Source organism: Hibiscus syriacus, unplaced genomic scaffold (assembly GCF_006381635.1).
Source record: "Hibiscus syriacus cultivar Baekdansim isolate YM2019G1 unplaced genomic scaffold, ASM638163v2 tig00112217_pilon, whole genome shotgun sequence".
Taxonomy (NCBI): Eukaryota; Viridiplantae; Streptophyta; class Magnoliopsida; order Malvales; family Malvaceae; genus Hibiscus; species Hibiscus syriacus.
In genome coordinates, this window is record NW_024063270.1 from 178,751 (window position 1) to 250,839 (window position 72,089).

Consider the following 72,089-nt stretch of genomic DNA (forward strand, 5'->3'; position numbering starts at 1 on the left):
CACCACTGTAAAGGGCATACGAAGTTTCCTAGGGCATACAGGATTCTACAGACGGTTCATCAAAGATTTTTCAAAAATTTCACAGCCCTTATTTTGCTACTTCAACAAAATTAATCGTTCGTGTTCAACAAGGAATGCCTCAACGCATTCACTAATATGAAGAAAAAACTTGCTTTGGCACCAATGGTTGTACCACCTGACTGGAATGCACATTTTGAGCTGATGTGTGATGCAAGTGACTATGCAGTAGGGGCAGTGCTAGGGCAAAAAAAAGATTTATCTAGCCAGGGCAGAAAAAAATTCAAACATGATGTACGCCACTATTACTGGGATGAATCATTCCTATTCAATCAATATGGCGACCAAATAATCCGCAGGTGTGTTTCTTAAGAAGAACATAAGAAGATCTTGTTTCATTGCCATTCATTCTCGTGCGGAGGGCACTTTGGTGGGATGGGGACTGTAGCAAAGGTCCTTCAATCTGACTTCTACTGGCCCACTTTGTTCAAGGATGCGTATGAATTCTATAAGTCATATGATCGATGTCAATGCACTGGGAGCATATCGAAGAGAAACGAGATGCCATGGAAATACATTTTGGAAGTAGAGCTCTTTGATGTATAGGGGATCAATTTTATGGGACATTTCCCCTTATCTTTTGGTAATCTATACATACTTTTGGCAGTAGACTACGTTTACAAATGGGTTGAAGTCGTGGCCACACCTCGCATTGATTCTAAAATTGTGTTGAAATTCTTACACAAGAATATATTCACGCATTTTGGAGTACCACGAGCAATTATCAGCGATGAAGGTATTCACTTTGATAACAAATTCATTGCCAACACGCTGAAGAGATAAGGAGTGCGTCACAAGATTGCTACGATGTATCATCTGCAGACTAATGGGCAGGCTAAGGTTTCTAATCGCGAGATCAAACAGATTCTTGAGAAAGTGATAAACCCTAAACGTAAGATTAATCATCAAAACTTGACGAGGCACTATGGGCCTACCGAAAAACATTCAAAACGCCACTTGGAATGTCACTATTCAGACTAGTATATGGCAAGGCATGTCATTTTCCTGTGGAATTAGAACACAAAGCACTTTGGGGCATTAAGAAACTCAATATGGATGTGTAGCTCACTGGAGAAAGAAGATTATTGGAGCTGAATGAAATGGATGAATTTATAGCTCAAGCATATGAGAGTGCTTGCCTTACAAAGAAAAAAATGAAAAGATGACACTACAGAAAAATTTTGCCAAGGAAAATATTTTTCTAGACAACAAGTGTTGCTATACAATTTAAGACTCAAACTATTCCCAAGCAAGCTGAAATCTAGATGGTCAAGACCGTTCATCATACACCAAGTCCATAGAAATGGAGCAATAGAAATCAAGAACATGGACGATGGGTCAACCTTTAAGGTGAATGGTCAATGAATGAAGGCATACAATGGAGCACCCTTCATGCGTGCTAAACTGATATCGTTACTCCATGTTGCCCAAGAGTTTGCCCTTCTTTCTTAAACAAATTTGGTTGCCTAGGTAACCAAAATTTGTATTATGTATATAAATAAACTATGTTATTTTATTCTACACGAGTTGATTATTTTTATTTTACTCTTTATTTTTTTAATTAGGGTACTCGTGGTAGCACAAGGATGAATCTTATGCATAAAATGGAGAGAAACCCTAATCTAATTGGTTTTGGTGGCACTTTTAAAGAGAGAAATATATATTCCCTTTATTTTATTCATTCTTTAAGTCAAGTCAAATATCTCATAATTAATACCATATCTTTTTCCCTTTTTATTTTACCGTTTTACCCCCAATAAACCACTCATAACCTACTACTTTTCCTCAAAACACTCGTCTCTCATTTCTCCTCACCGTTTCCTTATTTTCCTTTCAACCATTTTCTTTAACCTTTATTCCCTTAACTTTTGCATCTTTTGCTTCCACGATAATACCTGTCACAACAAACACCATGGCGAGATCTAAGAAAAATCCAGCCACGTTTACCTCCTCTGTTGCGGCTTTAAGATTTGAACATTTCTAAACTGCCGAGACTGAGGCGAAGTTCAAAACCCTACAAAAATGAAAAGTCTATTTGGAGGACGACTTTGTCTTCCTGGAGGCTGGTGAAGAACCCTTCAGATTGGAGGTAATGGACATAATATGGAAGCACAAATGAGAGAAATTTGCTCGGAATCCAAAGGCAGTGGCGCTGGCAATGTTTCGAGAATTTTACACTCATTTAGGTGACCCATCCCAACACACTATTTATGTGAGAGGGAAATCTATCTGGTTCTCTTCCTCAACCCTAAACTGCTACCTCAAGCTTAGGAAGGTGGAAGATCAACATAAAAAATTCCTTGCCGAGGCAGATCAAGAAACATATGATGGTGTGCTGGATGACACGTGTTTCGGCTGGGCCAAGTTTGAAAAGAATGTACTAACCTGTAAGTGTGTGGATCGTCGAGCCCTTAAGCCAGTTAAAAAGTTGTGGAATCATTTATTGAAAGACAAGCTGATGCCTACTTCCCACAACACAACAAAATTGGTGAGGTGATTGATGCTGCTGCACTCGATCATTTACGCGACTGATGTTGGAGAGATAATTTTCGAGCATTTCCATGGCTGTGTGAAGAGGAACCTATGTAACCTTCTTTTTTCTAACTTGATAACTGCTCTGTGCAGGAAGAAAAAAGTCCCCGAAGAGTCATTCGAGGACTTTATCAAGTCAAAGGAAGGCATCACCAAAAAGAAGTTACCCAAAATTATTAGTTTCTATGACGATGCTCCACATGAGGGCCTGGAGCGAGGATCAAAACCGGTTATCGAGGTAAGAATGACAGCCGTGGTCATATCTACTAGACAGACGCGAGAGTGGTTGGAGTTTCTAGAATGTCAAATGCAGACTTTCTTCAGCTATGTCAAGGCAAGAGATGCACAACTAAATGCTTTCTTCAAGGAGTTTCTCCTGATTACCAATGAGGACTTGCCGCCTTTTCCGAATAAAATCCTGAAAAATATAGCACCTTCAGACGGCAGTACATTTCATGCCTCAATGAAAAATGTTCCACCTGAGTTCCCCGTGGATGTCCCTCCTCTTGCCACACATATCTACCCTATACATAAAGAAGGACACGGCGAGACAGATGAATATCTCACCTCCTCCTCTTCGTTCGAGAACACCCAGGAAATCCCGTCAGAATTCTTTGATGGCGATGATTTCATTCTAATCACTGACAGCCCACAACCGAACAAGTATCTGAATAGTCCTTAGATCTCCATACTACACCAGTTCATAACCCTAAAGAAGGCCAATCTCAAGACACGCCTGCAGAGCCCACCCATACCGAGGAAAGACTATCATCAGCCAGTGCCCCGAGCACGAGAAGTCGCATCAAGTGAACAGTTGGTCGTGTCACTAAGCCATCTCCCTCTTTGATTCCTTCAGGATACTTGATCCAAAAGCCCCATCCTCTCAAGAGACACAGAACCCGTACGTCCAGTCAAGCCTCCCCACCAAATTGAGGTACTCTTTCTTTCTATTGCATTTGCATGAGCATTAGGGTAGATACAAGGAACTGCATATAACCATTCACTATAAGAGAGTTATTGTGTCTGGAGTCCTAATAGAAAATTGATCAACCTTGAATGTCATGCCCTGGGCAACCTTAAATCGACTTCATGTAGATACCTTACACATAAAAGTTTGTGGCAATATTATCCAAGCATTTGATGGTACATAGAGGAACATTATGGGAAAGATCACAATTCCTCTTCGAGTAGGTCCTACAACATTTGAGATAGAATTCGTAGTCATGGACATTCACCCAAGTTACAACTGCCTACTTAAAAGACCATAGATACATATGGTCGGGGCAATTCCCTCTTCACTACACCAGAAACTCAAATTTATAACTAAAAGGACTTTGACAACCATCAACGCTGAAGAGGAAATTATAGCCTCTATCACCACTGATACACCATGTGTAGAGGTGAATGAAGGTGCACTCGAATCGTCCTTTTAGTCCTTGAAGTTTGTCGACGCCACCTCATCTCTGAAAGAAAGAAATTACCATCTTCCCAACTCTCAAAGAACACCAAGATGCATCTAAATGAGACTTTAGCCTAAGGAGCCACAACTGAAAAAGGTTTGGGGAAGAAACTACAAGGAACACTGAAATATTATGCCTAATACCCAAGAGGAACTGCTTTGGGATTAGGTACAAACCTACATATCAAGATATGATTAAATATACCCAGAAGTTTAGGGAGATAATGAAGGCCAGGACACATGGTCAAGATGTTATCTGGTAACTTATTGTCATACCACCCATCACTTTGACATTCACATTTGGGGGCTTTGTGATGAAAACATTGGAGCTTCAATTGATTGATGAAGAACCTACCAAAATTGACACCTTGATGAAAGATTTAGGCATCAACGGTGTGATAGATGACTTAAGTGGGGAATGCTCTTTGACATCAATCCGTCCATGCCCTCCTAGATACGTCCTAAACAATTATACTGTTAAAGAGCTCCCTGTATTTTTCAAACAAATCTCAGAGTAATGAATGATAACAATTGACCCGAAAGTAATAGGGATCCTTTGTGAGGGCGTACTATTATTAATCTTATTTTAATGAAATGATGCATTTTTCTTCATTCTTCCCATGGAAAACATCTATTCCCTTCTTTATCGTAGCCATTATCCTTCGATAAATATAGAAATTCTCGTCTCTAGCCCAAACATATTGATCTCCCTTTACAGGTCTCCAGATATCAATTGTTCGAATAACTATGTTTCTAAACCAAAGGTTGATTTCGAAAATGACATGTGTCTAGAAGAATATGAGGGTTATAAGGATGATGTGGAATACGAGTTAAATCCTAAAATTTTTCGATTGATTGAGCAAGAAAATAAGTAAATTTTCCCCCATCAAGAGAAGACTGAGATAGTAAATTTGGGGATAGATGATAATAAGAAAGATGTCAAGATTGGCACCTCATTCTCATCAGAAGCAAGATGGGATCTCATACATCTCCTATACGAATTCAAAGATGTGTTATCTTGGTCATATCAAGACATGTCAGGTTTGGATAATGACATTGTAGTACACAGGCTGCCGATAAAGCCATAATGCAAGCCAAAATCAAATTATTTCAAACCTAAATTTCATCGTCTTTCCGCGAATTATTTTTTAAGTCTAACGAATCCCCGAGGGATATGTTATGACAACGTAGATGGTGTGATGGAAAAAGATTGGATCAGAGGTGGTATTGGTGGGGTTCTTCACAATTCGGATGGGTTACTACTAAGGTCCTTCTCGAAGCCCTCTGGTCTTGGCCCCTTGTCCTAGCTGAATTGTTGGCTGTGAAAGCTGATCTGCTTCATTTCGTGGATTCGGAGTGGAGCTCCAATGGGAAGTTAATTCTAGAAATTGATTGTGCAAACGCTTTGGATTGGATAAAAAATCATGATTATTGTTTTAGTCTCTTTAAATCCTTGGTGAAAGAAATAGTCGAGCTTGTTGTCAACCAAAATGTTATTATTAAGCACATTCAGAGGTGTTTGCTAAGTTAGGAATTGCTTGATAGCTCCTTTTTTCTTTGTTATTATTGGTTGTTAGATAGTTGGTTAGGTTCTTGGGTTGGTTATGTTTTCTGTGTGTTTTTTGTACCTATCATAGTACTAAATTGCGGACGCAACGTAACGCCCACAGCGTAACATTTTTTAAGGATACCACGACGTAATATCGGCGCAATGCAATAAGGGAACCGCATCACGATTGTTGCGGTCAAAAATCGTTATGTAACACCGCAACATGCTATAAATTACGTCGTAACGCCGCAACAAACTTTAAATTATCTAAAATATAAAATTACATAGATGAATTGTTCTAATCTAATTCTTAAAACTGGATTATAAATATATATCATTAATAATATCATAATAGTTATGTTTAAAATTAATTATTTAAATTTGAATTAATTAAATTATTTATTATCGTTATTTTAAAATTAAATTCATTTAAATTTAAATTGAATTTTTCTCATATCTAAAATTGATGTGATTAATTTTAAATTAAATTTTTATATAAACATTAAGTATCATAATCATATGTTTATTTATTATTTTATAAATTTTGTATAAGAGATGAATTCACTTTATAATACTATAATAGTACATATATTTTATCTATTTGCTATGAAACTATAAAATTTTATCTAATCTATAATATAAAGAATAAATAAATAATATTATAAAAAAAGGAATATATTCCTTGACAAAATAAAAAAGTGATGGTGTGTGCGTGCAGAGGCGTTGAAAAGTGAATAATTGATAGGCATGATTACATAATTTGGGATCAGACCAAATAAAATAAAAAATGAATATATTCCTTGATAGTATGTGTGTAAGTGATAGAAAAAAGTAATAGTGTGTGTGATGATAATGATGATGACGACGACGACGATGATAGTGGTTGTGATGATCATGGTGGTGATAATGAAGGTAAGTACCAAACAGAATATGGAAACATTTATTCTACTACTTTTCATGGAGATCAAGGTACGTCCATATATACTTACGATGATAATTCATGTTTGTATAGAACAAATGCACCACAAAATATAAGAGATGATGATGATAGAACTCATAGGAGGATGGGAGAACACTTTTATGATTCATTTACATGTTAATCATCATATAGTTCATCTACAAATGATAATGAAATTAGTGAATCATCTCATGATTCTCATTCTTATCAATCAAATTCATGTTATCCACCTTACCTTGAACAAAATCCAAGTTATGGATTTTTTTGTCATTATTTATCATACAACATGTTTCCTACCAATGATGCATCTTATGATGCACATAATGCGATGTCTTCTTCACATGGAATAGGAAGGAATCAAAACCAAGACAACGACGAAGATGAAAATGCTTTAGATCTGTCACGCCATTCATTTTGGTGAACTGTAAGATATAGAATTTTTATATTTATAGTTATGTATTTTTTCTTTCTTTCTAAGTTATGTAAAATAAACAATTTTATGTTACAATATAAAAAATTTGATATGATTTTAGTGATATTGTTTATATGTTATTCATTAACATTATAATTGTTATTACCCATTATCTAGTATGATAACACTTCTATGGTTTATATTTTTTTAATAAATTTTTATCTATGAAATTAAATTTTTATTTTTCAAAATAAAATATTAAAACAGTATATTAATATTAGTACATTAAAAGATAAATGTAAAATGTATAAATATACTATTTTTTACGTATTGTGATTTTTGAGGAAGAGATCACGGCTGTGACAGCCGCAACACGTTACGTAACGTCCGTAGTATCTACAACCGCGACACCGCAACCACATCCGCAACCGCAATTTGATTCTATGGTACCTATGGATGATATTGATTTCTAAACTGAGGTACTCTTTTCCTCCTTCCTGTGTTCGTGGAGATACTTTATAGTGTTTCTTCGGATACGAAGGGGCTTTTAATGAAACCTCCCATTTTTATAAATAAATAAAAAACTCAAATTTTTATTTGTGCCCTCATTGAACATTTCTGTCTTAGAACAGTAGATTTGCATATAGCTTGCATGTATGCTTAGTAATATGTTCATAACATTATTAGTCACAGTAATTGTCAAGTTTACAATAGTGTTCAGCATGTGAAGAGAAACAAGTATGTATTGTTTCTTAGATGGTTAGGCAGGACTAAGTTTTGTTGTTGAAATGCAGTCACATGCAGCTTTCAAAGACGATCAGGTGAATGCATTTGTATGCGATGTTACAGTCGACAGTCTTCTTGAAAGGATTAAACCTTCTTCAGTTGATGTAGTTACCTTGGTAAGGTTACTGGAAATCTCCAATTCTGATGCTTCTGATCCTGATTCTAGTTGCCATCAGCGATTTGTACGGTTTGAGGTAATGACCTGCTAATTTTTTCTGATAACTAAAATGTTAAGCAGATTTTCATGCTGTCTGCAGTTTCTCCATATAGGATGCTGCAGATACTACAGAATATTAAAAGAGTTCTAAAGGTATACATATATAAGATATACTTGAGGAGATTGGATGGATATATTGTTCAATCTAAATGAGATGGGTGCTTTTATCTACGTGCTGCCGGATGGTTACGTTCTCTTGCGAGATTATGCTATTGGAGATTTTGTGCAAGTAAGTTGCGTTTGTTGTGTCACATAATTCATTCTGGTTTGTATGAATAGGAGCCTTTTTGAGAGAATAATATATTTTTCTTCTTCGAGTTACCAATGGTACTTGATATAGAGGAATTGATCACATCTCAATCTGTTGTTTCCTGTTTTACTTGGTTGGAACCTTGATTTGGTTCTGGGCTATACATAGTTTTCTGACACCTTTTTCTACATCCAAGATGATATTTTGATTCAGATGGCATGCATCTTTCTTCTTTTGTTGCATGTTCTCACTTTATAAGGTGAAGCTGGAAAACAAGAATCAGATGATAAGTGATGGCTTCTATGTACGAGGTGATGGAACTGTAAGCATGTGCAGTTTAGATTATAGTTTTTCGCTTTTCATAGGAAAACCTTGTCTTTTTGTCTGATATGTTCATTTAACTTCTATGAAGACTTCTTGTCAACATTATTTTTCCAAGCCGGCTTCCAAACTGTAGATATCAGCACATACTGCAAGCAAATCAAGAATTGCCATAAGAATATAACTATGGATCGGTACGACTTGTAGTTGATTATTGTTTAAAACTTAAAAGTTATCTGTTCTTGTTCTGGTTACCTATAGTAATTTCCAAAGCCATAAGCAATTGATGTCATCTACGTTTTCTATCGATGGCAACAGTTGCATTCGTATTATTGCATCCCCCTAGACATGCCTGAGTCTTCAGTACTATAATGCTCTATTACCAACATTCTCTAGGAAGTGTATGTTTGCATGTGTTCAGTAGCACCTGAGAACTTACAGATGTGTCGCTAATGCCTTGAATTAGATCTTCAACTCTCACATCATAGACGTTATAATGCACGGTAACCATCTGTCAGCTGTTGGCTGTTGACTTTGTGCTCTGATTCTGTGTACACGCACGTACTGTTTGCTAGACAGCAAAGAACAACAAAGATTGCACGATGTCGTTTTGATCTTTAGTTAATTAATTTGATTATATATTGATTTGGTCTTTGATTTCCTTGTTTCTACGATTCATTCTTCGTTTTAAGTACACTTTCGACCGATTTAAATCACAGATCAGCTGTAGAATAACTGTTTAATTTTAATTCATCTTTTTAACAATAAATTTCTTCCATTTACAACTTAATCCCACAATTGTGTTTTATTCTTCTTTGTAAATTCTTGTCCCATCGATTCATTTACTTCTATATGCTACAATCAATATTTTGTTCATAAAATCCTTTTTTTTAAATAACATTTTAAATATATCATGTAATTTCATATAGCATTTGGTTTATTACGTAACATTACAAATCAATATATATATATATACACACACGGTTAGAGAAAGTTATTTAAATTAAAATCAATCAGCATCATACCACTATAAATAATTATATTTAAATTTGAATAGAAACTCGAATAAATATATTCGATTCGACTCGAAAAAATTCAAATAAAGTTTTAAATGATAAAATGGGATCGATAAGCTCGACTAATTTGAATTTTTTTTCAACTATACTTGATCAAATATTTACTCCTAGTCATTAGGTACATTTAAACTCATCAATTTGTTCAAACAATGTGCATGAACTAATTAGATAGGTGTATAATCAAAAGACATCGGGAGAATGAACCTAGAAGTTTGAACTAGTGCTATTCCATAGGAAAATTTTCAGCTCTATATCCAGAATGACTCCAGGGCTCCATGTCTCCCCAGTCACTGCAACAATTTTATCTTCTACTATGAAAATAACTCGGCTCTTTCCAACTGCTGAGGAGGTCCGGTTCAATTTACGAACGACTTACAGCTCGGTTGACCAAGCTTTCTGTTTGAATTTCCGGAAGATACTCCGTTGGATGGAAGGATGCTGGACTTCCACACTCTGCTCATCGATGTTAACAGTTTCCGTTAGCTTCTTTCAGCGGTCTACGTTCGAATTCCATTTCTACATTAGGATTGTTTGTCATTTGTTCTTGATAATGCATGAAGTAAAACAGACTAGTGACTGCAATATTCATGTATAGACTAACCTGAATTCCTTGTGATATATTCTCTGGAACTGAATTATGAATGGGTGCTTCAGAAGCCACGTTTTTGCCGTCGTTGGCTTGATGTTGAATCTCAATGTTGTTGGCTTCATGTTCAAGCCCAAGATTCCTGAGGCGATTCAGCTCTGGTAAAACAACTGAATTAAGGTCTGGCCTATCCCTTTTCCTTAGCTCACAGCACTGTAAACCCAGTTTTGCTAATGATAAAGCCTCTTCAACAGGCCAATCTGGTACCACTGGATCAAGCATTTCTGCAAAGGTTCCTTTGTCGATTGCCTCCTGAACACTGGCACACAGTCCTACTGGTGGCTTTGACGTTATCAGCTGTAGTAGAACCACACCGAATGAATATAAATCTGATTTTACACCTAGCATTCCTGTTTGCTGATACTCTGGATCAATGTAACAAAATGTTCCCCGAGCTTGTGTTAAGCGATATTGAGAGACACCATCTTCTGCAGGGACTGGGACCAGTTCGGACAAGCCAACATCACTAATCTTGCTCACATAATTCCGGTCTAAGAGAATGTTTGCAGGCTTGAGGTCACGATGCACCAGTGGTTCTGGCTTTGTTTGGTGAAGGAACAGAAGGCCTGTGGCAATTTCAGCAGCTATTCTAAACCGGCTTTGCCATGGTATTGGTGGAGTGTTGTCTTTACGAAAGAGCCGATCTTCTAAGCTTCCGTTTTCCATGTATTCATATACTAGACATCCGTACTCAGGGCAGGCACCTATGAGCAGAACCAGGTGTGGATGTCTCGCGCAGCTGAGAACCTCAACCTACATTGAACATTTATTTAAAACATTTGGCTAGAGAAATTGCCTGCATTTCTATGCGTAAAAGGGGAATTAACAAGCTTTGTTACCTCTTGTTGGAATTGCCTCTGTCCTTGTGACATATCTGGCTTTAAGACCTTGATGGCAACAGCAGTGTGATCAAGTGTGGCTTTGAAAACAGATCCATATCCTCCTTCACCAATCTTATGCTCGCCAGAAAAGTAATCCGTTGCAGCTTCAACGTCATCAGTGGTGTATTTTCTATAAGCAGCTTTATTGTTAGCCAACATATCTAGTGCTCTCTTTTTTTCTTCTTCCTCACGATTGGCTTTTGATTCAGAGAGTTTTCTCTTACACACCTCCATATCTGCTAAACGCCGTGCCGTCTTTGCTGCTTCCATAGCAGCCTTGGCTTTTTGCCTCTCTGCCTCGGCCAAAGCCACTGCAGCCTCCTCGGCAAGCCTGGCTTCCTTTAGTTTTTGCTCTTCTGCTTCTTTCCATTCCTGAAGCGTCCTCAACTAGGAAAACGAAAGGTGGAGTCAAGAAAAACTGGCAACATTTGTTTGATAAGATCACATATGATTCATAAGCATCTGATCTTACCTTCTCTTTCGCCGCAACAGCTTCTTTGCTAACTGATTTAAACATTTCCATGGATATCTCTAATTCTTTTCGAAGTCTCCTCATCTCCAACATCAAGTCTCGCTATGCAACTCATGCAAAGGATGAACTATGTCTCAGTAATATGGTAATGGACTAATAAAATAAAGCATTTGAAGATCTATTTAGTTTATAGGAACCAACTAGTTATGTCAGGCAGTCATTGTATGTTTTTACGTTTGACCAAACATAGTTGCCTAATGAATTTATTGCAACATACTCACAGGACTCAAGCAGGAACTGTAAGCTGTACTGTCTGAACCGTGAGCAGTTGGGTCGGTTGGTCGACAATTTTGTGGCTCTAAAATAATAGTTCTCTCTGGTATGGAAATTCTATGAAGAAATTCTTGTCTTTTACATCTCTTTGAAGCTTTAGGTGATACAACTTGTGTATTTGACATCAATTGGTCGCATGGTTTTACTTGAAAGGAACCACTGGTTCTATCAGGAGTTATTCCGTATTTTCTGGCTTTACATCTCGAAATACTTTTGTAGGGGCCTGCACCGAAATGGTCGGATGGGGATCTGCATCAATGCTAGTGTTGTGAGTGTGAGTAAATATCTCTAGAACTTTAGAACAACATGCTTAGATCCAAATCCTGGGAAATTAAGCAGACTATTAGCAAAGATTCATCTTCGCTGTTCTCATCGTAGTTTCTTATTTCCATCTCATTAACATTGGTTAATAATTCGAATTTACTTTCAGTAATGTCATGAACAAGGAGAAGCTCTAAGTAACATTTTTCGAAATCGAACTCGTTGTGATTATATTGCCACTAAACATGGAAGAAAATCATATAGATCACCTTTGAAGTTTGAGAGATGTTAGTTTTGACTTGGCACCTATAAATTGAGAATCTCCAAGAAGTAATGGTATGGTTTATTTCATGTTACCTGCTGCTGCTTAAGTCTTTAATCTCTGAGTTATCAAGTGCACCTTTAGGCAGAAGCATTTTCCGATGCCGTGAACTGTGCGAATTCGTGCTTGTGCTGTCGTGAGATGTCCAAGACCTACACGCTGACCGGGAAGCCTGAACTTTTCCTTTTGATATGACATATACTCCGCACGATTCCGGTGCAAATTTGAGCAATCTCGTTGGGACATCTGGATGTCTGAGTTTCCTGAAAAGGCGATTTCAAAATCATGTTAGAGAAATTACAAGCAGGAGGCATATCCAGTACTAGTAATTGCAGAAAATTATAAGCAGAGAAGACCTTGTAAGAACATTCCGAGTTGAAGCGCCAACAATGATGTTTCTGACGTTGTTGTTGTGGATATAATCTAGCAGGGCAGTTGAGACATCAATGCCATGGAGGATCACCTCATGTGTTTCAACCTGAAAATGCACCAGCATCAACCGAATCAATGGAAATGACAAGAAAACTTCAGGCCGAACCTGCCAATGATCAACTCACCCCTTTAAGAGCGCAGTATCCTCGGGGAGAAAGGAAGTATAATTCTACCTCATCTTCAGATGGCGATCGACCTTCGATAGGTGTAGCTTCAAAGTCTTTAGTGAAAAAAAAAAAAACGAAAACACATCAAGAAATGGAAGTGATGAAATGATGATCATTCATGATGAAAGAGAGGGATACCTACACGGATGCAAGGTCTTGTTTAGAACATGAATGAGGATGCATTTAGAGTCTCCTTCCAACAGGTTATCCACTGTCCATTTCACAGCAGCCTGGCTACTCTTGTCCTTGTCGATGGCAACGGCTGTTACCGCGGAGGTTTCTTCCATTGCCGATGCTTCCACCACGAGCAGAGCCGGAGGCAAGGTCTGTGTTCAAAGTAATGCATGAAAGAACAATATATATTTGATTGATCTGTGTTTTGTTTACTCTCTGCCAAATTTAGCTATGGGTTGCTTCCAACAAAAAACCAACATCTTGCCATTAGTTTATTTTACAACAATTTTAACCATTCACTGTTTCCTTCACCAATGCTAGCCTTTTTAGATGGCTTTCATTCTGGACACCATCCTATGGTATCCATTTTCCCGGTATTATTTGGAACGAACGGTTTATTCCATTCTAAGGTCCCTAGAAGTTGAAATCCTAAATCAGTGTCGAATTTTAAATCTTTATAATTTAGTCCTAAAATTATTTCCTTAAATAAAATTTTTAAATTTTCTTAAAAAGTCTTAATTCATATGTCTAGGTTAAAATCTAAAATTCCAATTTTCATTGTTTGGGTTTATTTTTTTATTTTTTTTATTTTACTTAAACAGAGAGTTTTATTACGAAAATATAACTATTTTCTAAGATTCTGATCTTAACATTATAGAGAAAAGTGAACTAAAAAGTCCAATATAAGATGTGAACGGAGCAATTTCATGCCTATTTGGGCCAATAACTTCCTCATGCATAACCCTAAACCCATGCAAACATGTAATATAGTATGCAATAATATTTACAGAATCAATATTAGTAGCATGAAAAAGCATAGCAGTAAATTTAGGCACGTGTAAACAATACATGTTTCATAATTCATCAATATCACATCGGACAATATCAAATAGCCATAAAACACATCAAGCATGCACGTCAATCATATTATACCAACCAAGCAGTCATATGCGTCATAACCATTTTTCATTATAGGTAATTTAATTTAAAAATAATTATGATTTTATTTTAGTAAATTTAGATTTGTGTTTAATTTAGAATTTGGACTCGCCATCGACTTTTGGTTAGGTATGTCACATACCTAAAAACGTCATTTAAAATAATTTTTAAAAAAAATGTTTTTAGGACAAAAATTGATATGTGTTTACCAAATATTCATTTTTTAAGGGTTCGAGAAATGATTACGCGTGGGGAATGTAAACACTGTCACAACGTCCAAAATTGATACTTTTAATTATACGTTATCTAAATAAAGAGATTTTACAAATTTGAATTCAATATTTAAATTATGATCCTTTTATTTCGATGAATTAAAAAATGAATGAATTTATTTATAAAATACTTGACTCAGTAAAAGGTGGTTTAATTCACTCGTTTTTATTTAAAAATGATGTTCTCCTATTACATGAATTAACGAGAATTGAAATACAATCATGTTGGACATAATTTCGTTAACCCACGATGTAAGACAACATTGCCTTTAAATTTTCAAAAAGAACGAGAAAATAAATGTATGATGTATGAATGCGATGATAATAAACAACATATGGAAAATGGAGAAGATATTAATCACGACAAATAAAATTAAACTAAGGTTAGGAGATAACATAAAATGATTAAACGATAAATAAATAGATACATAAAATGGAAATTGAACATCTATATTTAATAAAATGATTATACGAAAGCAATATATAATTTTAAAAAATAAAATATTCTTTAGCAAAGAATTATTTAACGAATATAATAATTTTAATTAACTTAATATAATAAATGATAATGTTAAAATATTTTATTCGAATAATCATTAGAAGGGTATTCCAAGTGTTTGGAAGTTTTTCCTAGATTAGTCGAATAATTAACGAGCGTTTCATATTTAAAATATTAACAAAGTTTTTACTAAAATAATTCCTTAAAAAAAGTTTTTACTAAAATAATTCCTTAAAAAACCTTTTTTAAGAAAACATTAATCTCATTTCGAAAATATACACTCCTATATATACACAAAATATATTTTATATCTAATAATATATGTAAATTTTAATATATAAAAAATATTCTATTTTATTAAAAAAAACATACATTAAACGAAGTTAAATAAACACAAAAGAAAAACAAATAAAATAATTTAAGGGATTAAAATGTGATAATGGAAGCCTACAAGGTGCTATTGGTTTATTTTACTTTAATATTTTATCATGGGTAGTGACTAAAATGAATAAGGAATGAAATTTGGGGGAATAGCATGAATATAGTAGCTTCAAATATGATATAAGCAAAGGGACTAAAATGAATAAATTTCAAACTATTAATCCTAAGTCAGGCATTTGACCATGTCGCTTCCTTATAATGTTAACATAGAGGATGGTTAAAATGAATATTGATCTAGTTTTAAGGACCAAAATATAAATATTGAATATTCAAGCATATAAGTGCGAAAGGATTACAATGTAATAACCACAAAATTAACAAGGAAATTTGGCAATTAAACCAACATCATAGTGATAGATGAATAAGGATCAAAATAAACACGCAACAAATTTGAGAGTTCAAAACACAATATAGAAATTTAAGCATTTAGTGACCAAAACATGAAATTACAAAAAAAAACATAACAACCTCTAACATAAATGTAACACCCCCAACCCGTACCCTACTCAGATACGAGTCCGAGGTGTCACATTGACCGGTCAAAGTATATACTTTTATAAAAACCATAAAAATTTAAAACTTTTCTTTTCTATAAAGTAATTCTTTTACATAAACATATTTAAAGCCTCAACAGACTCCATCTGAGCGTACATATATAATGACTTAGTTACATGCCAACATACTAAATTATATGACAAGACATACTTTACAAAATATTTCTGATCTGAACGTTGCGCAGAGGTATGCTACTTTACGAATCCGAAACTTGATCTTCTGATTTTTCACACCTACGTGTAAAACACTTACACGCTAAGTCATAGACTTAGTGAGACATGTAAATGCACAATGTGACATAACAAATACATACAGTTGTCATATAACACATATCATAATTACATACTTATAGAACCAATCATATAATATGACTACAAAACACCATAATAAATGAATAATTACTATGATCATATCATACATAACCACATAGCATTTCATATAACCATTACCCATATGCACTTGTTACCATTATTATCATATGATCCTAACTTATCACTTATACATGTCACATATCACATATACCATTTCCAGAGAAACACATATATCATTATATCAAATTATGTTTTTTTTTTCAAAACCCATGCACACTATTGAGAACTTAAGGTACGTGAGTACATAGAGGTTGTGCACTATGCTGTCATCACAACTCGTATAAATCCCACTAGGGGCGTGTAGAATTTGTCCCGAAGGACCACATATAACACATATGTCCCGAAGGACCAATATGTCCCGAAGGACCGCGTAGACCCTCGACTCTTGGCATTCCAACTATACCTATAGCTCTCATAACACATGACATGGGCATTATCTTTTACCTCATTACACATTCACATATTCATATCACGTAGCTCTTTATCACATTTCATATGATCACATAGTCACATAGTTTACTTTCACGTAGCATTTTCCATGAAATTCACATTATTCATCCTTTTCACGCATGGTCACATCACATATACCTTTTTCTCATATGCATATAACATATTATTTCTTATCTTTTAACATATATTACATATGCATATAATCTTATGTCTTATTATCAATATCTAATCTATTTTATTATACTAACATATCATATAACATTCTAATAGAAGCATATATGAGTCATATTATTTTCATATATATTTTATCATATATTTCATGACCACATGATCTATTATCATAATATCGACATTTACATAGTTCACACATAAAATTCATTCAACAATTAAACATATGCATTTACTCATATACCATACATCTAACACCATATCACTACATGTTTATGCTTTAATACTTATATCATATAATATCGGAATTGGACTCATCGCAAGTCTTAATTCCTTAACATAACGTACACTTACTATCATGTACTCACCTGGTCTCAATGAACCCTATTAAACTCTTGTTTCCTTGCGTATCTTACTCTGTCGACCTATCCGAACTTTGTTTTCGATCGATGTCTACACAATCATATATATATATATATATGCTATCAGTATCCAATTAATATACTTTAATCTATCATTTCATAGACTGAATAACGATTTATTTCATTTCCCATTGAAGTGCATCGGTGCATTCTACAGTGCATCGATGCATTCTTTAACAGGTGCATCGATGCAATATCATGCATCGATACACAATTTACATTCGATGTTTCCATTTTAAGGAGATGCATCGATGCACTCCTCATGCTTCGATGCACCAACTGTACTTGATGTTTATTTATTTAAGAGTGCATCGATGCACATTGAAGATGCATCGATGCACACAACCCAAAAATTACATTTTGAGCCCGAATATTCTTACTTTGACCTCAAATTCTACTTATTAACCCCCTCCTTATGCCTTAAAACTTATTTATACATGTATAAACCTTCTTATAACACTTCATCATCTCACATAATTCACCATAGTTCTTGAATCAAAGAATTGCATCTAATTTTTACATGTGTTCTTAATTCAATTCTATCCCCTCTAACTTCTTAATTAACCCTTTGACAAGTCAAATCCATCTTTAGAACTTCAAAAACCTTTCCATAACAAAAGTTCATTTCTTAACCCTTAATCAAATATCCTTTCTAATTCTCTCCTTTTGGTGTTTTAAGCTTATATAAGCTTTCTTTAAGCTTATATAACGCTCAAAGAATAAAACACAACTCAAATATTCAAGAATTAACCATCAAAATTAAAACTCACCTTTGAGGCTTAAGCATGAACACACGGGAAGAAGAAAGAAAGAAGAAAAAGAAGAGTTCCAGATAACTCTCCAAACCCACGTGTTTCATTCTTATAAAAGGGAGAAAATATCTTTTAAGCTAACATTACCATAATCCCCTTATAATCCTTTCATATTTACCCTTTCATCCAATAATGAAATATTCCTATTAAAATTCTTGAACTTTCAATTTTTCCTAAATTGATCTCCAAATTTTAAAAATTCACATTTTTGTCACTAACCCTGATTTCAGGATGTTACAAATCTCCCTTCCTTTAAAGAAAATCCGTCCTCGAATTTTCACTTTACCTTGAGATGAAACAATCCTTTTATAATACTCAACAATTCTTAACAATAATTACTTATTGATTCAAATCAAATCTTTCAATTATCTTTCTAATTACCATTTACTAAATACTATGTTGATTCCCAAATCTATCAACGCCAAACTATTTTACCACGATATCGAAATTTACCTGCCAACATCTCTGGATCATCGAAATCTTCATCAGTCCTTAAATTATAAACTTGTGCAGTTGGTTGCATATCATGTTGAGTGAATGACTCTGATCGATTTCTTCTACGACCTCTACCTCTATTTCTTTGAGATACCGCTATAGATCTTTCTATATATACTGTCTCTTCAGTCATAAGTGGACAATCTCGAATAAAATGTCCAACATCCCCACATCTAAAATAAGCTTCGGAGATTACTCTACATACCCATGTATGATTCTTTCCACAATATGAACATTGCCTGACTTGACTGAGATTTGATATTCTATCAATAAAAACATCTGATTCCAACATATCTTGAGTTGGAGAATCACATTCCCTATTTTTCTTGGATGGAGAGGAGCTCGACGAAGCACCCATCCTTTTATACTTTTGAACTATCTGTTCTTTAAATCTTTCATTCTGAGCTCTCTCTAGAGCTTTAGCTCGATTAACCACTTCTTGAAACGATGACAAATTCAAGGCTATCAGAACCTCTCTTAGCCTAGGGTGCAAACCCTCCATAAACTAGTCACATACATCCTTCTCAGTCGAAATAAGCTCAGCAGCAAAACGACTTAACTTATTAAACTCACATTCGTATTCATACACTATATAATTCCCTTGCTTCAAATTCAGAAATTCTTGCTTCATCTGTCTAATATATTGATCACCAATATACTTACGATTAAATTCTTCCAAGAAGAATAACCAGGTCACTTGATAACTTCTTAATCTCATGGTGATATTGGTCCACCATATTCTAGCTTGTCCCCTTAACAAAGAAACTATTCCATATAAATTCTCCACATCAGAACAGTGTAGCCCATCCAACATAATCTTAACATCGTTCAACCAAAGATTCGCAGTAATCGGATCTTCCTCAGCATCACCCTTAAAATCAGGTGCTCCTAAACCTTTCAATTCTTTAGCTATATTCATTCGAGGAGCTGAGGGCGCAGAGGGTTGAAAACATGACAAAACAGCAGTTAACGTCCCGAAAAATATCCCTTGATCTCTCACTGGTACTTCTGGAGGTGTTCGCTCTTCACCATGCCTGGCCAAGGTAGGTGAATTGTTACTACCCTCAGGTCTATTACTTCTTCTTTCACTTCGATAACTTTCACGATCAGACATCTAATACATAACCATATAATTTTATTAGAAGACAGTATACTCATTACTCTATCAGATCAGAAACTTTCACTTTTTGTTGGCATGTATACCTTTTCAAAATACTCTTGACTTCGGTTTAAGCCTAGAATCGGCTAAACCTTAGCTCTGATACCATTAAATATAACACCCCCAACCCGTACCCGACTCGGATACGAGTCTGAGGTGTCACATTGACCAATCAAAGTATATACTTTTATAAAAACCATAGAAAATTTAAAACTTTTTCTTTTCTATAAAGTAATTCTTTTACATAAACATATTTAAAACCTCAACAGACTCCATTTGAGCGTACATATATAATGACTTAGTTACATGCCAACATACTAAATTATATGACAAGACATACTTTACAAAATATTTCTGATCTGAACGTTGCGCAGAGGTATGCTGCTTTACGAATCCGAAGCTTGATCTTCTGACTTTTCACACCTACGTGTAAAACACTTACACGCTAAGTCATAGACTTAGTGAGACATGTAAAGGCACAATGTGACCTAACAAATACATGCAGTTGTCATATAATACATATCAACCAATCATATAATATTACTACAAAACACCACAATAAATGAATAATTACTATGATCATATCATACATAACCACATAGTATTTCATATAACCATTACCCATATGCACTTGTTACCATTATTATCATATGATCCTAACTTATCACTTATACATGTCACATATCACATATACCATTTTCAGAGAAACACATATATCATTATATCAAATTATGTTTTCTTTTCAAAGCCCATGCACACTATTGAGAACATAAGGTACGTGAGTACATAGAGGTTGTGCACTATGTTGTCACCACAGCTCGTATAAATCCCACTAGGGGCGCGTAGAATTTGTCCTAAAGGACCACGTAGATGTTCCGAAGGACCACATATAACACATATGTCCCGAAGGACCGCGTAGACCCTCGACTCTTGGTATGCCAACTGTACCTATAGCTCTCATAACACATGACATGGGCATTATCTTTTACCTCATTACACATTCACATATTCATATCACATAGCTCTTTATCACATTTCATATGATCACATAGTCATGTAGTTTACTTTCACATAGCATTTTCCATGAAATTCACATTATTTATCCTTTTCACACATGGTCACATCACATATACCTTTTTCTCATATGCATATAACATATTATTTCTTATCTTTTAACATATATTACATATGCATATAATCTTATGTCTTATTATCAATATTTAATCTATCTTATTATACTAACATATCATATAACATTCTAATAGAAGTACATATGAGTTATATTATTTTCATATATATTTTATCATATATTTCATGACCACATGACCTATTATCATAATATCAACATTTACATAGTTCACACATAAAATTCATTCAACAATTAAACATATGCATTTACTCATATACCATACATCTAACACCATATCACTACATGTTTATGCTTTAATACTTATATCATATAATATCGGAATTGGACTCATCGCAAGTCTTAATTCCTTAACATAGCGTACACTTACTATCATGTACTCACCTAGTCTCAATGAACCCTATTAAACTCTTGTTTCCGTTGCGTATCTTACTCTGTCGACCTATCCGAACTTTGCTTTCGATCGATGTCTACACAATCATATATATATATATATGCTATCAGTATCCAATTAATATACTTTAATCTATCATTTCATAGACTGAATAACGATTTATTTCATTTCCCATTGAAGTGCATCGGTGCATTCTACAGTGCATCAATGCATTCTTTAACAGGTGCATCGATACACTATCATGCATCGATACACAATTTACATTCGATGTTTCCATTTTAAGGAGATGCATCGATGCACTCCTCATGCATCGATGCACCAACTGTACTTGATGTTTATTTATTTAAGAGTGCATCGATGCACATTGAAGATGCATCGATGCACATTGAAGATGCATCGATGCACACAACCCAAAAATTACATTTTGAGCCCGAAAATTCTTACTTTTACCTCAAATTCAACTTATTAACCCCTCCTTATGCCTTAAAACTTATCTATACATGTATAAACCTTCTTATAACACTTCATCATCTCACATAATTCACTATAGTTCTTGAATCAAAGAATTGTATCTAATTTTTGCACGTGTTCTTAATTCAATTCTATCCCCTCTAACTTCTTAATTAACCCTTTTACAAGTCAAATCCATCTTTAGAACTTCAAAAACCTTTCCATAAAAAAAGTTCATTTCTCAACCCTTAATCAAATATCCTTTCTAATTCTCTTCTTTTGGTGTTTTAAGCTTATATAAGCTTTCTTTAAGCTTATATAACACTCAAAGAATAAAACACAACTCAAATATTCAAGAATTAACCATCAAAATTAAAACTCACCTTTGAGGCTTAAGCATGAACACACGGGAAGAAGAAAGAAAGAAGAAAAAGAAGAGTTCCTGATAACTCTCCAAACCCACGTGTTTCATTCTTATAAAAGGGAGAAAATATCTTTTAAGCTAACATTACCATAATGCCCTTATAATCCTTTCATATTTACCCTTTCATCTAATAATGAAATATTCCTATTGTAATTCTTGAATTTTCAATTTTTCCTAAATTGATCCCCAAATTTTAAAAAATCACATTTTTATCACTAACCCTGATTTCAGGATATTACAATAAATATCCCTTGCGCGTTTTAAGAAAACTCTAACCTACCCCAAAACGATATCATTTCAACATATATATATATATACACCCCTTTTTATACCAAAATGTACCCTAAATTCCATTTCATTAACTCCCTATCGTTGTCCTCTCTCCTAACCCTCTCTCCTTTTTGTTTCCCTTCTCTCGATGAGAGCCATAAATCCCTTCGACCGCCATGCTTAAGTGACCCAGATGAGGGTTTAATCGTTATCTAAGCACCCTATTCTCCCTTCTTTTCAAGCCAAACTAACTATTGTTTTAATATTCATATTGTTGAAAACATTTTGATGTTTTGATATAACAAATTAAGTTACATGAATTTTAAGATTTTAAAAAAAAATTCTAATTATATTTGATATAATTATTCGAATATCAAAATATTACTCCAAGTCTTTCAAAGTTCAATTTTAATTCTTACTAAAAGTATAAAAGTATATTTTATACTTACTATTTTTGAAACAATTTTCACAAAGTATTTCGAACAAAAAACGAGCCAAAAATCAATTTTATGAAGGGATGCACCGATGCACTCATTGATGCATCGATACACACCCCATTTCGAATGCATTTTATTCACCGATGCACATCCATGCATCGATGCACTCAGGATTTTATTGAAACATCGAATGCATTTTATGCATCGATGCACAAACCATGCATCGATGCACTCTAGGCTTGTTTAAAACATCGAATGCATTTTATGCATCGATGCACCCTTAGTGTATCGATGCACTAAATCTTCCAATGGTCGAAACATTTGAATTTCACTTGATACACTGATGCACCTTGACTATGCATCGATGCACACACGCTCCCAACTGATTTTATTAATTATTTTCACACAATAACGACTCTATTAACTCCACTAATGATTCCCAACGTTTATAAATGATCCAAGGAGTATTTAAACAAGCTTAGAAGCCATTGATCAATAACAAGAAACAATCATCTAGAATCAATAGAGAATCAAAGAGAAAGCATCAAACCTCAAGTTTGAGCAATTTCAAGCCTATTTCATTCAATATTTATTTTTGCTTTCAAGAACACTTATTGTGCTCAATTTTATTATTCTTAAGTGTTCTTTCTTTGTTCTATAATTTTACAAACATCCTTCCTTGTGAGGATTTTCTTGTAAGTTTGCAAAATTTGTATTGTTCTCTTTGGGAGAGAGTGTTCTCAAGAATTTGGAGTATAATTCTTGAGGGATTTGTAAGGTTACTCTTTGTCCTCAAAAGAAAGACAAATTAGTGAATTTGTGGAAAATCCTTAGTGTGAATAGCTAAGGTAGTGGACGTAGACTTTGGTTGAGAAAGTCGAACCACTCTAAATCGCTGTGCAAATATTTTCAATTTTCTGCCAAAGCTTCCACCGAAATTTTTATTGCCAATTCACCCCCTCTTGGCCTATTCCGTCGATCGATTAACTCAACAATTGGTATCAGAGTTTGACTCATTTGAAGGTTTAATCACCTCTTGAGTAGATCCGGGAAGAGTTACATCGATAATCAAGTCATAAATGGCCTCCACTTCAAACTCCGACTTTGATCTTGATTCATTGCCCGTCAACAACCCTCATTTCTTCAATGGAGCTAATTATGCTTATTGGAAGAATATGATGATGTATTTCATTCAAGCAAGTGACATGGGAGCATTGATTATTATATAAGAAGGATACATCAAGCCTTCCACATATCCAAGATTATGGAGTGAAGGAGAAACAAGAATGTTCCAGCTCAACTCCAAAGCCATCCATATTATCTTTTGTGCTCTTGGACCGAATGAATACGGGAGAGTTTCATCTTGTACAAACACCAAGGAAATATGGGACAAACTACAAGTCACTCATGAAGGCACAAACGAGGTAAAAGAATTTAAAATTAGTGTTCTAACTCATAGCTATGAAAATTTCAGGATGAAATCGGATGAAGATGTCAAAGCTATGACGGATAGATTCTCCACGATTGTCAATAGTCTCAAATCATATGGATAAATTATTCCAAATGACAAGCTTGTAAGGAAGTTAGTTTACTCTCTTCCAAAAGCTTGGCAATCAAAGAAGACGGTGATCATCAAGGCTGAGAACTTAAAATCCTTGACTCTCGATGAGCTTATTGGCTCTCTCCTCACACATGAAATGATGCTTAAAGAAGAGGAAGACTTCGAGAAAAGATACGAGCCAAATAGGGAGACGGAGAAGAAGAAAAACGTTGGAGTTGCTCTCAAATCAACAAAAGATGAGAGTGATTCGGATGAAGATGACGATGACGAGGAAATGGCATTGTTTGCCAAAAGGTTCAGAAAATTAATGAGGCCCAACCGAGGAAGAAAATTCAAATGAAATGAAGGCTTCAAGAATGGACCAAAAGAGAAGAACCCGATCATTTGCTATGAATGCAAAAAATCGGGGCATGTGAAATATGATTGCCCACAATTGAAGAGAAAGGGTCAATCAAAGAATAAGAACAAGACTCACGTGGCTACATGGAGCGATGAAGAAGGTTTCGATGAAGAGGAACAAGAAGTAGCAAACTTGTGCTTGATAGCATTAGGGGAAGATTCTCAGGTAACCTCTAGCTCATTTAATTTTGAAGATTATTCGTTTGATGAGCTATTAGGGGAATATTATGGGTTGGCTTCGGATTATGAGAAATTATTTTTAAAATATAAAAATGATATTTTGAAATTGAAAAATGAAAATAATCTCATAACCAAGACCAACAATGATCTTGAAAGTAAAATAAAATATTTGCAAATCAAACTAGAAGAGTTTGAAAAGAAAATTTCTTATTTGTATAATTTACTTTCAAAGGTCAATGATGATCATCAAAATAAAATTGATGATCTTAAAGCTTCTTTTGATAAAGTTTGAACAAAACGTTTTGAAAATGGAGAAAATTCAAAATCCAACTTTGTTAGAAAAAGTTTTAAAAACTACAATCATAGAGGTCCCCGAAGAACCTTTAATGAAAAAATTGTTAGAAGTTTATAGGTTCTTAAAGAACTCATTACTACTAAAGATAAGGATATCCTACACAAATGGATACCTAAGGGGACTAGAATTTTGGAGACCAATGAATATGGACCCAAAAGAATTTGGGTACCAAAAATAAAAAATTAATCTATGTTTGTAGGGAAAGGAGAATTGCTACAAGGCACGAGAAATGAAATCAAATTCATGGTACCTTGATAGTGGATGCTCAAGACATATGACCGGAGACAAAAGCCAGTTCATAGAGCTCAACTCCAAAAATGGAGGAGAGGTGACTTTTGGTGATAACTCAAAAGGTCACATTGAAGGTATAGGCACTATAGGTAATACATCTTCCATACAAATTAAGAATGTTTTATATGTGAATAGATTAAAGCATAATCTATTGAGTATTAGTCAATTGTGCGATAAGGGATTCAATGTCATGTTTGAAACTAATGGTTGTAAAGTCATTGACATTGCATGTAATCGGATTATGCTTGTTGGTCATAGAATAGGAACATTTACATGGTGCATTTAGATTCTATAGATATGACTAATTTATGCCTAGTTGCTAAGGATGAGCATGATAGTTGGTTATGGCATACGAGACTAGGACATGCTAGTATGAGTGTTTTACAACGGTTAATTCAATGAGACTTAGTAAGAGGATTGCCAAAGCTAAAATTTGATAATGATAAAATCTATGATTCTTGTGCTAAAGGAAAACAAAAGCGAATTTCTTTTAAATCCATTAATGATGTATCTACTAGTAGAGTATTACAATTGATACATTTAGATCTTTTTGGGCCATCTATGACCACTAGCTTGGGTGGAAAACAATACGCATTTATTTTGGTAGATGATTATTCTAGATATACTTGGGTTCTATTCTTAAGTACTAAAAATGAAGCGTTAGAAAAAATCATTATGTTTTCAAAAGTAATCCAAAATGAAAAAGGTTACTCTATAACTAGTGTTAGGAGTGATCATGGAACTGAATTTGAAAATCTTGGATTTACTGAATTTTGTAATTCTAATGGTATTAGCCATAATTTTTCAGCACCTAGAACCCCTTAACAAAATGGAGTTGTTGAGAGGAAAAATCGAACTTTAGAAGAGATGGCTACTCTTGTCCTTGTCGATGGCAACGGCTGTTAACGCAGAGGTTTCTTCCATTGCCGATGCTTCCACCACGAGCCGAGCCTGAGGCAAGGTCTGTGTTCAAAGTAATGCATGAAAGAACAATATATATTTGATTGATCTGTGTTTTGTTTACTCTCTGCCAAATTTAGCTATGGGTTGCTTCCAACAAAAAACCAACATCTTGCCATTAGTTTATTTTACAACAATTTTAACCATTCACTGTTTCCTTCACCAATACTAGCCTTTTTAGATGGCTTTCATTCTGGACACCATCCTATGGTATCCATTTTCCCGGTATTAATTGGAACGAACGTTTTATAACTTCCTCGTGCATAACCCCAAACCCATGCAAACATTATAGTATGCAATAATATTTACAGAATCAAAATTAGTGGCATGAAAAAGCATAGCAGTAAATTTAGGCACGTGTAAACAATACATGTTTCATAATTCATGAATAACACATCGGACAATATCAAATAGCCATAAAACATCAAGCATGCATGTCAATCATATTATACCAACCAAGCAGTCATATGTGTCATAACTATTTTTCATTATAGGTAATTTAATTTAAAAATAATTATGATTTTATTTTGGTAGATTTGGATTTGTGTTGAATTTGAAATTTGGAGGGTTAGGTAGGCCGCATACCTAAAAACGTTCTTTAAAATAATTTTAAGAAAAAACGTTTTTAAGACAAAAATTAGTCTGCATTTACCAAAGATTCATTTTAAGGGTTCGATGGTTGATTACACGCGAATAAGGGTAAACACTCCCACAATGTTACAATCATTTTATTTCGATGAATTAAAAAAATGAGTGAATTTATTTATAAAATACTCGACTCGGTAAACGGTGGTTTAATTCACTCGTTTTTATTTAAAAATGATGTTCTCCTACTAAGTGGATTAACGGGAATTGAAATCCAATCATGTTGAACGTAATTTAGTTAACTCATGATGTAAGATAACATTGCCTTTAAATTTTCAAAAAAAACGAGAAAATAAATGTATGATGGATGAATGCGGTGATAATAAATAACATATGGAAAATGGAGAAGATATTGAAAATACTATAAAATCTAATTGAAATCTAATAAAATAAAACATTTATTAAAAACATAAAAACAAGACCCATAAATAATAGTGGAGTGACCGGAAAAAGCCACCATCACTGTCTTTGACGCAAAAGAAAAGTAAAAACTCCAAAGCAATGTAAACGTGGAACCGCTTTTAACTGGAGCAGAGTAGAAATTTGATCTTTTAATATGAAACTATGTTAGTTCCTGAGTGGGCGTGCAGATGAAGTGGGAGCCTAGGCATTGCCACAGTCTCGAGCGGGTACTTTTTGGGGGTGGAGAGACCAAAAATTTCCTCCATATTAAGATCTTCTTTCGTCCTGTTACTCGGCAAATCCCAAGTAAATCCATGCAAAAGATTAGCCAAACTAGCTTGAATGACCTTAATCCCCAGGGGATATCCGGGGCACATCCTTCTTCCTGCCCCAAATGGCAACAACTCAAAATCATGACCCTTCACGTCAATAGCCTTCCCAAGGAATCTCTCGGGGCAAAACTCATTGGGATTGTCCCAAACTGTAGGGTCTCTCCCAATGGTCCACACATTTACAAGAGCTCTAGTGCCCTTGCGGATGTCGTAACCTGCTATTTGACAGTCTTCACGGGTCATGCGAGGCACCAGCATGGGTGCCACAGGGTGCAAACGCATAGTCTCTTTGGCAATTGATTCGATGTAGGGTAGGTTGACAATGTCCTTTTCTTCTACCCATCTTTCCCTGCCGATCACTCTATCGAGTTCTTCTGTAGCCTTGGAAAAGATTTCTGGTTTTTTCAATAGCTCCGAAATTGCCCATTCCACTGTCACTGCTGAACTCTCGGTTCCTCCGGCTATTAGGTCCTGAAACATCATCAAACATTTTAGCCGACGTCCTACCTACTGAAAACTTATAGGCCATTTGTCTAAAGGCATAATACCTGAAAAATATATCCTAACATTTGATTAAATATTTACTTTTATTTTTTATTTTTTAACTTATAATTAAAATAAGAAATTTAAAATAATTACTTAATTAAACATTAAATATCTTTTACTTTAAAATAAAATATAAAAGACGAAAATATTCCAAAAATAAAAATGGATTAGAAGTGACTATTTAGTAAAAGATTAAAGACATTACCTTTACACGATACCTTGTCTTAATGCATAAAGTAATAGGGTAAACCACCTATTTAACAATCCACCTATTATTTAGTTTATGTTTTGATCATACGATTATTATTTTTTTAAAAATTATATCTAACGTTGCGTTTAGTTTTATTTTGATCATCTATCATTAAAAAAATTAATGATGATGCTGACTTGACATTACCTAAAGTAACACATCAGCTTCATTTTTAATTATTTTAATGGTGGGTAACAAAAAACATAATCAAAATATACATTAAGTATGATTTTAGAAGAAATAATAGTTAGATGACCAAAACATAAACTAAGTACTAGATAGGTGACTAAATAGTTAGTTTACCCAAGATAATAAGGCAACAAAAATGTCTTTCATAGCTGAAATTAGTCAGAAAGAAGCAAACGGAACACAACAATCAAAATCACATCACTGTTTGCTCTCCTACGGTCGACCTACCACATTTAATAACACAATAAACAAACAGTAGCACTTTCTTATAAACTAGAAATTTAACAATAAATGCTTACTATTTTCTTTCAAAAAAAAAAGGACAAAATAAAGGAGTGATTATGGTAAACTATTCATTTAATACTTACGTTTTTTTAATCTAAATTTAGTTATTTTTTAAATTAGTTTAAGTTTTATTTTAATATTTACTGTTAAAAATTAATAAAATTATAGATATGATATTTTTATTATTTTTTAATGATAATATAGTAGTACTTATGATGACACTAAAATTATCGTCAAGTTTTGAACGACAATATAAAATGGAAATTTAGGCGTGATTATAAAAAATAAAATAAAATTTAAATATCAGAATGAAATAAAAGTAATAATTCAAATATTAAACGTGTAGTTTATCGTTATCTTTATAAGAATCAATTCGAGGGAAACAGTTAACGAATAATTTACCTGACTAAATGCCTTGACTCCATGTCTTTCAAGCTTGACATCAAGATTGGGATCGTCAGCAAGCTGCAAAAGCACATCCACCATATCCTTGGCAACATAATCTTCACTCTCTCTTCTCCTAGCATTATGTTCATCCAAAACGTGTTCCAAGAACCTGTCGAACTTCTTGCTTAGCGCCTTCATTCTCTTGATATTGCCCTGCAAATCAAGGGATCTTAACCAGGGAATCGCGTCCCCGATGTCCAGCACCCCGTTCAGCAGGAACAACTCGTCCAGCATCTCCTTGAACTCCTTCGGGGTCACGATCTCGTTTTCGCCTGTCCCGTCCGTGTACTTTTTCCCCAACACCATCCTGCTTATCACATTGAGGCTCAGATCCGAAAGATTGTCCTTCAAAACAATCGTCTTACCCGTTGATTCGTACAACCCTTTCAGCAACAATTTCATCTCCTCCCTTCGGATGTACTCGTACGACTCCAGGCGTTTCGCACTGAAAAGTTCCATCATGCACATTTTCCGCGCTTGACGCCAATATGGTCCGTATGGTGACCAAGTGATGTCGGAGTAGTTGTAAGTAGTGTATTCACCCGCCGCGATCTTCGGCCGATCGGCAAACGTAACATCATTGGTTTTAAGAAAGGCTTTGGCCATTTCGACGGACGAGGCCACGACAACGGGGAATGACCCGAATTTAAGGTGCATAAGGGGACCATATTTTTGGGAGAGGGCATGGATGGACTGATGGGGAAGTGAACCGATGAGATTAAGGTTGCCGATTATGGGCCAGGGCTTTGGGCCGGGCGGCAAGTTGAGCTTTTGGCGGCGGCGGAGACGGAGGGAGAGGAGGATGAGCGCTAGAGTGACCAGCCATGGTGTTATGTAAGAAGCCCATGATGGAGTTTCCATTTGATGTGGAGATGTTGGTTAATGATATAATAAGATGGTACTAGATTGTAGGAGAGTGGAAGTAAGGGAGTTGTATTTATAGACAATGAACGATGTGGGATAAGATGGGTTGTTATGTGATTCACACTATATTGAACACAAATCCACCCCAAAAAAAACGTTAATCCGTAATGATTTTGACACCATGTGAAGAAGGATTGAGAGTCCGTTCAAATTTCAAGGAAATTGCCTTCACTTTTCTCACAACAATACAATTGCCTTCAACAACCATGTTGAAATTTCTCTACTCTAATTTAATTTTTATTAATTATTTAATTTTCTTTCTTATAATTTTATATCTCTATATATTGTATTTATAATATAAGATTATTAAATATAAAATTTATCCCTAACATAAAACAATATAAAATTTTACGTTCCACCTTAAAAAAAATAACAGAAGGGAGTGGGTGTCGTTTTCCACGACAAAGTTGAGTGGGAACACTTGAGTAATAATATAAAAAGGAGGTTTGAATTGACCTGGGTCGTCGCAGCCGATGGCTTGATTCAGACTAGTTACATCATCAGCCCTTGTCCAAAACCCTACACAAATTCTATGTACCCACCTAAAATTTTAAAACATAAAAATAAATTATCAATAAAAAATATTTAAAATATAATTAAACTTTTTAAGAAAACTACCACCCGTTTATCTCTTATTTTTTTCCTGCATTGTTTAAGTGTCAACTATCAGGAAGGTCCAAGAAAGTGATGAGAAAACGAGACAGCATGAACTGTTTAGTTGGAATTGGCATGGCCGTTAGCCGTTAATATTCCTAATGTAGACGGAGCTCAATGTGCACAACGCATCATATTTGTTTTTCAATTGTATTATAATGAAACTTTTTTATTGTTTTCTTCTTCTACTTTTAATATTATTATCTTATCCACTCCTATACTGCTATGTGTAATATATATTACAGATATGAAGTTGTTGCTTCTTCAATGAGACTAGAATTTTTTATTCTAAACTATAAAATAAAAATATTATATATCTTGATCCCTTGATTTAAAAATAATATCCTACTGATTTCCTTCGTTGATATCAAGAAAAGCATAACCTATTTTTGAATAAAAAAATAAAGGAACAGAAAGTAAAGAAAAGTTGAGGATAACATGGGGGAAATAAAGAAGTGAATGATTAGAATTAATAAATAAAACGACTTTTAATATTTTTTGTTTGGTTAAGAAGTGAAAAGAAGAAACTATTTTGTCATCCATTTTCTCAAATATAACATTTATATAAGTATTATATAATAATAAATATGGAAATCACAATTAACCTTTAGCACATAAATTTTATAATATATGAAGTCATTGAACTTTAATGATTAAAGGAAGTGTTCTTATGTAGTTTTTCTTTATTTTATAGAATTAGCATTTATTTATTTATTTATTATTTGACTTGGCCCTAACATTTTATATTCATATTTGCATGGTGTCACGCCCTTGGAGATTCCAACTCCGGAACGCGCGGCCTTAGTCGCCTTGGAACACTTCTTGGACGGTTTGGAAGATAAGCCTAAAAACACTAAGTAAGAATACTTAGTAAAAACGATGAAGCACAAAGAACGAGAAAGGAGATGACTCTTAAAGAACAAGAAGAGAGAAATTGAGTGAATACTTTTTATTACTCAAATGAATTAAAAAGTTAAGTGTGTACAAATGAGGTGGTGAGACCTCTATTTATAATTGAATCCCTTTACAATGGAAGACTAAGATCAAATTAGATCAATGGCTAAGATAAGCCCTATTAATTACAAATATCCATTTCTAAGGAAACTCCATCACTCACTATATAATCAAATTCCCTATTTAAGGGAAGACAACCAAACCACCATCTCATCTCATCACATCAAATTAGATGGCCGATAATACTTTGGCCCCTTTTCCTTTGTCTCGAGCTATTGGCATAGAGTATGGCCAATGTGGATCAGTAATGTGCATGGTTTCTTGGTGAAGAGTTCAAGAAAACTTAACCAGGTAACAAAATCAAAGTTATCCAACGAAATTACCTTAAAATCTTCCTTGTCCTTTTACTCACAAACTCAAAGCTCTACCATCATCTTCACTCCAATAATGGGCACTTTCTTAGAGTTGATAATCTTTATGTAACCCTTTGCCTTCTCCACTTTGAGACCAAGATTGTTCGTAGCTCTCTTGGACATAAAAATATCGGTTACCCCAGTGTCCACTAGAACACTCTTCGATTGTCTCATAATGTTGATGTCCATGTACATCAACTCTTTGTCTTTTGACTCTATTCACCTTGATAGAACCCTAAATCATCGTGCCAAGTTCTATGGCCTCCTCGCCTTTGGACTCTTCCTCTCTCTTGGACTTTTTGGCTCGATCATCACAATCTTGCAACTTTTGTGACCCCTCCCCTTGGTGGTACTTCGGTTGCTCTACTTTTACCCTTGGCTTGCTAGCCTTGATGTTTGCAATTATGCCAAGTCTGGCTACCTCTGCTTGTGGCTCATCTTCTTGACTTAAAGATGGCGGACACCCTTCCCCTCTTCGAGAAATTCATTTTCATATGGTTATCTCCACAAGTGTAACATTTAAGATGACCTTTTTGTCTCGGTTCACACAATAGGTTGACTCTTTCCTTTTGTAACTTCCCTTCGCCATTTTGAAACTCCTCAGACTCATCCTTGGATGACTTCTCTCTATCTCCCCCATCGTTACCCTTGTTTTTTGGATTTAAGATTTCAAATTCTGATATAGACTCGGCCAAAGTTGTGGTCTTTGACGTTTATTCGCAACACTTCTACACTGGCCCATCATTGTAGTCTGCCCAAGAAGACATAGTATCCATCCTCTTCACTCATGGTTAGGACTTGCAACTGAGCTCTATAAATCGACTCGTATACTCCCATATTGGACCATCATGCTTAAGTTATTTCATATTATTTCGTGCCCCCAATTCGACATTCACGAGGAATAATTGTATCTTTAATTCGACCTTGAACTCACTCCACTTCCCTATAGGAATTCCTTCTAATCATTTATGTTGCCACCACAAAAGAACATCATCAATCAAATAATTTGAAGTAACATTTACCTTAGTGAAGTCATCATCGACTCCAACCCTCAGAAATATTACTCCATGCACCAACTAAAGTTCTCAACTTCACATGTCGATCGTATCCCTTGAACTTGTTCAACATTGGAACATCGACCCTGGGCCTACTCATGGGTGTTACTCCTAGCGCCCCATTCACCATGGCCTCCCAAAAACCAACCGGTTTACTCTTAAACTCTTTCATTTCCTTCGACATCTCTACCATCATGGCCAGGCGAGATTCAACTGCCTTTAGTATTTCCTGGACTTCACTCAGCTCCTTCCTCGTACTCAATACCTCAGCTCTCACGGCATTATATTCTCATATCTTTTTCCCGCCATAATCATCGAGGACCTATTGCACATCCTCCATGACTTTGGGCTCGAAGCCTTTCAACTTGTTGAGTATTCTCTTAATGAATGTCACGGTATTTCTCGATTTCCCTCGCTTCTTCTCCGTAACTGCACAGATCTTGACTCCCTCTCTAGTAACTGGGACCTCTTTTTGATTTTATTGTGTTATCTCTCCTAAAACTAGCTTGAAATGCTCGTTGTTGTCGTAACAAAGTAGCTCTAATTCCACTTTTAACACCCTTGGAGATTCCAAATCCAGAGTACACGACCTTAGTCGCCTCGGAATAATTTTTGGACTATTTGACGGCTAAGTCAACCTAAAAACACTAAGTAAGAATACTTAGTAAAAACACAAAAGCACAAAAAACTATAAAAAAAGATGGCTCTCAAAGAAAAAGAAAAGAGAATTAACTGAATGCTCTTTATTACTCAAATGAAGTAAAGAGTGAAGTGTGTACAAATGTGATGGGGAGGCCTCTATTTATAGTTGAATCTCCTTACAATGGACGACTAAGATCAAACTAGATCAATGGCTAAGATAAACCATATTAATTACAATCTCCATATCTAAGGAAACTCCATTAATCACCATTTAATCAAATCCCCTATTTAAGGGAAGACAACCAAACCACTATCTCATCACATCAATTACTTTGATTCTTTCCTTGAATGGTTGTTCACACTTGATATGGTAAGTTTCCTCCACAATCTCCTCTGATTTGTTGTCTCTTGCCGTATCTGCACTGCCTATGTGGACACAATCTGATAAGGTGCCACTTTCCATATTTGTACGGTCACTGTGAACGAGTTCGGGCCCTTTGTCACTCTCTACATTTTGGGCCAAATTGTAGAAACTCAAAGTATATGTAAATCTCACAAGAAAATGTTTGTATACCAATCTGTTTTATTCAATGCAAAGAATGGCTTATATAAGCCTTACAAACTCTCAGAAACAAACTAACTGACACTACACACTAAGTGGCACTAAAATAGAAGTAAATAAAGCAACAAATAAAAGACTCATTCAGCCTTATAATATAGGAGCATTATTGACACATAAATAACTAAGATTTCCTCCCTTAAGCTTTAGCTTATTTCAATAACTTTAACTACACCAAGTTTGTGTCTGAACTTCTCAAATTGATCGAGCTTCAAAACTTTAGTCATCACGTCAGCCACTTATTCATTAGTATTTCAGTATTTGAGTTGAACTACTTGATCATTCACCAGATCTATGAGAAAGTGAAATCTCACTGCTATGTGCTTACTTCTTCCATGGAGAACAGGATTCTTGGATAGTTGAATTGTAGAATTGTTGTCACATAAAATTTCGGTGGCTTCTTTTTCTTCTAACTCAAGATGCTCCAGAATTCTTCTAAGCCAAATGCATTGACATGTGCAAGATGATGCATCAATGTATTCAGCCTCAATAGTAGATAAACTAACTACATACTACTTTTTCGAAGCCCATGATATACCTGCAGTTCCCATCATAAATATTGATCCGGAGGTGCTTCTTCTATTATCTAAGTCCCATGCATAGTTGCTATCACTGTAGATTGTGAGACCCATTTTCTTTCCTTTTTGATAGAAAATACTGTGCTCAATGGTTCCTATTAAATACCTGAAAATTCATTTTATTACAGTCCAATGTGACTCCTTTGGATTAGCCATGTATCTTCTGATTAGGCTTACCCCAAACATCAAGTATGGTCGTGTGACTGTCTTATACATGAGGCTACCAACAGCTTGTTTAAACTTTGTAGCAACTACTGGAGCTCCTTCATCATCCTTGGACAATATAGTTCCTGGTACAATGGGATTTCGAGCAGAGTTACTCTCTGTCATGTTTAACCGAGCTAGTACCTCACGTGCATATTATCTTTGACAGATGAAAATTCCTGCCTCATTCTGCATTACTTATATTCCCAGAAAATGTCTCATTTTACCCAGATCGGTCATGTTGAATTCCAGCTGCATTGAGCATTTGAACTCTTCACATATATCTTTGCAAATTCCTGTAAAAATTAGATCATCAACATAGAGACTAACAATCAAAACATTATCATGAACCTTTTTTTTCGTGAACAAGGTGAGAAACGTACAAATTTTTATCTTGCAAAGTAGGCTTCTATCTTATTGTACCAGGTTCGTGGAGCCTGTTTAAGTCTATAGAGAGCTTTATTGAGTTTGTATACGTGATTTTCTTTGTCTTTCTTGATAAATCCAGTAGGTTGTTGAACATACACCTCTTCTTGAAGTTCACCATATAAGAACGCGCTTTTGACATCGAGTTGGAATACTTCCCATGAACGTTGAGCTGCCACAACTAACACCACTCTTACTGTGTCAAGTCTAGCCACATGAACAAATACTTCTGTGTAGTTGATTCCATACTGTTGGGCATAGCCTTTGGCCCTAACCTAGCTTTATACTTCTCTATTTGGCCATGTTCATTGAATTTGTTTTTGAAGATCCATTTCATGCCAATGGGTTTAACACCGTCTAGAAGATCTACAAGTTCACACGTGTTGTTATTTTCAATTGTTTTCATCTCAGTATCCATTGTTTCTCTCCAGTTTTGACTCGTGTAAGCTTATTCAAAGGATTGGGGATCTTCAGAATCGGTTATCATCATTGCCAGTAAGCTTCCCTCTTCTACAGATAGGTTGGTCTCGTAGTCAGACATCTATAATGGTTATCTTCGGGTCCTGGTTGCCCTCCCTTTAACTGGAGAATCAGTGGGTACTGAATCTAAAGTTGGCTCGAGTGTTACTGGTTGATCATGGCTGGCTGTTATTTGTTGGGATATAAATTTTACAGTTTCAATTTTCTCACCATCTTTGTCTCCCCAATCAAGAGCAAGGGTTGTACCTCCATCTACGTGCGCATCCCAATTCCAACTTTTGTCTTCTTCAAACACCACATCTCTTCTTACAATGACCTTCTTTGTAATAGGATCATAGATCTTGTAAGCTTTTGTCTCATCACTTACGCCCAAGAGAATATATTGTTTTCTCTTTGCATCTAGTTTGCTTCTCTTTTGATCTGGAATATGAACATGTACAACAAATCCAAATGTGCAAAAGTAATCAACACACGGTTTCACTCCACTCCACACCTCTTCTAGAGTCCCTTGATCTACTGTAGAGGTTGGACTTTGGTTTTGAACATGAACACACCACCACACTACCTCAGGCCATAAGGATTTTAGAATATGCTTGTCATAAAGTACTGCTCTGACTGATTTCATGATAGTACGATTCTTACTCTCTGCAACTCCATTTTATTGAGGAGTGTAGGCAGCTGTCAATTGCCTAGAGATACCGTGTTGATTATAGAAGTTTGAAAACTCCTTGGTATTGAATTCGCCACCTCGGTCAGTTTTTAAGCACACAATGTGGGTGCCAGCTTCTTTTTCAACACATGCTTTGAAGCTCTTGAAGGCATTGAACGTTTAGGATTTTGCATGCAAAAAGTAAATCCAAGTTTTACGAGAATAATCGTCAACAAAGCTCAGAATATACCTTTTATTATTGTGTGAAGCTGGCGAAATGGGACCACATACATTAGCATGAATTAATTGGAGTTTTATTGATGCTCTCCATGAACTTTGCTTTGGTATGACATCTCTATGGTGTTTACCTACGAGACAAATAGTACATATAGCCTTGGGAGTTTTCAGAGAAACTAGACCAATCACTAGTTGCTTATTTGTGAGTATGTTGAGTCCCTTAAAATTGAGATGTCCAAATCGTTTATGCCACAACAGAGTTGCTTTATCTAAATTGTCTTCAGCTTGGAAGCACTGAGGACGTTGGGAAGTCATTGAGGATGATATATAAAACATCCTATTTCCTCTCATGTTAGTATGAATGATTAATCCTCTATCTGGATGATATATCTTACATGTATCATTTTGGAGTAAGATAGTTAAACCCTTCTCTTGAAGTTGTCCCAAACTTAAGAGATTGGTCTTAAGCTTTGGAACGTAGTAAACATCGGATATAACATACGTAACATCATTGATTTGAACCCGAATACTTCCTCTGGCTGCAACATTCAGTGTCGTGTCATTTCCAAGTTTCACATTCTTATTGAGCCATTCTTCATGTATTTCTCTAAACCACTGCTTATTACCAGTCATATGATTACTGCACCCATAATCTAGAAACCAGTCTTCCCTCTGGAAAGATTGTGTCATCTCTTCATATGTCACCAATAGAATCTCATTTTCTGTCTCTGCTGCATCCTCAAATGTTGCATAATGAGCCTGCTTCTCCACTACAGGACATTCGTACTGAAAATGTCCTAGTTTGTGACATTGGAAACATTCAACAAGCGCCTTATTGAAAGGTTGTATCCCACTTCTTCTTCCCCGTCAATGACTTCCTCTACTGCGACCACGACTTGCTCCCAAACGACCATCATGAGTGACTTTCAACACATGTTCATCAAGTTGAAAACTCTGCATTCTCTGCTCGTGAACAAGCAGACTGCCATGAAGTTTATCAAGACTTAGGGTACTCAAGTCGTTGGCCTCCTCGATGGAGAACACCACATAGTTAAAATTTGAGGTTAAAGATCTAAGTATCTTGCTGACCACTGTGCTCGAGTCCAATGTTTCACCATTTACTTTCATTTTGTTGACTACACTGAGAGTGCGTCCTATATAGCTATCAATCTTCTCACCGTCCTTCATGGTCAGAAATTCGAACTCCCATCGTAGTGCTTGGAGTTGAGCACATTTGACTCTTGTTGATCCTTGGTATTTCTGCTGTATGGACCTCCATATCGCATGTGACGTGCTTTTGTCCAGTATTGTTTCAAGAATCTCTCTATCAATAGCTTTGAACAAGTAGTTCTTTACTTTCATATCCTTTAGATTCACCTCAATAGCACTCTTCCTCTGTGCCTCGGTGGGCGTGGCTCCAAACATTAGTATGCCATCTTTTACTAGTTGCCACAGTTCCTTACTGAGCATAAAATTTTCCATGGTCATGGACCAGAAATCATAGTGGCCATCAAATCTTGGAATGGCTGGTTGAACAAACTTCTCTAATGTAGACATCCTTACTCTCACACTTCTCACTTAGGTTGCCCACACTCTGTACCAGATTGCTCTTCACTCTGATACCAATTGTAGAAACTCAAAGTATACGTAAATCTCACAAGAAAATGTTTGTATACCAATTTATTTTATTCAATGCAAAGAATGGCTTATATAAGCCTTACAGGCTCTCAGAAACAAACTAACTGACACTACACACTAAGTGGCACTAAAATAGGAGTAAATAAAGCAACTAATAAAAGACCCATTCAGCCCTATAATATAGGAGCACTATTGACACGTAAATAACTAACACAAATTTAACGGACTAGTCATGCCCAATATGCCCTTTAGAACTTCTGTCGCAGACTCTAGCACACATGTTTCGGGCTTGATCTCACGGGACGTGGCAATAGCATGCAGTTGTAATTACTTTTGCTACATTTTCTAACTTTTATAAGTGATTTTATTTGTTTATCTTAATTAACTTTATTCGTAAATTCATGATTCACACTTTAATTTATTTGATCTTTTTTAATTATCCCACTTCTAATAATATATTTTGTTTATTTTAATTCTTTTGTTTTTTATTTAATTTATCTAGATTTGAATTTATATAATTATTGAAATTTAAATATTCTTTTGTTTTGTTAATTTTCAGATTTCCTCTAATGAAGACCATACCCTTTTTTTCTCTAATTCATTATATCTTAATTTATTTGACCTTTTATTACATTCTTTGATATCAATTTATTTCTAATTTAATCTACTTTAATTATCATTTATAATTAATTGTTTCCATCTATTTTAATTTTGCTTGATTCACGCCATTTACCGTATTTAAAATTTTAATCTGATCTTGTTTGGTTAGTATATAAATTATGTTATAAAATCTGATATGAGTTTTTCCTTATTTTGTTTCTTTCCTAATTTGTTTTTGTTTAAGCTTAACTTTGTTCTAATTTTCTTCCCCAAATTAATTTTATTATTGTTAACATCCATGTTTCCTTTTAATTCTTTCCATTTATTTTTTTTATTATTAATTTAATTTTTTGTATTCATGCTCTATTTTTGTTAAGTATGCCTTTATTTTGTATATTCGCTAACTAATTTTATTTTTATTTGTTAATTAGAATTTTTTTATAAAAAAGAGATCATAAATTGAATTACCCACTTGATTTTTTTTTCTCTCATGACAACATCATAATCCACTAGGTACCAAAAGGGCATTGTGGTGTTAATCATTATTCACATGCAATCGACTCCTAGGTCGATCTCTCTGGTAAGCAGACAATCCTTTGTTATTTTAATTTTATTAAAGTAACAACTTCTTTTTGGCTGGTCTAGTCACATGTAATCACACAAATGGTCACTTTCCTATTTTTTTTTCATGCATTTGCGCCTCCAACATCATAAGTTTTAGTCAAAATAATAATTATTGAATGAATATCGTTAATTAATTGACTAATGATCAATATATATTGTTGATATATTATTTTTATATGTATTTCATTAATGATGTAATATGTGTCACGTCATTTAATATGATGATGGCATAACACATGTCATATCATCAAAATTATGATATAATATAAGTCACGTCATTTAAAGTGATGATATGATATATATTATATCATCAATTAAACACATATAAAAATATTACATCATCAATTTGTGTTTATTATTAATTAACTAACGATTTTTATTTCATATGAATTATTTTAATTAAAAATTAAAATATTAAAAAAAAGGATATTTTTATCATTATGTATTTTGTATACCGGAGTGGGTATGCAGTTGCTTACCTTGGTAACTGTCGCGACCGTCTTTCGGTTGGGCCCCGGAATTGGGCTTCGACTTGAATGAATTGGGTTAGAGTCGCCACCGACCATTTAAAACGAATTTAGGTGGGTCGGACACCATCTTACCTGATCTGCGTTGTACTAGAAATGTGTCGGGATCGGGAGTCGGTTACAGTCAAGGAAGGATTAGCACCCTTGAACCGCCCTTTCGGTACCAATTAATTTGTCGGTTGTCTTAGTTGTGAAAAAATTAAAAAAAAATTAAAGTTAAAATTTAAAAATCCGATTCAAATCACTTACCTTTGATTAGTTAAAGTTGTCCCTAAAAAGAAAATAAAAATGTTAGATTAAAATAAATAAATACAAAAATGAATTATTAAATGTGAAATGAATAGAAAAAATACTAAAAGAAAATAACTTGGAAATGAAAAGAATATCACATAGTGGTAAGTGGTGACAGCACATTGACAAAAAATCTGAAAAATGAGTCCTACACGTAGGAACCTCAACTTCCCACAATCACAGTTCTGCTTTAACCTCAATGCATGGCCATATCTCCATCATTTTATGTTGCAGAACATGGCTTGTTCTGCTGATGAACTTAGAGGTGTTGGCAACCTGAAGAGCAGAGCGAGTCCAGAAAAGCGACGTCGTTAAAAACAGTAATCGTCGTCGGATTCAAAAGCAGAAGTGAAGACGTCGAAGTACTGTGGAGCAACAGTGTCAGAGGCGTTGTTTGGAGGGTCCGACACAAGAGTCAGGCAGGGTGATAACGCCACCATCTCATCCACGTAGCGTGCTTGCCGAGGTTCCAATGGCGGTGGCAAAAGAAGAGATCGGCCAAAATCCGAAGACAGAAACCCCATTACAATCACTGGTGTTGTTAACATACTCACTAGTGCTCGAAAATTATAGAAGTGAACTGTTGTTGCCTCCTTTAAGAAAGCATCTCGTGGATTTACTAGCATTCACCATGTTCATAGCAACCATCACCGTGTCCTTGTAAGATGATAAAAGTCTACTTCCAGGAGATTCTTGTTGCTTAAACAACTTCAAAGAAGCTTTTTTCGAATATCTGGCATGTCCTTTAGATCTCCCAACTCCATCGACGACATGTATCTGAAATCAAATTGATCGATGAAACGAAAATTAACAAGGTAAAAAAAAACATGCAAAAATGAATATGTGTTTTCATCAGTTTTGATATAAATAAGCGTTGACAAGTGAAATGGCGTGAGTTCTGGCGGATGAAGAAGAAGAAAGCCATTGTTGGCGTTAAGACGCCATTTTCGACCACTGGTTTCTTAGGTTCCGTTGAGCAGCGGGTCTCCATTGCCTTCCCGAATACGACGGTGATGGGAAAGGAGAAGGGCTTGAGTTTAAGCTCGAGCTTTGTGGTTTGGGCTCCAGAGTTTCCATAGGTTTCAGTATCAGTGAAGGTCCCCCTGCTGCCTTTGTTTCTGCTTCTCCCTTCTCATGGGATCAGCACCCCCTTGTTCTACCCTGTTGCAGGTACTTATAGGTGAGTTGGGGGGTTGTTTCCACTCAATCCCGAGATCACCGGGATTCAGTTGTTGACGAGGGGTTGTCGCTTGGTGGTTGAGTGTGCCGAGAAATCTGGTGCAAGGGTTGTGAGGAGTCATTGGCGGAAAAACAGGGAGATGGGTGAGAAATTAGTGTCTACAGCTGCCCCTCTTTGTCCTTTTTCGTGGAACGAAAAATAGGACAATGATAAAATGACACTAATTTTCGTTCGGTGGAGTTGAAGAATGACTCCCTCATGTAGTTGACAGGCCCTCGAGCTGAATGAAACCAAACCCGAAAGGTCTTCGCTGACAGATAGCTTTCCTCGACCTAAGCTATGTTACCGGAAAAACAGCTTATTGTCACTAAGACACGGTTAACCCATGTCTTCTTCTCGACTTGAAAACCTCGATTGTAGCCGAACAGTAGTGTGATTGAGGTGTCATCGAGCTGAATAGAGCCGAACTCGACAATTTTGATGGCAAATAACCCTTCTAGCCTTGAGTTATGCTGTAAATGATGTGCCTTGGAGCTGAGCGTAGTTGAACTCCAAGGTCTTTGTTGATAGATACTCCTTCTTTGAGTTGGATATCCTTCGTCGTGAAGTTGAAATCCAATCTAAGGATGGATGATGCTTGTGTGCACGATTCCCTTCGTCGTGAAGTTGAAACCGCGGGTGACCCCTTCGTCGTGAAGTTGAGCCTGAAATTGGATATCTTTCGTCGTGAAGTTGAAATCCAAGTAAGTAGCATTGTTCTGAGTCCAATATCCTCCGTCGTGAAGTTGAAATTGGCTCTGGAACTGGGAAATTGTTTGTTGACAACCAGCCATCCCTTCGTTGTGAAGTTGAACTTGTGTTGTCTCGAGTCCAATATCATTCGCTGTGAAGTTGAAATTGAATCTAAAATTGAGAAATGTCTGTTGACAACCAGCGGTCCCTTCGCCGTGAAGTTGAACTTGCGTTGTCTGGAGTCCAATATCCTTCGTTGTGAAGTTGAAATTGACTTTAAAATTGGGAAGTTGTTTATTGACAACCAGAGGTCCCTTCGTCGTGAAGTTGAACTTGCATTGTCTTGGGTCCAATATCCTACGCTGTGAAGTTGAAATTGGCTCTGAAATTGAGAAATTGTTTATTGACAACCAGCGGTCCCTTCGTCGTGAAGTTGAACTTGCGTTGTCTGGAGTCCAATATCCTTCGTTGTGAAGTTGAAATTGGCTATGAAATTGAGAAGTTATTTGTTGACAACCAGCGGTCCCTTCGTCGTGAAGTTAAACTTTCGTTGTCTGGAGTCCAATATCCTTCGCTGTGAAGTTGAAATTGGCTCTGAAATTGGGAAGTTGTTTGTTGACAACCAGCGGTCCCTTCGTCATGAAGTTGAACTTGCGTTGTCTGGAGTCCAATATCCTTCGCTGTGAAGTTGAAATTGGCTCTGAAATTGAGAAGTTGTTTGTTGACAACCAGCGGTCCCTTCGCCGTGAAGTTGAACTTGCGTTGTCTAGAGTCCAATATCCTTCGTTGTGAAGTTGAAATTGGCTCTGAAATTGAGAAGTTGTTTGTTGACAACCAGCGGTCCCTTCGTCGTGAAGTTGAACTTGCGTTGTCTTGAGTCCAATATCATTCGCTGGGAATTTGAAATTGGCTCTGAAATTGGGAAGTTGTTTATTGACAACCAGCGGTCCCTTCGTCGTGAAGTTGAACTTGCGTTGTCAGGAGTCCAATATCCTTCGTTGTGAAGTTGAAATCGACCCTGAGATTGGGAAACTGTTTATTGACAACCAGCGGTTCCTTCGTCGTGAAGTTGAACTTGCGTTGTCTAAAGTCCAATATCCTTCGTTGTGAAGTTGAAATTGGCTCTGAAATTGAGAAGTTGGTTATTGACAACCAGCGGTCCCTTCGTCGTGAAGTTGAACTTGCGTTGTCTGGAGTCCAATATCCTTCGTTGTGAAGTCAAAATTGGCTCTGAAATTGGGAAATATTTATTGACAACCAGCGGTCCCTTCGTCGTGAAGTTGAACTTGCGTTGTCTGGAGTCCAATATCCTTCGTTGTGAAGTTGAAATTGGCTCTGAAATTGAGAAATGTTTATTGACAACCAGCGGTCCCTTCGTCGTGAAGTTGAACTTGCGTTGTCTGGAGTCCAATATCCTTCGTGGTGAAGTTGAAATTGGCTCTGAAATTGGGAAATTGTTTATTGACAACCAGCGGTCCCTTCGTCGTGAAGTTGAACTTGCATTGTCTGGAGTCCAATATCCTTCGTGGTGAAGTTGAAATTGGCTCTGAAATTGGGAAATTGTTTATTGACAACCAGCGGTCCCTTCGTCGTGAAGTTGAACTTGCGTTGTCTGGAGTCCAATATCCTTCGTTGTGAAGTTGAAATTGGCTCTGAAATTGAGAAATGTTTATTGACAACCAGCGGTCCCTTCGTCGTGAAGTTGAACTTGCGTTGTCTGGAGTCCAATATCCTTCATTGTGAAGTTGAAATTGGCTCTGAAATTGAGAAATGTTTGTTGACAACCAGCGGTCCCTTCGTCGTGAAGTTGAACTTGCGTTGTCTGGAGTCCAATATCCTTCATTGTGAAGTTGAAATTGGCTCTGAAATTGAGAAATGTTTGTTGACAACCAGCGGTCCCTTCGTCGTGAAGTTGAACTTGCGTTGTCTGGAGTCCAATATCCTTCGTGGTGAAGTTGAAATTGGCTCTGAAATTGGGAAATTGTTTATTGACAACCAGCGGTCCCTTCGTCGTGAAGTTGAACTTGCGTTGTCTAGAGTCAAGATCCTTCGTTGAGAAGTTGAAATTTACTCTCGAGCAAATTGTGAGTTCGAGAGAAAATTTTCAATCTGTCGAGTTGGTCGAAGTGTAGCTTCTTGCTGCCGAGCTAAGCAACCACCATCGTTCTTTAAAGACGCTTACGAATCAAGTATCCTTGACTCTAAAAGCTGCAAAAATCATGTATGCTAAAATGAGGAATGTGATGCACCTAAGTATGTCTAAGATGCATGTAACATGAATGAATTATGTGTTATCTCTTCGTGCTTTGTCTGCCAATCTGGTCCATGGAATCGATCGTGCCCCATTTGCTTCTCGAGCTTGGGCTTTACAGACATTTCATATATGAGATTGTTCTGTTTGAAAATGTTTTTCTCATTTTTCTTGTTTCAGGAGAGAAAATGATAAAAATGCTGTAAAATATTATTCGCAATTGAATCAAGTTATAAACGTGAATTCAAAGAATATCAAAGGAATCAATAGCTCTTTTAACGTTTTCAGAGTTACAGCTCTTTGACAAATGTTCAAATGGATGGGTTGGCTTTCGCTTGACCTCCTTTCTAAGGTTTTGGAAAAAAAATGTCATCATTTTTTTTAAACATCTTGACATGCTTTGGCACTTCAATTGGGTGCGGATAAAATGGCGCAACTAGCATGATCACTTACTAGACCTTTTATTTCAGTCCTCTAAAATTTTCTATTTGTTCAAGCTTTGTAGGCTCCTCTAACAAAGGCAGTGCAAAAACATCGGTCTAAAAATAAAATTCTTGAGTGCTCGTGTGTAGTTGACTATAACAGGTGTTCCTTAACTCCCTTAGTCCATTTTACCGAAAATTTCTTGCTTAGATAAATTTGATTTAATTTACCGTTATCTGGCTAGCTGAATCCATAAAGCTGGGGCGTTTAATCAATTGCTTTAGAGGGACAACTTATCATTATAATCATTTTTATCAAGTTAACTGAAGGGTTCATCTCATCACAAAGTCTTCGGCCTGACAAAAGCAGTGGAGCAAACACCGAATTGCCAAGTGTCCGAGCAATGTCATGGTTTGAATACAATCTATTCATAAAGCCAGGGCTTTCGAGTTTCTTCTGTAACCAATTGCCTTAGTGGAATAGCTCAGTTTTACGGATTTAATTTCTTAAGATTGTCAAGAAGAACCTGTTATAGTCTAGGTGTTTGTTGAAAGTAAAAAATTTCATCTTTAGAGTTCAATTTTCAAGCAACTGACCTAAACTAGATTCACTTACTCGACTATTCCATCTGTGAAGATCATTATCATAACTGAACGTCTTAAATAAAAAGTATAATAATATCATGTGCAAAAGGATGCCCCATGTTGTCCGCACCTTATGAAAGGAAAATGTTATATTGGTTAATTACAATAGCAGAGTACGATGTTTGAGTGTATATTCTGGGTAAAGTCAAATTCATTGTTTTAAATCATGTTACTTCGTCAAAGATATGTAACTTTGAACCATTTCAGAGTTTCTTAATTCAGATGATATTCAAAGAATTGCAAGTTTGCAAATGTGATTCATTGTTTAACATCTTTAAAGTAACATAAATTTATTTAAAAGTCCTTACAAAAAAAATGAAAAAACAAATTCAAACAAAATGTCTCAAATGATGAAATGGTCTTCATCACTTGGATGCCCCCAAGTTGTTGAAGTCGATCCGATTCTTGTTACGTATTTTATGTATGATTCTCTTGATTGTGGAGTAATTCTCGATAGTGCGCCCTGGGACTCCGCTATGATTTTCGCAATGAGCGTTCTCATCATACCACCTGGGGTACGGGGCTTCATGGATTTCTCTGGATATGGTGACACCACGTGTGCGTCAAACAACTGTTGGTAAAGCTCCTTATATGTCATAGAATCAAAATGTTCTCATTTTTGATGAGATATGTGAATGTAAAAAAAAGAAAAATAATGCGAATGTAAAGAAAAATAACAAAATGCACAATATGTCTGAATGCATGATGCATGAAATGTTCGAGGCATTGATCCGAAAAATGTGCCTATTATTCTGAATAATCCTTACTGGGGACAAAAATGTTATGTCTGAAGAGACAAAAAACTTTTTGATGGTATAGATCCCGCACAGTCTCTGGAAAGTTGATTCGTCTTCCGCTTTTTCATCGGTTGAATATCCTGTCGAACCATTCCGACTCCTTTGGCTAAACTTGTGCGGGTGATTAGTTGCTTGCCCCAAAAAATGTCTCGAATGACTGCATCTCCGGCCTTCACTCTATGCCGAGCTCGTTCCAAACGAAAGTGCCATTGGAGCCCTCCATCCGAAGTTTGTCGACTTATTTTTGGAATTCATCAATAATGGTCTCCAGCTTAGCTAGGGTTTCACCATCTTGTTCTCGTAATTTTCGAAAGGACTCTCCGGGTCAATAACTATTTCCTCGTCTTGCTCCTGAAACATTTGCCTCTAAGTATTCTTTGATACCGGTTGGACTTCTGAGCTTTTTATCTCTTTGTATTATAACCCCTTTGTCCATTAATACAGATTATTCATGTTTTAACAAACACATTTTTTGTGGATCAACACCTCGTTTTAATGATGTGAATGATAAAAAAAATGCAAAAGAACAAAAATGAAAGGAGAAAAAAAGTTAGTGAGATAAGGATAATAATAAAAAAAAGATGAAAATGAAAAGTCCTACCCCACATGATATCTACCCGAACATGCTTAGTATTCCTACCCAGACATGATCTCTATCCCGCATGCTAATTTCAAACAAATCCTAACCGCATATTTGTCTAGTTCGCATACTTCGAACAGAAAGTAAAGTATGAAATAAAGCAGCCTAGGGTTTGGAATGAGGTTTTGGGGTGGGCTCTAATTCTCCATAATCTCCCGGTTTAGGTTCTAAAAAGGTACTCGAGTTCTCCTTGCTGGTGTCCCCTTGGGCTTGCCAGACCCTTAGTCCTAAGCCCATTACAAGCTTATGTGGACTAAGTTAAACTCGAGAGGAAACATTCCCTTATGCCCGCACGGTGAATAAATTCACACGAAGACATAAGGTATATGAATCCCGAAGGCTACTTGCTAGGCATATGCGGTGAATAAATTCACACGAATGCGTCGCTTTCACCCCCACTTAAAAGGGTTTGGAGCTCGGGTTTAGAGCTTAGAGATGACAATTTTGAAAAAAAATCTGAAATCATTAAAAAACATCAGTACAACTATTTATTTGAAACAAAATAATCAAAGATAAATAATTGGAATCGAATAAATAAATTAAAATTAAAATTTAACATTTTCGCATAAAAAGAAAACCAAAAATTAATTTCGGCCTGACTCACTTACCTAGTCCCCAGCAGAGTCGCCAAGCTGTCGCGACCGTCTTTCGGTTGGGCCCCCAGAATTGGGCTTCGACTTGAATGAATTGGGTTAGAGTCGCCACCGACCATTTAAAACGAATTTAGGTGGGTCGGACACCATCTTACCTGATCTGCGTTGTACCAGAAATGTGTCGGGATCGGGAGTCGGTTACAGTCAAGGAAGGATTAGCACCCTTGAACCGCCCTTTCGGTACCAATTAATTTGTCGGTTGTCTTAGTTGTGAAAAAATTAAAAAAAATTAAAGTTAAAATTTAAAAATCCGATTCAAATCACTTACCTTTGATTAGTTAAAGTTGTCCCTAAAAAGAAAATAAAAATGTTAGATTAAAATAAATAAATACAAAAATGAATTATTAAATGTGAAATGAATAGAAAAAATACTAAAAGAAAATAACTTGGAAATGAAAAGAATATCACATAGTGGTAAGTGGTGACAGCACATTGACAAAAAATCTGAAAAATGAGTCCTACACGTAGGAACCTCAACTTCCCACAATCACAGTTCTGCTTTAACCTCAATGCATGGCCATATCTCCATCATTTTATGTTGCAGAACATGGCTTTTCTGCTGATGAACTTAGAGGTGTTGGCAACCTGAAGAAGAGCGAGTCCAGAAAAGCGACGTCGTTAAAAACAGTAATCGTCGTCGGATTCAAAAGCAGAAGTGAAGACGTCGAAGTACTGTGGAGCAACAGTGTCAGAGGCGTTGTTTGGAGGGTCCGACACAAGAGTCAGGCAGGGTGATAACGCCACCATCTCATCCACGTAGCGTGCTTGCCGAGGTTCCAATGGCGGTGGCAAAAGAAGAGATCGGCCAAAATCCGAAGACAGAAACCCCATTACAATCACTGGTGTTGTTAACATACTCACTAGTGCTCGAAAATTATAGAAGTGAACTGTTGTTGCCTCCTTTAAGAAAGCATCTCGTGGATTTACTAGCATTCACCATGTTCATAGCAACCATCACCGTGTCCTTGTAAGATGATAAAAGTCTACTTCCAGGAGATTCTTGTTGCTTAAACAACTTCAAAGAAGCTTTTTTCGAATATCTGGCATGTCCTTTAGAGCTCCCAACTCCATCGACGACATGTATCTGAAATCAAATTGATCGATGAAACGAAAATTAACAAGGTAAAAAAAAACATGCAAAAATGAATATGTGTTTTCATCAGTTTTGATATAAATAAGCGTTGACAAGTGAAATGGCGTGAGTTCTGGCGGATGAACAAGAAGAAAGCCATTGTTGGCGTTAAGACGCCATTTTCGACCACTGGTTTCTTAGGTTCCGTTGAGCAGCGGGTCTCCATTGCCTTCCCGAATACGACGGTGATGGGAAAGGAGAAGGGCTTGAGTTTAAGCTCGAGCTTTGTGGTTTGGGCTCCGGAGTTTCCATAGGTTTCAGTATCAGTGAAGGTCCCCCTGCTGCCTTTGTTTCTGCTTCTCCCTTCTCATGGGATCAGCACCCCCCCTTGTTCTACCCTGTTGCAGGTACTTATAGGTGAGTTGGGGGGTTGTTTCCACTCAATCCCGAGATCACCGGGATTCAGTTGTTGACGAGGGGTTGTCGCTTGGTGGTTGAGTGTGCCGAGAAATCTGGTGCAAGGGTTGTGAGGAGTCATTGGCGGAAAAACAGGGAGATGGGTGAGAAATTAGTGTCTACAATAACCATTAACAAAAAACCAAACAATATTATTGCATGCAGCAAAGATGATGTGTTATTGCAGAATATTTTACATGCCGATGTCATATTTGTACAAGAATAAATTTGTGGGTCCAATTACACCTCTCGTATCACAGTTAAGATAAGAGCTCCACGTTGAACAATATAACGAAATCAATTGGAGTAAAAAATGACATTTGTGTGCAAAGGTAATTTGATAATCATAGGGTATAAAATAATGGTAAAAATATATTTTAACCTTTGTCTAAATAATTATTTGGTTTATAGTTTTTATTTTAGAATATTTTGATTTCGACATTTTATTTTAGGATAAAAATACTTTTAATATTTGATTAAGTAAGTCATTTTAACCCTTATTATTTTTAGAGTATTTTGGCCCTCAACATTTAAAAAAGTATTTATTCTGAACAGTTTATTGATTAACGATCTTGATCGATGAATGAACATTTTTACTTTGAAATGAAAAGTCAAAATATTCTTTAAAAAAGTGGTTAAAGTGATTATTTAATCAAACGTTAATGATATTTTTTTTATCATTGTACCTGATCATAATATATATTGTTACTTGGAGAAAGTGTGAATCGAAAATGTTTATAATGTTGTATGCAAGAAGATCTCCACTATCCTCTTACATTGCTTCAAACATTGCTCTGGGATATTCTCTGCACATTTTTAGAGTCTGTCCTTAAACGTTGGTCATTTAATAAGTTAAGCGAAAAAGCTCTTAAATTAACAATGGATCACATTCACTATGAAGACGAGAGCAGTCGCTACATTACCACTGGAGCTGTGGAAAAGGTTTAGAATTGGTTTCGAATAATGCTTTCTAATTATTTAATGGCATAATGTAAAAAAATTGACCCTAATTTTTTACTAAATAATTATTTTGGACACTATATTTTTGGAGTATTTTGACCCCCAAACGTTTTATTTTGAGACAAAAAGACTCCTCTATGAAAAAAAATTATTAGTTAATAAATGATAAACGCTCTAAAATGGGACAAATCTTTTGTCCTAAAATGAAATATTAAAGCTAAAATGCTCCCAATAAAAAAATAAGGATCAAAATGACCATTTAGTCAAATAATATGAGCCTTTTCGCCTTATAATGAAAGATTGGGTCAAAATATTCCAAAAAAAAATGGACCAAAGTGACTATTTAATCAATTAAGGACATTTTTTTACATTATGCTTTATTTAATTAATTAAGAATTGATTATTATAAGAAAACTGAATAATACATTGGACAGCTTTTATGTATGCTTGCTTGCTGGGTAGAAGATTCAAATGGAATCTATTTTAAGAAGCATCTTGCTAGATATGTTGACTATTTGTGGGTTGCAGAAGATGAAATCAAGATGCAGGTTTGTTGATTATATAACACTGAAATTTAGTTAATCTTTCATTAAAATATCAAGACTTCAATTGTTCATTATTATCTCAGCAAACTAGTATGTATATTTTCAATATTTCACCATGCGGCGCATTAAAAGTCAAGTATGGGATGTTAGTTTCTTTCTCCAAGCTTTGCTTGCTATCAGTTTATCCCATGAAATCGGACCTACTCTAAGCTAAGAAGAGCATTGATTTCGATCTATGAATCACAGAAAATATATTAAATTATTGCATAATTAATTGAGTAGTCTCAGTCGTAACCAGTTTTCGTCCGGACACGAATTTTTTACTTGGCGAGAAAAGTGATGTTAATAATAAATAATTTGGGAGTCGCCATCGGTCTTTTGGGTTAGGTAGGTCGAATACCTAAAAATTATCTTTTAAAAGAGTTTTTAAGAAAACATCAGTTAAAAGATGAACTAATCCGCGTTTATAACCAAAAATTCGTTCTTTTTATTAATAAAAAGGGGTTCGTGGTCGGTTACGTTTAGGGAAGGATTAGCACCCCTACAACGCCCAATTGGTACTCTTTAATTATAAATTGTCTCTAATAATATAATTTTAAGAATTCAAATATATTTAATTTATAATTATGTTATTTCAAATTTTATTACTATAATTTTTAAGAAAATATATTAATTTAAATATATTTATAAAAATATTTATTTATTTAGAAATATCAGAAAAAGACTTCTAGGTGCCTTAAGACAGCTCTTTTCTTTGATATAAAAAAATAAATAAATATTGATAAAATATTTATTTAAAAATAATAAAAATTAGATTAATATATATAATTGATAAAAGTAAAATATTTATTTAAAAATATCAGAAAATGGACATCCAGTTGCTTTAAGACTGCCCTTTCTTAATTTAAAAATAATAATTCTTTTTTACAATATGTGTTTTCTGATTTTTATAAATAAGATATTTATTTATTTTTAACATATCAGAATATGTCATCTAGTTGCTTTAAGACTGCCCTTTTCTTTGATATTAAAAATAAATATTATTATTTAAACCAATATATATATATATATAATAAATATAATAATGAAATTAATAATTTACATATATATTAAAAGTAATAAAATAATATTGAAAATAAATAAATGGAGAAAAAAAATACCATAGTATTAAAATATAAATTATATAAATTAATGAAGATAACTTGAAATATAATTAATAATAATAATTTAACCTATATAATTATTAATCAATGATTAAAATATCAATTATTAAAATTAAGAAATCCAATTCGAAATATTATAAAACATAAATATTAACAATGTAATTTAACCTATATAATTATACAGGATTAAAATAAATATTAATTAAATAATAAGGGACTAAATCGGTTATTTTCCCTAAAGTATGTAATTATACTGGAAAGGACTAAAACATAATATATTAAAATTTGAATACCAAATTAAAATAAATAAAAATAACTTGTAGTGACTATTTTGTAAAGATTACAAAATTAAAGGGGTTGCGGAAAGGGTTTTACTATTATGAAATTACACAGATACCCCTCCCCAAAACGGCGTCGTTTGGGAAGGGGTATAAATACCCTAAATGCCTGGCTCGAAGGGCCAAGCTTCCTCATTTCTGCTTTCCTCTTCTCTCTCTTAAACTGAGAGAGAGATTTCTCTCTCGCCTCTCTCTAGGTTCCTCCAATCGGAGGAAGGTCGACAATCGTCTACCGTCGCTAACTCTACCGTCGGCCACCGCCTTCGGTGGCCGAATTTTTTTTTTTTACACTAAAATACAGCCCTAATTTCCCCAAAGTCGAGTCCGACCTTTGTTTCCCCAAAAAGACTCCTAGTCGGAGTAGATCTATGAAAATACCTTCGGTATTTTCTGTTCTCCGGTGATGTTTAGTGCTTCCGGCGATGGTCAAGGCTCCAAGGGTAAGTTTCTTTCTTCTTTCTTTGTTTTATGTTTTGGTTGACTTCTTGTAGTGGGTTCTCTTTCTTTGTGCGTTGCCGTCGTTGTTGTGTTTTTTTTTGTAGGTGGTCGATGGCTTTTATAGCCATCGACGGTGTATCTCTCGAACCGGTCTCAAATGGTGACCCTAGGTGAGTCACCGGACTATGGTGGTGACTCACCATAGGGTTTCAACGTGGGGCAGAAACGAGGTGCTTCTGGAGGCTTTGGTTGAAGGTGGCTTCGTGGAGGCGTGGCAGCTGGCTGAGACGTCGACGTGGGGCGGCTGGAGGCAGAGGTGGCGCCGCGTGGTCCCTAGGGTATCATAACCCTAGGATTTCTTGTTGGAGAGCTTTGGACCGTTGGATCTGGCCAGATCCAACGACTGAGATTGAGGCGGCTGGGATGAAGATGCAAGAAACCCTAGAGTTTAGGGTTACTGTTGGGTCTCCACTTGGGCTTGAACTGGGCTTCAGGATCTGGGCCTTTTTTGTTGGGCTTCTGATGTAATTTGTAATATATATATATATATATAATAATAATAAATAATAATAATAATATTATATTAATAATAATATTTATAATAATAATAATAATTTTAATAATAATAAACGAAAAATTAGTGTTTACAGTCTCAATAGTAAAAGAAAAATGTTATTTTCTATAGAGGTTTCGAGTTTAAGTAGTTAAGTCTAAAAGGTTTATGTGCATTGTCAATAAATTCAAAAAATGTAATAGATATTATCTTATAATCACTTCACACTAATTAAAAAGATTACTACATAGTAAAAATAGCGGTTATTCAACTTGGGAGCTAGCATGAGGTAGTTTTTGGTGGGAGGTAATATCCATATCCAAATGTGTGTACTAATTTTGGTATACATAATCTGCTGGGTAAAATTGTTTCACTAAGGGTGCGTTTGGTTCACGGAATGAAAGATTACCAGTGGGAATATAATATTATCAGGGAATAGGATTACTTGGAATGTTGTATTTTGTGTTTGGTTGGCTTAGCAGGAATGTAAGATTACCGTGTTTGGTTAAAAGAATAAAAGATTATTGGAATGTATATTTGACCAAATTGTCCTTATTATATATTTTGTTTTTTTAACAAGTTAGAAAATATTTATATATTTTCTTTAAAAAATTTAAATTCATAAAATTTATATAATTTTTTTTTTACAAAATTGAAAATATAAAAAGGTTTAATGAAAGGGTAAAATTTTATTTTAACCCCTGAACTTTATATAAAATTTTAATTATAGACTTTTTTGTAAATCTAAAATAGTTTAAGGATAAATTTGTAATTTAATATTCGTAGAATTTTTATTATTCAATGACAGAAAAAATATATTTAAAAAAAATTAAAGGCATTTTAGTCCAAAACGCCGGGAATCCAACAATACCTAAGTAAATAGAAGTAACGACATTCACAGTAATATACCCCAAAAAATTCATTATTAGTAATCTTACATTAATTAATTTCATCAACTATTGAATGTATGAATAACTTTTATTATTCAAGTTTTTTTGAGAACGTAATCGTAAAACATGAGTAAGACACTTATCGTTTCTTTAATTAGTTTCATTAACTATTGAATGCATGAATAACTTTTATTTTTGTTAAAATCCAAGTACGTAGAGTGAACATAATCTGCAATGCAGACACTAGATCTTGTCATGAAACTATGCCCAGAACATAGAACAAAAGAGATTGACGATAACATCAAAAAAGCTACAAAATTCATCATTTTTGGTTAAAAATTGACAGTCATCTGAGCTACACGTTAACCTACTAGTTGAGATATAATAAAATCATATTTTTATGATGTCCATTGGAATCGTCATTGCTTTCAAGCATTGATTCGACAATATAATGTTTCAAGCATTGACTCGATGACATAATGTAAAAAGAGAGTTGATCCACAAATTACAACTCAAACGGTTTTGGGAGTAGGTTTTATCATATCACAGTTAACAGGTTAATGTCTAACTCAGACGACCGTCAATTTTTAACAGAAAATTACGAGTCTGAAATATATGAGTTATCGAGTGATCGTTTTCTAACTTTTAATAGTCTATGACTCAACAAAATAATACCCTATAGTCGGGAGACCACTTTATAACTTTTAATAATGGGAGGACTCAACAAGCAATCTCTTATAATCGAAGACTATTTATATACTTTACCCTATTACATATTACATAATTTCACATTTTTTTTTATTTTATACATGTATAATTTGAGCTTCATTATATTTATTGAATATCTGTTGATTTAAGGTATCTATACATATAGAAGGAAAAGAATCGAATTTGGTAAATACTGCACAGACTTTGATGGGTATACTTAACAAGGATGAATTAAGGGGTTGACAAAAACAGTAGCTCACTGAAAATTTAAATTTTTTATATAATTTAAAAAATTATATTTTCTATTAACAATACGTTTTTGTCTCCCAATAATTTTATAAGTTCACTCTCTTTAATATAAAATCATGCATACTACATGATTAGTGTATACACTCATGAGATGAAAAATTGCATAAACATGGTACGTTACACCATGCATCATACAGGAATGTTATATGATACAAGAAGTATTCTTAATCCATTCTATATACCCCTCGATTAAATTATGATTAATCAAAATTTGGATCATATTGAAACACTGTTTGGAACTCCCCTGCATGTTACACCAGGCTCTGAGCTAGGTGCAAGCAGCTCATATGGCAACACCCCAGCTCCACACCGGTTCTTCAGCCTGCGATCACCGTTCCTTTTCTCTATCTCCTTTTCAACCTGTCCGATCTCCACTGAGAACCTGTAAAATGCTTCAATTATCTCCGCATCGCCCGACCACGTTGATGGCTGCTGCCGTTCCCCTAGGTATTCCTCGTCAGGAGAGTGTGTCGACAAGGTGTCCACCACGGCCATGAATTTCGTAGCTTGTAGTAAACTCGGCAACGCTGATAGGAAATATTTTTGTGGATCGGCTACGAAGTTAGCGTACTCAGGGACATTTTCTTCGGGTATTAATCTTCTCATTAGAGGTGGACGGTTCGGCACGTAACCACCGTAAGGGTACTGTCCGAAATTGAGTGCGGCATGTTGGGCCGATGCAAGCCAAATGATGGTGGTGAGGATGGAGACTAGATCATCGGGTGTGTTTAACGTTGGCCACCAGTCCTCGTTGCTGAGATCGGCGTGACCGACATGGACTGACTCACAGTACCAGCATTGTAGCTCATTATCATTGCGGATTAGACTTGAATCCGGATAGTAGCGGTTCACGTAGGTCCGAACCCAATTCTCGATCGCATTCCATATTAGTAACCCGTCGGAGGCATAAGGGTAGTCTTCTATTAGCAGCTTTAGGCCATGTGGACGTGTCGAGTCAGGTACTGCAATTCCCCTGCGGATTAGATCAGCAGGTAAGCCCTCCTTGTCGAAGCGCCAATGGCTCCGGTAAGCTGCAGCGCTTATCTCCATGCAGTAGCGACCGGGATTGAAGCAAGACTCGATAACCCCATCGGCACTGATCAAACTTTGCCGAGCCAGAGCATTGATCTCGAGTGTATACCTCATGTGTGGATCCAAGAGCTTGAAAATTGGGTGCATTGCACTCAACTGCCTATGTGCAGCCAGTATGAAAGGTTCCATGCATGCATGTGTCCGTAACCTGTTGCCACCAAACCAGCTCAATTAAATGAAAAGCGACATTATTGATGTCAAAAAAAGTTCAGCTTTACTTACCAGTGGTTAACCAGTTGGTGAACTCCAGCGTCATTAGAGCAAACATGAGCCTTTGCAAGCTGCCAGATCCAATTCGAAGTTGCATCGACCGGAGGCGTTACGACGCTCTTGGATCGGGAACACGGTGCGGTGTGTGGGAGGCTTAATTCAATGGCAATAGGCTTGAGAGTTCCGTTAGGAGTCAAGAAAAATATGGTACGAGTAGCATATGATTTCCGCCCATCGAGTGCATTGATCCGATCGAGAAATGGTAGGTAAAGGTCATGATAATCCACCATAAACAGCTTATTCTCTTCCAAAACCTAAAAAGATACTAATTAACATCATTTGCAACTTAGAAAAGATAGTCAAGAACACCATGATCTGATAAATTTACCTGTTGAACAGTCATGCCATTAAGCTGGCTCGCTATGTGCTCTTCTTTGAGTGCAGATTCCAGTGGACCATAGATCTCAGGATCCAGCTTGCTCACTGGAGGAAACACCGTCATCCGTTCGATGTTGACAGGGTTGACACCTGCCAACACCTGACGGGCGAATTCATCGTCCCGCAACCACGCAAACTTGTCCTCTGCATACGTGGATCACATGTAAAAAGCATACATATTTGATAGTGCACATTGCTGTCATGATGATGAAACAAGCATGTATGTACTCACTGGAAACAACTTTTGGAGTTTCGTATTTGAGTAATCCTTGGCTGGATTCCTGTATTTTGGTGACCACTTTTGGAAGTGGAAGGCTCTTCATTGCTTCATCCTGTAAGCCTAATTTGAGGAGGAGCCCTTCCTTGTAAAGGTCGTCGATGTCAGAAAACGAGTTTATGTCGCGGTTGTAGGCCGATATGCTGGCTTTTAGCTGCGGCAACAAGTTGTGAAGCACTGCTCTAAGCCTCCCCGCTGAGAAGTCGTTCTGCTTGGACTCCTCAAATTGTTCATCTCTAGGCACATACATCGGCATTGGCTTCTCCACTCTGCTCTCTGCTTGTATGTCTGCGATTTGTAAAATAAAATTTAAATTTTTATTCACAACGTCACAATTTGAGGAAAACAACAAGGAAAGGACGTGGGATTGATGGACCACCAACTTTTGTTTTTGTTCAAGGAATAGACCGTCACTAAATGGTGGTCCTTCCCATTCATAATTGATGAACCTAATCCAAGGTAATTCTATCAGAAGATAACATTTGTTGAAAACTAAAACAAGAGCGGTGCATATCTATGTATGATATTAATAGTATGCATGAGATTCGTTCTAGGCTCGTCTATGTATGTATACCTGTTTCGCTAGGAAGTCGTCCTGTTCGACATCGTCTTGGGTATGGAATTTCTTTACCTCCAAGTACAGGCCTAGCGTAATCAATTCCCCTGTCTGGATTTCCTAAATCATTGTATATATCGAAGTCGTAAACTCTGTCTGAAAGTTTTCTGACTCCCATGCCATTGCCCCTGATATCCCTCAGCTCCTTTTGTCTCAATCCCATAAGACCTTTGGGTGTCTCACTAGGTAGATAAGGCTGTCAGAAAAGGAAATGTTAGAAAATTTTGTAAAGTTCAGGTACCAATTGTGTAATAAAGCTATGGTTTTGAAGTGTTACCTGATTATTGAAGAAAATCCTTTTACCGGGGTGATCTCTGTTGGATTGAACCCATGAGTTACAAGGAAAATAAAGAGGACCGCATGCAAATCCTTCAACGGTGATGCTCTCCAGGAAGAATTCCTGCTGGTGTTTGTTTGTCACCGTGATTGCTCCCGGCAACCCGAAGTTGGAGTCCACCGTGAATTCCGCCGTGTAATGGACCCTCTCGGCTTTCACCTTTGCCTTCTTCGACCAGTCCTTCAACACTGCTCCTTTGCTTTTCTTTGCAGCCTTGGTTCCTGCAAAAAAGCCACGGTTTCACTTTTAATGGCGAGAAAAAAAACCCAGAAAATAGCAGCAAAAAGTGTAGAAGAAGTAGGAATTACTTGGATCTTCTTCGGTGCTGATGAGTTCCAAAACAACATTCCTTCCAATATTGTCGGTGAAAGCGTCCAAATGCTTCATTAAAGTCTCCTTGAAATCTTCCTTGTTCTTGTTCCTGACAGTTACGGCAGCTCGGACCTTAAACTGAACACTTTTGTCATTTTGGTCAGGCACAGCCCTGAACAGATTGTCACTAACGGCGGCCACCACAGGAACCTTGGCAGCTCTCCTCAAATGCACACTCCTTTGCTTCGATGGGAGCAAGACAGGGTTAACCAGGAACCGGTTCTGGTTCTGTCGGAACGGGAAAGAAGTTGTCTTGTTACTACTGTCGGATGATGATCTTTGAATCAAAGAAGAACCCATCATCTCTTTAGCCACTGACATAACTTCCCCTCTCTCTCTCTCTCTCTCTGTATCAAAGTGGTTTTTTTTTTTTTTTTTGAGTTTAAGCAGAGATTGATGATTTTTTTCCTGTTTGATCTTGAGTGAAGAAACGGCACTCTCTTATTTATAGGGTTTGTGTTTAAGACTTACCATTTCTAACCGCCCACACGTTTTTTTTTAGATTTGACCATGATTTTGATAATGCTGCAATATCATCCATGTTAATGGATTTTTTTTTCTTTTAAAAATATGAAATGATAATAAGTTAATATATGTTTAAAATACTTTTTAGTAATCAGTATATATATATATATATATATATATATATTAGGCACAGTTACATAAATTTAGATTCTCTAGAAAAAAAATAAAACTTCTTTTTACTTATAATATAAAAAGATATGATTTATATATGATATGGTGTCAAAATATATCACTATAGTTGATTAAATAGACACTTCGAGTCATATTTTTTTTTAATTTGACCTTCAATATTTTATTTTAGGAGCAAAAAGACTTATGTGGATGAAAATTGTTAGCTAATTAACACTTTAAAATGATGTATTTTTACCTTAAAATGAAACATTAAGGGTCAAAATGCTCAAAATAAGAGCCAAAGAAACTATTCAATCAAATATTATGAGTCTTTTTACTTTAAAATAAAATGTTAGAACCAAAATTCTCTAAAACAATGTGGACCAAAATGATCATTAATAAATGTTGTGAGTTAATTTTTATACTATGCCCTTATGTTATATAAGGTTTGATATTGTTGAAAAAAGTTAAATATCTAAAAGTTAATTTAAATGATGAGTTAATAATATCTTGAAAATATTATGTCATGTGTGAAAACTTTTTTTAAAAAAATATTTTTTTAAAAAGTATCCGCTTGAAAAGTATTTTTTATTTTTAAATTTATTTTTTAAACTTTGTTCTTTATTACTTTTATTTAAAAATAATTTTAAATCTAAAAACTAATAAAATATTAGCTTTAAAAGCGTTACTTTTTTAGATTTTATAATTTTCTTCTTTATAGCTTTTAGTACCCAAAATACTTTTAATCATAAAAAATAATTTGAAAAGTAATAAAGATTCAACATTAAGAGACTATGTTAACTTTTTTTATAAAAAAATATTCTGGTGTGAATTCAATATTATATAAGTTAGATATACATTATGAGAAATAATTAAATAAATAATGATATTTTGAGATTATTTTGAAAATTATGGTGTTTTTTTATAATTTCAGCATAGTTAATTTTCTTAATTTCATAATTGTAAAAATAAAAAATATATATATAGATAGTGAATTGTTTTGTATTTGAATAGAGGATTCTATAATTATTTTTCTTTAATCATATCTGGTAAACAATTAAATTTACGTGATAGACAAGAAATGTTTTTATTGCTCCAAACACATATTATTTGTTCATCAAGTAATAGTTTTAATAGAGTTTTGATTATTCAGTTTGATTGTTTGATAATTAATCAAGTAATATAAATTTTAACTTAAGATTAACTTAAGATAAATGTTAAAAATTTTGTACATATGTAAAAGGTTATAACTTTTTTTTTCTTGTATTAGAGCATTTTGGTCCTTCAATGTTTTTATTTTTGAGATAAAACGATGAAAACCGTTAACTAACAAACGATCAATATTAAAAATAAGGTGTTTTTTGCCCTAAAACGAAATGTTTGAGGCAAAATACTTCAAAAAACTAAGGATTAAAATGACTACTTAGTTAAATATTAATAACTTTTTTACCCTAAAATTAAGCATTGACCTTAAATTAGACTCATTTTAATGTTTTTTATTCTAGGAGTCGTCGGCTTCATTGTACATGTGTGGGGACCATAAATGGTAATAGATGCGCAGCCTGTTTTGTCGGAACATTTTTCACATTTTAATGCAGGGTACCTTCCTCCCTTGCTTCCCAGAGCTCCACTCTTTTATCACGGCACTTTCTTGCACTTCACAATAATAATCCTTAATATAATAATTTTATATACCATAACTTTTTTTAATTAATCACTTGTATTCGACTTATGAATTTGATTAATTCAGATCGAATTTTACAAAGATTCATTATGTGTAGGGAAGGGCATGAGTCGGGTTTCAGTCAACCCACCCGACCCAAAAAATTTATATCATTCATCCGACCCGACCCGAAAAATATATACCCTCCACCTGATCCGAACTCGACCCGATTTTTTGAGATAAAATCTGAACCCGACCCGAAATAATAAAAAAATTATTTAATAAAAACAATGATTTAATTGAAAAATAATATATAAAGGAGTATTATTATAATTATTCATAAATATATAAGGTAAAATTATATTTTTTCCGGATCGGGTCGGGTCGAGTATATTTCACCCTAAACCAGAATCCGACCCGACCTGAACCCAAATTAAAAAGAAAACCCGTCGGTTCAGGTCGAAACCCGTCGGATTCTGGTCCCATGTCATCCCTAATTATGTGGCCCATCCCTAATTATGTGACGACTCTCCCTACTCAGTTTGCTCCCAGACATCAATATTTGAACTCCTAATATTGCTTATAGAATATAGTGTCTTCGTCCCACTAGACCAACTATTTGTTGGTTATATATATCATAATCTTTTTTTAATAGTATATATAATTACAAGATGATATTTATTCATAAAATTTCTTAGTTATTGACAAACATACACCATACAAACGTAACTACTCGAACCTAAGATCTCAAATATTAACGTAAAATCAATATGGTATTTACTTGTTTTTCACATTGTTTATATGGCTTTGAAATGCATGACCAAACTGGACATAAGTTTTTAAAAGTTAAAAATGCTATTACGTTAGTAGTCACAAACTTCAATGTTTGGTCAATTTTAGTGCAAGGAGAATTGAGGTATATCATATTGTATGGAATTAAATAAAAGCATATAATATAATTAATTATATACATGATCACGAAAGTTAGGGGTTGTTTATTTGTCTTTTAATAGAATCATTTAACACTGAATGCTGAACCGTTCAGCATTCAGCGCGTTTGTTTCGCGCCTCTGAATGATCAATGCTGACTGATTCAGCAAAACAGCTAAATGATTCAACACAGAAGTACATTCTGAATCATTCAGAGCCAGTTATCAAACATCATGTCACATTCAGAGTCAAACTATTCAGAGTCTCTGAATCATTCAACATTTGAATCATTTAACATTTAATCATTCTGAAGTAAACAAACAACCCATTAACCAAGAGTTTTCTTAATCGTGTGTCCTTGTTCTACATTAGACTATATGTTTATTTATTTTTAATGATTTGACCATCGTGTATCACTTCATCAAATCTTATCCTTATCCAAATCTTGTCAAGTTCATCTTATTCTTTGTATTTTATTCATTTATTAGTCTGCTGATTTATTTTATACTTCAACTTTAAAGTAGGAAAAAGAGTGACGAAAATAAAAAAATAAACAAATTAGTGGGGCATAATAAAAATTCGTAGGTTAGATGCTATGTGTTGCAGGCATGGTTAAAATATGCAACATAAAATGTGTAACATATTAAAGGAAAAATAGCATGTTCTTACATTGATTTGGGAAAATTATTAATTTTAAATATAATATTTATCTAATATATAAAAAATTGCGATGAGCTAATTTTTAATAAATTTAAAATTAAAATCAAATATATATGCAACATAAATATTCAACATGTTAAATTTTTTAATAATATGAACTACTAATATGTATAATGTAAATGACTTCGTTATACTTACATCATGATAAAATTAATGATAATATAAATATATTTTAGTACATATAATTAATATGAGAACTTCTGCAGAATGTGAGATATACTGAGACACATGAACATAAAAAATTATTTTCTCTAAATTGTCTTTATGATAAATTATGTAAAATATGAGTCAATACAAAAAATTAACATGAACGTAATATATATTTATATATATCTACTTAAAATAAATTATTAATATTATAAATTATATATAAATCTACCATACTTTTAATGCATGAAAAGTAGCACTAGCACAAATAAAATTCGAAGAAAATAATGTATTTATATAAAAATATATCAAAGTAATGTTAAAATATATAATGAATTGAGATACAATACAATAAAAAATAATTAAAATATATAATAAAAATAATATGAAAATTATACCAATTAATATATTTAACTTATCGAGTTACACACGAACTAAATTATCTCAATGATAAAAGAGATAATTGTTATTTCTGGAATTCAAACAAATCGTATATAAAAAATGTTTGAGCGTCCATTGTCGAGATTAAATCTTTTAAACGTCACCTTTAATAAAAGAAATTGTCAAATTATATATATGGGTCAAACGCGCCCACCGTCTCTAAAATACAATATTTTGTTAACCCACACGCTAGGAGAAACAAGTAGAAAAAAAATCTTTGGAGGTGCCCCCACTTGACCATGTACAAAATCTAGACTCAAACCACATAGCCATTGGTTTGTTCTTTCATGTAAATAGAAATATGAAATTCAACTACCCAACATATAACTGAATATATTATTAATACAATAAATTAGAGAAACTAAACTTATAATCTATATTATGGTAAACTGGTATTCCTATATTAACAACCAAGACTTATCATCTCGTTTGGGCCATTAATGTTTGATTGCTTTGAAAATCAGTCTTTTATGTACCCATTGACTAACCAAATTCCAAAAGGAAAATTAACAAGAAACATCCTCAGTTTCTTCATATTAAAAAACTTTGGCTTTAGGTTGCCCAACAAGCAACCCTACAATTCTTGGTCGCAGAGTGGAGCACAAAATCATCTTTTGTAGAGCACCATTGAAGCATGCAAACCATGCCAAAAGTATTGGACTAATCTGCTCTCTAATCTTGACTAGACTTGTTTAGGCAAGATTGAAATTTGTAATCGGAAACGGTATAACAAGAAGTTTCACAGAATTGGGTTTCCAAATGGCAAACCTTTTCTTTTATTTGTCAAAATAAATATGCTATAGAAAAGGCAAAGACAAATCAGTAGATTGAATAGAAAAGTCCAAATGACCACCGTCAAATAAAGCGGTGAGAACACAAGAATGATTGGTCTTAATCATTTTCAAATTCCCAAGGCACCAAACCAATCTTGGTGGCATTTGCACCACATGTGATTCAGCACCATATTGTCTCAGTTTGATTCATAGTATGAGTCCTAAGATTTGCAAATTTGACAAGGTAACACTTGAGACAAGTAGTATTCTCCAAGCAGTAGTACTTACATCTAAAAGCTTGGCGTCTTTAAGTGAAACATGCAACCAAACCAGGCAGCAGTCCTACTTTCCCTGCTCAGGATAAGTGCATACAACTTTAGATACCAAAATAGCAACACCCAATTCCAAGCCTCTATGTAATGTAATATAACACTTAAAAACCAAATGGTTACAATCAAACATGAGTACACTTTATAATTTCACACTCCTAAAATTTTAATACAATTTCTTAAGTTCACACCCCCTTATATAAAATCCTACGTCCATCTTTGGAGATATTCAACGTTTGGTCAATTTATCTTTCATAGCAAGCCAGGAACAACATGCAAATCGAGGTCAATAAACACCCAAAAATTCTTGAGACGACTCCCTTCCTTAGTGTTTTTTTTAAAAGATAGCAGTAGCAATATTTTTATGCATGAACTGATCGAGTCCTTGCTACTGTTTAGTTTTAGGTTTATTCCTGTTCTTCAAGATAGCAGTAGCAATTTTTTTATGCATGAATTGATTTGCTTCTATTGATTATACTTGAACATTTGGTTTACTCTGATATCATTCTCTAAGAAAATGGTTGCATTTGGAGAAATTTATCCTACTAAGTTATATAAAGAGGGTTTTTCCGGCAACAAAAACCATTTCAATTCCAGATTTTTTATTCTTGCAAGAAAAATGCTTAGCGGGTAAAAATGTAAAAGACGAGGAGAGAGTCAAAACCTGGAACGACAACGAAAGAGAGCAGGGTTTCATCAAAGCTGACAAGGAGACAAATAGCATCATATCGGATTGTAAGACCATAAACTGTTTCTAATGAAGGGTTCGCCTCTGAGTCATTTCTACTATCTTCAGGCCATGACAATGAAACCAAAATATGTGGTCGCAATTTTGTATGTTAATGTCGCATGTTAGAAAAGCAAGCCATAAATGACTATCAAAGCTAAAAAGATTATGTAGTCAGAATGAGTTCAGCCAAGAAAACTAGCACCGAGGAAATATTATTCGATAGCGTAAAGGATATACCAGTCATATGCAACAGGGAAAGTCCAAGATCAAGGGATACTACATGATCAAACAAACAATTAGTGGTAGAATTTACAGATAACGTGGTTTGATATTTTTACAGCAAATACTAAAACCCCACAATGAATTTGGTGAGTTTATATCATTTTGCCTAGGGATGCCGGATGCAACAGATGCTCTCTCTGCCATAGAAACCAGATAGCTGATAGAGCATGGAAACCGATAACATCGATCCGGCTATTCAATCAATCTGACCAATCTTTTCTAATATGTTGGTTTACCTGTTCGTCTAATTACATGCCAGTAAAATGAATCTGCTTAAACCACCCAAATATATATATCCCATAGCACCGGTCACCTTCAGAGAAAGAAATATCATATAGAGAATTATAAGACCCAGTCCTAATATCTTGTTAGGCTGCATGTCATTCCGTGGCAAAACTATAAGTGCCCAGATTAGTCCTGACATGAGAAAGCCCATGGTATAAAACAAGCTGCTATCTTGAGGGACCAAGTACGAGGAAGGACTCTTTGACCAAGCTCCGAGCAGCAATGATTTGCCCAAACCAACAAGTGTGTTGAACATGGGACCTGCATAGCAGCCAGACAATGCAATATGCACACTATCACCACCATTCATTGCTAGTGCAACGTTTGACACCAAATCACCCATTGAATTGCCCCACGCCAGGATAGTTACTCCAAGAATGGACGGATTAATTCTAAAAATCACACCAAGTGCTACCAACAGAGCAACAAGCTCATTAGCAATCATATTAAACCAGACAATGCTCATAAAAAATCCGCCTAATACCCATGAGATTAAAAGCCTCTGAGGTGGATGATCAGATATGGTATGCTGATATGCAAGAATACCAAGAATGCAACCAGCTGAAGCACTGTAAACCATGTTATCACTCGACTCTGGGAGCCCACATCACATTGGCTATTCCACAGAAATGCTAACAGAACAGGAGCCAATGAAACACATATGGTTTCGACCAGGATTCTGGATCAACTAGAGGAATTGTTAGCCGCCTTGGAACTGTCAGTGGCAACTCCAGGAGTGAACAATTTAGAGCATGAGAATAGTGAGTCATTAGTTTCCATGCCGTCTTCAGTCCAACCCCATGGGGCCTCTCTTCGGCTAATGGACCGGCCTTCTTGAAGTGATTTGAATAAATAGCAACATTTGTAGCCCACATCCATTGTGGCAGGGAACTAGGGAGTTGGGGTGGACCATTTTCAGTGTCCACAGCCAGAAGAGAAGTATATAGGAAAGTTTCCTCCTCGCTTCCTTGTGAAAACAGACTTCCCCGGACAGGAAGCAATGGTGTAACATCCAATTTCAAGCTCCTGGCATGTTTCCACAGAATCTTATTTGCAACCACGGAAAATGCATAAATCGCATAGATCATGACAAATGCAATGGCACCCAAAATACTCACCTTACCAGTTACCAATACCATTGCAAGTGACATGAGTGTAAAAAGGAAGAAACAGATATCCCTAATGAAGCATCTTTTATCGATCTGGACTCCCTTCCCTTCTACACAAAGGGAGACAGACCCTAAAACAACACGAGTAACAAAAACTCCACCACCCAACACACTATTAAGACCCACTCCCCCTGTATCTGTCTCCAAAAACACAGCTATACTCGCAAACACATCCAGTGCCCCGTTTCCCAGAGGAAGGAGTGTAACTCCAGCAACAGTTGGAGGCAACATAAGCAGAAGCGAAAGCTTCTCCAATGAAGAGCAAAAGTAGTCAGCTGCATTGTTACCCAATAGGTAGAATAAAGCAGCAAGTCAACTGGGGAACTCGGTAATCACATAGCCTCGGTAAAATTTCCACTAAGCTATTGAATGATCTCCTAATCCTCACAAACCTTCAGGTAAATCATAGAGGGAAATCTGGTCTCACATAAGCATTTGTAAAATTCTCTCTCAAACATAGCATTAGCTCGGTCTCATACAGTCATCAAGCCAAGCATTAAGGATACATGTTACACTATACTGATGCAAACACACATACATGAGTGCCCATAGGCCACACATGACAATCAATTCCCCATCAAGGTAACTAAGATAGCTTAGCTGCACACTAGTATAATTCATCACACTAGAGTTAGGAAATCTCATCATTCACTGATATCTCACTCATTCTCTCATCTAGAACGTTTTGCAAGGATTTATTAGTTTTTTATATGATCTGTTAGTTTATTAAACTGCTCTATTTTGTTCATTTAACACTCAAGGGCGCTTTAGTTATTTATGTCTCTAAGGAGTCTTTAAACATTTTATGATTTCACGATAATCACTGATATCATTGCTCATTTGATGTATTATTTGCTAACCCAACGTTAAACTCGAGTTCTTTACTTGGTAGCAACAGTCTAGTCGATTTTTATCACATTTCCCCTCAATTCACCCTTGAATTGGATAGACGACTTGTACGTCTTCGGTTCATCGATGTTCTCGCAGTACATGATTCCTCTATCACACTATTCATGTGGTTCTTCATCTCGCTTGTTGGTATATCCTCCGCAATGATCCTTTGTTCTTAAATATTAGATGCGTGCTCTATTGAAGATACTTGGAAGTATTACACTCATTGAGATTATTCTGGTCGTAACCCACTCCTTGGACTAAGTCTCACCATTACAGGTTATTCCTAACTCTTATGGGTCTTAACGAAGTCGAATTTAACCATCTAAATGGATAGTATTGATACCCTTACATGTTGTTTCGATACCGCTAGTCAAGTATCGATACTACCTTGAGTATCGATATCAAAAACAACTTCGGTGTGCCAAAAATTACTCTAATATCGATACCAGAAACCATCAAATCGATGCCAGAGGGGCAATATCAATACTCCCCTTCAATATCGATACTCCTATATTAAACTACCCAAAAATCATCTCAATTCATCTAGTATCGATACTATTCACCCAATATCGATAATCAAACCCACAAATATTTTATTTAAGTTTGGGAAACACTAAAAAAAATCCTCCCAAGAGTCTTAGTTTGGTCCCATTAGGTGTTAAAGCTTAGGAAAGTTACATAGGGTCATGCACCCTAACAACACAATCTAAACAACGAAAACATCATCTACAACATGAATCAAAATAAAAATCCTAAAATGCTTAAACACCCAAATCTCAACAAAGCAATTCTGATTAGACATGTTCTCCTCGATCTGAGCAATTCTGGCTTCCATTTTCTTCTTTTTCAGGCGGGTGTTATGCGGATGGGGTGTGTCTAATGCTTGAGGTGGTATATCCAGTATGTGCTCCTTCTGATTAGACATTTTTTTCGTTAGTTAATGCGAATGTAAAGAAAAAATAACAAAATGCAAAATATGTTTAAATGCATAATGCATGCAATGTTCGAGGCATTGATCCTAAAAAATGTGTCTGTTATTAGAAATAATCTTTATTGGGGACAAAAGTGTTTTATATTTTAAGAGACAAAAATATTCTAACAGCTTCTGACATGTTGACTAGTCTTCTGCCTTCGTCTGTCACTGGTTAAATAACCTGTCGAACCACTCTAGCTTCTCTGGATGAACCGTGCAAATGACGAGTTGTTTGTCCAAAAAAAAGTCTCGAAGGACTCCACCTCCGGCTTCCACTCTCTGCTGAGTTTGTTCCTTAACGGCAACACCATTTGAGCCCTCCATCGGTAGAAACTATCCGAAGTTTGCTTCTTGAATTCGTCAGCAATGGCATTCAGCTTAGATAGGGTTTCGTCATCTTGTTCTCGTAGTTTTCAAAAGGAGCGTCTAGGTCTGTAACCTTTTCCTCGTTTTGCTCTGCAACCTTTTCCAGTCAGTTCTTCAAAGATAGACTTTAATTGTGCTTGATGTAGATATGGTTCATCCTAAGTCCTTTATAATGCAACAGAGTGATATACTCTTCAATTGTGGGCACCACATCTTCCGGATTGAATGTGACACATAGTCGCCTTGTAGATTGTCCTCTACATTTTCATCTATTGTATTATAATCCCTTTATCCATTAATGCAAATTATTCATGTTTAACAAACACGTTTTTGGTGGATCAACACCTCTTTAAATGATGCAAGTGATGAAAATGAAATGAAAGAGAAAAAAATAAAAAGAGTTAGCGAGGTAAAAAAATAAATAAAAAATAATCATGAAAAATAAAAGTCATACCCCACATGATATCTACCCGAACATGCTTAGTATTCTTACCCGGACATGATTTTTATCCCACATGTTAATTTCAAACAAATCCTAACCGCATATTTGTCTAGTTCGCATGCATTGAACAGAAAATAGAGCAGGAAACAAAACAGCCTAGGGTTTGGAATGAGGTTTTGGGGTGGGTTCTAATTTCCTGTACTCTCCCGATTTAGGTTCTAAAAAGGTACCCGAGTTCTCCTTGCTGGTGCCCCTTAGGCTTGTCAGACCCTTAGTCCTAAGTCTATGACAAGCTTGTGTGGACTAAATTAAACTCGAGAGGACACATTCCCTTATGTCTATGCGGTGAATAAATTCACACGAAGACATAAGGTATATGAATCCCGATGGCTACTTGCTAGGCCTGTGCAGTGAATAAATTTACACGAATGCGTCACTTTCACCCCACTTAAATAGGGTTTGGAGCTCGGGTATAGAGCCTGAGATGAAAATTTTGAAAATCTGAAACCATTAAAAAACATCAGTACAACTATTTATTTTTAAAAATATCAAAGATAAATAACTAGAATCGAATAAATAAATTAAATTTTAAATTAACTATTTTCGCATAAAAGACAACCGAAAAATTAATTATGGCCTGACTCACTTACCTGTCCCCAGCGGAGTCGCCAAGCTGTCGGAACCGTCTTTCGGTTGGACCCGAAATTGGGCTTCGACTTGGATTAAACGAATTGGAGTCGCCACCGATCATTTTAAAGCAATATTAGGTAGATCGGACACCATCTTACCTGATCTGCGTTGTACCAGAAACGTGTCAGGTTCGGGAGTCGGTTACGACTCAGAAAGGATTAGCACCATTGAACCGCCCTTGCGGTACCAATTAATTTGTCGGCTGTCTTAGTTGCGAAAAGTTAAAAATTAAAATTTAAGTTACCCGGTTCGAATTGCTTACCTTTGACCAGTTGGAATTTATCTACAAAGCCAAAATTAACATAAAAGCAATTCTCCTTCCCCCAAATTCATTATGCGCTAAATTTCTTTGCGTCCCTAGCCCTTTTCATTTTCTCTTTTCGCTCAGAACGCAGGTTCCTCACTCGTCGGTTTGGCTATCGGATATGGGTGGCCGATTCCTCACTCGCTCGTCGAGCCAACAGCAGTCCCGGTAAGTTTCTAACCCCTCTTCGCTTTGAAACAAATTCAATTCTGTTTTTTATTCCTCAAGAATTCCTTTTTCTGTATTTTTATTGCTCTTTTTTCTCTGTCTTTCCTATCCTCTTCTCCCACCTTGTCTGTGTATTTATAGTTATAGGAACCTATTTTTAGTCCAGTTTTTCTAGCGTTTCACTTGGACTAAAAATGTTCGGTTTGTTGCTTGGTGGTTGAGTGCTTGTGTCAGAGGATTCGGTGTTGGTTGCTGCTAGGGTGAGACGTGGAGTGGGGAGGAAGTTACGATTGGAAATTAGTGTCCACAGTAATATAACACTTAAAAACCAAATTGTTACAATCAAACATAAGTACACTTTATAATTTCACACCCCTAAAATTTTAATACAATTTCCTAAGTTCACACCCCCTTATATAAAATCCTACGTCCGTCTTTGGAGATATTCAACGTTTGGTGAATTTATCTTCCATAGCAAGCCAGGAACAACATGCAAATCGAGGTCAATAAACACCCAAAAATTCTTGAGACAGTTCCATTCTATAGTGTTTTTTTAAGATAACAGTAGCAATATTTTTATGCTTGAATTGATTGAGTCCTTGCTACTGTTTAGTTTTAGGTTTATTCCTGTCCTTCAAGATAGCAGTAGCAATTTTTTTATGCAT

General features: G+C 35.4%; 4 protein-coding genes and 1 pseudogene across 4 annotated transcripts; all 5 read right to left on the reverse strand.

Annotated features, from left to right (window-relative positions):
- Positions 1-10,057: 10,057 nt before the first annotated feature.
- LOC120175864 (U-box domain-containing protein 34-like) lies at positions 10,058-13,453 on the reverse strand. The gene is given in 8 exon segments (XM_039182419.1): positions 10,058-11,037; positions 11,124-11,552; positions 11,638-11,790; positions 11,919-12,219; positions 12,589-12,816; positions 12,910-13,031; positions 13,111-13,211; positions 13,298-13,453. Coding segments are annotated over 8 exon segments (2,409 nt in total). The 5' UTR covers positions 13,440-13,453; the 3' UTR covers positions 10,058-10,104.
- A 14,396-nt stretch (positions 13,454-27,849) lies between these two features.
- On the reverse strand, positions 27,850-30,766 carry LOC120175854 (trimethyltridecatetraene synthase-like). Its single transcript, XM_039182411.1, has 2 exons — positions 29,829-30,766; positions 27,850-28,627 (listed from the first exon to the last, which is right to left on the reverse strand). Exons 1-2 carry the CDS (start codon positions 30,732-30,734, stop codon positions 27,974-27,976), a joined length of 1,560 nt encoding a protein of 519 aa, XP_039038342.1. The 5' UTR covers positions 30,735-30,766; the 3' UTR covers positions 27,850-27,973.
- Positions 30,767-36,892: 6,126 nt separating this feature from the next.
- On the reverse strand, positions 36,893-39,265 carry LOC120175865. Its single transcript, XM_039182420.1, has 3 exons — positions 38,584-39,265; positions 38,104-38,478; positions 36,893-37,242 (listed from the first exon to the last, which is right to left on the reverse strand). The coding sequence occupies exons 1-3, from the start codon at positions 39,263-39,265 to the stop codon at positions 36,893-36,895; spliced, it is 1,407 nt and encodes a 468-aa protein (XP_039038351.1).
- A 17,037-nt stretch (positions 39,266-56,302) lies between these two features.
- Positions 56,303-59,840, reverse strand: LOC120175952 (linoleate 13S-lipoxygenase 3-1, chloroplastic-like). Its single transcript, XM_039182494.1, has 7 exons — positions 59,419-59,840; positions 59,051-59,331; positions 58,732-58,969; positions 58,113-58,445; positions 57,831-58,024; positions 57,455-57,756; positions 56,303-57,380 (listed from the first exon to the last, which is right to left on the reverse strand). The coding sequence occupies exons 1-7, from the start codon at positions 59,801-59,803 to the stop codon at positions 56,357-56,359; spliced, it is 2,757 nt and encodes a 918-aa protein (XP_039038425.1). The 5' UTR covers positions 59,804-59,840; the 3' UTR covers positions 56,303-56,356.
- Positions 59,841-67,102: 7,262 nt separating this feature from the next.
- LOC120175866 lies at positions 67,103-67,899 on the reverse strand (annotated as a pseudogene).
- Positions 67,900-72,089: the final 4,190 nt, after the last annotated feature.

Bases quoted from the DNA above. Each gene is read 5' to 3' on its own strand.
- LOC120175952 (XM_039182494.1), bottom strand. From the start codon at position 59,803: ATGTCAGTGGCTAAAGAGATGATGGGTTCTTCTTTGATTCAAAGATCA. The intron at 59,332-59,418 runs GTAATTCCTACT...GCTTTTTTGCAG, and splicing joins CAGCACCGAAGAAGATCCAA to GAACCAAGGCTGCAAAGAAA. The intron at 58,446-58,731 runs GTATACATACAT...TACAAATCGCAG, and splicing joins ACGACTTCCTAGCGAAACAG to ACATACAAGCAGAGAGCAGA.
- LOC120175865 (XM_039182420.1), bottom strand. From the start codon at position 39,265: ATGTCTACATTAGAGAAGTTTGTTCAACCAGCCATTCCAAGATTTGAT. The intron at 38,479-38,583 runs GTCATTGACGGG...AATGTCCTGTAG, and splicing joins TCGTGGTCGCAGTAGAGGAA to TGGAGAAGCAGGCTCATTAT. The intron at 37,243-38,103 runs GTAAGATATATC...TTCATATTCCAG, and splicing joins CTTACTCCAAAATGATACAT to ATCAAAAGAGAAGCAAACTA.
- LOC120175854 (XM_039182411.1), bottom strand. From the start codon at position 30,734: ATGGAAACTCCATCATGGGCTTCTTACATAACACCATGGCTGGTCACT. The intron at 28,628-29,828 runs GTAAATTATTCG...ATGATGTTTCAG, and splicing joins GAGTCAAGGCATTTAGTCAG to GACCTAATAGCCGGAGGAAC.